General features: G+C 50.8%; 6 protein-coding genes across 6 annotated transcripts; 3 read left to right on the plus strand and 3 right to left on the minus strand.

The window, feature by feature from the left end:
* Positions 1–17,067: 17,067 nt before the first annotated feature.
* LOC118261267 (olfactory receptor 14J1-like) lies at positions 17,068–45,504 on the plus strand. The gene is made up of 2 exons (XM_035572027.2): positions 17,068–17,118; positions 44,474–45,504. The coding sequence occupies exon 2, from the start codon at positions 44,575–44,577 to the stop codon at positions 45,502–45,504; it is 930 nt and encodes a 309-aa protein (XP_035427920.1). The 5' UTR covers positions 17,068–17,118; positions 44,474–44,574.
* LOC126913611 (olfactory receptor 14J1-like) lies at positions 17,220–18,149 on the plus strand. Its single transcript, XM_050716031.1, has one exon. The coding sequence runs from the start codon at positions 17,220–17,222 to the stop codon at positions 18,147–18,149; it is 930 nt and encodes a 309-aa protein (XP_050571988.1).
* On the minus strand, positions 29,987–30,943 carry LOC118261264 (olfactory receptor 14J1-like). Its single transcript, XM_035572024.2, has one exon. It carries the CDS (start codon positions 30,914–30,916, stop codon positions 29,987–29,989), a length of 930 nt encoding a protein of 309 aa, XP_035427917.1. The 5' UTR covers positions 30,917–30,943.
* On the plus strand, positions 35,729–42,241 carry LOC118261266 (olfactory receptor 14J1-like). Its single transcript, XM_035572026.2, has 2 exons — positions 35,729–36,277; positions 41,894–42,241. The coding sequence occupies exons 1-2, from the start codon at positions 35,729–35,731 to the stop codon at positions 42,239–42,241; spliced, it is 897 nt and encodes a 298-aa protein (XP_035427919.2).
* Positions 45,505–52,786: 7,282 nt separating the features above from the next.
* On the minus strand, positions 52,787–53,701 carry LOC118261268 (olfactory receptor 14C36-like). Its single transcript, XM_035572028.1, has one exon. It carries the CDS (start codon positions 53,699–53,701, stop codon positions 52,787–52,789), a length of 915 nt encoding a protein of 304 aa, XP_035427921.1.
* Positions 53,702–63,367: 9,666 nt separating this feature from the next.
* Positions 63,368–64,339, minus strand: LOC118261269 (olfactory receptor 14C36-like). The gene has a single exon (XM_035572029.1). The coding sequence runs from the start codon at positions 64,337–64,339 to the stop codon at positions 63,368–63,370; it is 972 nt and encodes a 323-aa protein (XP_035427922.1).
* Positions 64,340–69,346: the final 5,007 nt, after the last annotated feature.

The following is a 69,346-nucleotide window of genomic DNA, read 5'->3' on the forward strand; positions in this document are numbered from 1 at the left end:
CCTTGCTGCTACAAGGCCTGAAACTGTGCAACTGCCTGCTGATTCATCTCACTGGGCGGTCCGTTTCTTCAAAGCACAGGAGCACCAGAGGCAGTGTCTCCCTCCCAAGAAGCCCCGCCTGGCAGTCAAGGTCCCCAGAGCTCAGGGAGTCCTGCACCTTCTTTCTGGAGCTAGGCCCCAGTGGCCAGCAAACATTTGAACCCCCTCGTGCTGCTCAGCTTGGGCTGTGCCCAGCTTGCCAGCTGGAAGCCTCTGGCAAATGGCAGTACTTCCATCAGGAATCTCATGTGTCTCAGTCCTAGATCCCCAGACAGTGCCTCTGCAGGGCCCTGGGTGCTCGTGAGCTGCTGAAGGGCAGGCAGAGAGGGTCAAGTTAGCCTCACAGCTGTGACACTTCACCTGAAGCTGGCCTGTGACTCTCCTGACGGGTACCAGGCCTCCTGGCTCCTCACCACCCACTCCATGCTGCAGTGCCAGCAGGAACAGCCCCAAGGGCTTCAACTGGTCTTTCAGAGGACAGCTTTCTTTGTAAAATCAGAGGCTGAAGAAAGGACACACTACTTTGCTCTGTGGCCATTTCAGCCTGAACAGTCAATGCCCTGCTCCATGCTGCCCTGCTCTGAGTTCACCATGGCAGATGGAAAGGTTGAAGCACAGAAAGATCGGTCTCCCCTGACTTGGGTATGTGCCAGAACCCTGAGCAGAGACTCATTGCAGGATGAATTGAAATCATGTCCAGGGAACTGACATGGGGCTCTGAAGACAAAGCTCCTGAGCTCGGAAGGCTCTTAGGAGCCAGGGAAGGAAGCACGTAAGTGGAGACAGAGCATGGCATTCTGACCACTGCCCTGGGCCAAGGCTGTTTCTGGAGGCTCAGGCTCAAGGAAGCCCTGAAGGCTGACCCCAGAGCTGAAGGGCATTTACTGTGGCATTTGCAAGGGGGGCCTGCCAAGTAATGCTGAGACGTAAGGAGAAAGGGGAAAGCCAGCAGAGATCTAGACCCTGAACGGGGCATTGTAGGCAACAGGCCTCTTGTGCTTACCTGGGCAGAGGGGCTGGCCCTGTGAACCCTGAGGCACAGGCCTTTCTGGACCTGGGGATTCCCCAGGCTGCCTGACCAGGGTCTCCTGCAGCTTCATAAGGCCCCCTCCATCTCCTGAGCCTGCTGGACTTTGCCCCAGCCCGGGGGCTGCTGGGGAGGCCCAGAGCCGCCTTTGTCCCAGCAGCTGCGGTGCCTTGCCTTCTGGGCTGTGGTGGCCGTGCCCAGAGCCCTGCAGCATCCTGCGGTGGGCACTGCTCTGGGGCCACCCAGCCTGGGCTGCTTCTGCTGGGTACCTGGGGTAACAGGAGGTGAGGGAGAGGTGGGCAGGGGCTGGGCTGGGCTGAGTGGCAGTGCCCGGCAGAGGGCACCAGCAGCGTCCAGGGAGCGGTGGCTCAGCATGCAGGGGAGGGCTCCAGCAGGGCTTTGGTGCTGCAGAGCCAGGGCTGGGAAGGGAGCCCAGAGCTGCAGGGGCATGGGACAGGAGGCGCTCTGGGGCCCTTGCTGTTGTAAAAACCCTGGGCAGAGCAGGAAGGGAGCTGCCCAGGGCATTCGTCCCCTCACTGCAGCCTGCCAGGACCTGCACGGCAGGCTCTCACAGGAGCTGACTCCAGGCCAGGCTCTGCCCCGTGGCTCACAAGCCCTGCAGTCTTGCCTCCTCCTGCCACGTGCTGGCATTCTGCGGTGGTTGCAGCAGAGGGGACCCTCAGCCAGCCCCTGCATGGTGGGCCTTTGCCAGGGTGTCAGTCGCCCCGGCCTCTCCAGGCCCCTCCTTGCTGCTCTCTGATGCACGCAGCACCTCCCGTGCATGTGCCGGCCAGCACTCTGCTGATGAGGGCCAGCTTGCGGCTGCATGCAGGGGCAGGGAGCTCAGCATGGCCCTTGCAGCCCCCTGCCCTGGGCCTGCCCTCCCCTGCCCTCCCCACGGGCCCTTGTCTCTGCTGGCAGAGCGCTCTTGGCCCTGTGCTTCCTGGCCTCCCCTCACCTGCGCACAGCTGCTGCCCACTCAGGCTGCTGGCACGGAACGTGTCCTCACAAGCAGCACCACCCCTTGGGCTGCTTCTCCTGGCCTCCCCCAGAACTGCCTGGCTCCTTGTCTGCTGCTGGGCCCCACCTCCTGCACCGAATAATGCATCCCTTGGCTGTCAGGCTCCCCCTCCCTGCCCTGTGGGGTGACAGAGCCAGGGTGGGACAGGTTACCTTTATTTGATGTAGTTCTTGTGTAATTGGCATTGGTGATGGCACAAAAAGACAGTTCCTTCACCAGTGGATGTACATCCTTCTTCATGTTAGCCACAACACACCTCAGCGTCCCTTCACTCTGCTTTATCTCACAGATGAACTGGATTAGGTCTCCTTGATTACTCTGAGGCACAAGTGCAGTGTTTTTTTTGCCTTCTGCTGCTCCAGCACAATATGTGTGACTTTCCCTTACTCTGCGCATTGACCTGACGGGTCATTTCACATTTTTCACTTTCAAAACCTCAGTTGGACAGGGACCATTTCCAAAGTGGGGCAAGCTGATGGGTTTCTGCCTCAGCCATTTGAAGCGTGCTATACTTGAGTTTTTCAGCCTGAGTTTGCTAAAGATGACCCAGGAGGTAAATGGATGTTCAAGGTCTAGCAGGAATAAGGGAAAGTATCTCATGGTTTCCCAATGGCCATTTCAAATCTAGGTCAACCCAGGAATCCACTGAAGAAGGGGTTTGTCTTTGGAAGGGGTTTCCTGTGCTGGGCTGGGCTGCAGTTACAGGGACAAAGACCACTGCTGGCAGTGGCTGGTGCCCTGAAGAACTCCACCTGGCTCCACCTGATTTTCCCAAAGGGCTCCGGTCTCCTGCAGGTCTTTTCTGACATCTGCCGGTCCTGGAAGTGCCTCAAACACATTTCTGGGCCACAGGAGGTTTTCCCTGGTCCTGCTTATGGTCAGACAGCAAAGCTCTACCTCATACCCAGAAATTTTTTTAGTACTTAATAATAAAGCAAACTCATCAGCTCAAATGATTCAATCCCTTCCGTTAAATGTCTCACATGAAGTGTAATTTCTATCATGAAGAAATGTGAATATTTCCAGATCTATATTCATGCCAGGAGAAGAAATACTGGTGTTCACCCTTACTTGCATTGTCATCGCTTTGTCTATCATGGTGTGTTCCCTCATCTTCCAGGCTCAAAACCCACCACCCTTGATTACACAGACCCTGCTGAATGTCCCCTTTCCAGCTGCCTGTCTGGACCCATGCACTTCCCATGGTTCTCCAGGCTTGGCCCTCCCCTTACTCTTTGATCATTCAGACCGCTCTCACCACCCAGTTGCTGCTTTGAGTTTCAGTGAGTTTTTTCCAAAGCTCGCCCATCTCTCAGCAGTCTGTCTAATGGTTTCCTTAGCAAGAAACTCATCGTTTATCCTTCAGTTAGTATGATATGGGTTAATATTAACACAAGTTATATTTGAAAATTTCCTATTAATCAGTGTAAAATAGTTCATGTAGTCATCCTTTTGGCAGGTAAACATCACTGGAGGCAAAAAAATGAGGATTTCACCTTGAGCTTTGCTTTGGCTGGAAAATTGCAGCATGATTTCCTGTTTGTTTGTTTTTAAATAGGAAAAACCCTGCTCTTCCTACCTAAGCAGGGCTTCAAAGGAGTAACCCTTGACCAATATCTATAGGAAAATGATGCTCCAAACTGAAATGCAACAAAATTCAGGCCTTTAAAAAGGAAAGATTTTTATTAGATGCTCTTTGAAATCTTCCTCCTTAACTACACCATGAAAGCTCTCCAATTAGCTGCACAAGTCTTGAAGACTTGAAAAAACTGTGGGAGAGATATGGAATGCTTAGGAGTTTCTGCATTTTAAGGATTCCCGTGGTGTATTTTGGTGCTGAGTTATGAAGCTTGGGTACTGCTGAGAGAAGAATGATGCAACTGCTTGATGAAAAGTAAAGTCAGAAGGAAAAGTTGAAGTGACTTGGAGTATTAATGGGCCCCACTGAGGGACTGTTACTAACAAAGCCTCCCCAGGACTTGTTAGGGCAGATAATTGGAGGCCATGATTGCAGACAGGCAAAGCGCTGTGCTGAGAAAAGTCTGGTTGGTTTTGGTGAAGCAGAAGGGCCAAGGCCTGACCCCAGCCACTGGGGGGGGGAGATCCTGCACCCCCCGTCTGGCTCAGGACTCTTCTTCCTGGGATCTGTAGGATGTGGTGGGCAGTGTGATGCCACGAGAAGACACTGGTCAGGACACCTCCCCAGCCCCTGCACAGGGTATCAAGGAGCAATGAGGCCCCATTGCAATGTTTATATCTCGTCTCCTCAGAAGCTCTAGCCAAGGGGAAAAATGTCAGGGCTGTTGGGGCCTTCCCTTCTTGCCAGCACCCTCTGCCTTCTCTCTCTGCAGGCTTTCCTATGCTGTCCCACACTTTGGTCCTATTTCCTTGAAGTCTGCAGACACCCATCTCTGTCCACCACCTTGCTCTCATCCCAGGCATTTCCATCACTTTCACCAATGTCTCATCAACCCTCACCAGCTGTTCCTTGAAACACCAAGATGCCTGAGGGTCTGATCAAGCACTCTCTTTGGTGACCTCTGGCAACACAGCACGACCCTTTGAGGGACATTTCTTCCTCCTCGTGGCCAGTGCCAACCCTTCCAAGGTGCACTTTGTGGCAGTTTTTTCTCTCCTGCTCTTTCCTACTACCAAGAAAGCTCCATCAGGGTGGAAACCACTCCTGAAGTAGGCATCCCACCCATCAGGCTCCTTGCGGCCTGTCAGCCAAGCAGACAGAAGTCACCTCACCAGCATCTCCCAAGCCCTGGGCCTGCTGCTGGCCTTGCAGCTTCTTGGCTAGACACAGCCAAGCCTTGTGCCTCGTGCTGTCCAGTGCTGGACTCAAGCAGAAGGGACAGGACAACCCCTATGCGGGCCTTCTTTCTGTCTGGGTCCTCCTGGGGATGGAGGCAGAGGGGATCCCACAGTCAGCATGCCAAGCAGGGGCCTTCTGCTGGCCTAGCAGGGCCACTGGCACATGTCAGCCCCAAAGTGCCGATCCCAGGGAGAAGCCAAGGGTGACGTGCCACCTACAGACAGAAGGGACCTCACAGTCCCCTTTCCGTGACACGTTCCTGCTGCTGCCCTATCAGCTGCAGAGACAGAAGTGACCTCACAGTCCCTGCCACAGTCACATTCCTCCTGCTGGGGCAGGACATCCTGAGGCAGAGCTGAGCTCTCTAGTCTCTTTGGGACTAGGGCTCACTTTTCTGGGTTAGAAATTTAGCAAATGTGTTGGGTCTGCTTAGGGTGTCAGGTCTTTGGTTAGGTTATGGGCAAGCTTTGTGGAATAGTTTTTTTTTTTCTACGTCTGCCTAGAAGTCTAGGTTTAATAGAGATTTTAATGCTGGTGTTGAAGGTAGGATTAGGGTTGAGCACAAGAGTAAAGGCAAGGGAATGGGCTATGGGCTGAGTTTTGCTTCATGGAATACTTGTTCTTTCCAGGCATTAGACTAGTGGGATTCCTGTCAGGGTGTTGGAGTAGCATTTAGGGTTAGGGACTTTTAGGTTAACAGGCTTTAAAATTGGGTAAAGGCCTTACATCAAGTTTTTTAATTCAGTGTTAAAGCAGCATCAACATTACCTGAAGCCTCCACCTCTACGAAAATCATTTAGAGGTTCGCTCACCCTTCCCCCTCCCTCTCTAGATGGGGGGCTGAATTAGAAAGAAAGAAAACTTGTGGGTTCAGATAAATAAAAGGGTTTATTAGGACAGGAAAAAAAAGATAAAAACTAAAAAATAATAATGAGTAAATAAATATAATAAAAAAAAAATGTGCTATAAAATAATAAAATAAAAAATAATAAAAAACAACAAAAACAAGTGATGCACATGCAATTGCTCAAACCCGTTGAAAAATGCCCAGCCTATCCCCGAGCAGCCGGCCCCTGGGCCCCGGCCTAGCCCCCCCTATAAAATTGTTTCAGCATGATGCCAAAATGGTATGGAAACCCCTGTGGCCTGAGTTGGGGTCAGCTGTCCTGGGTCTGTCCCCTCCCAGCTCCTGCTGCACCCCCAGCCTGCTAAAAGCAGGACAGAGCGAGAAGCTGAAAAGTCCTTGGCTTGGTGTAAGCACTGCTCTGCAACAATTAAAACATCAAAATGTTAAAATCAGCGCTCTTCTCATTAAAAAAAATCCAAAACATAGCACCAGCCCAGCTACTAGGAGGAAAATTAACTCTGTCCTACCTGAAACCAGGACAAAATGCTGTACATAAGGTCACAACTTGCCTGAGATTAACTTGAGTGAACAAAGCTAGAAAAGAGAGATAGACAGTTCCTTAAACTAAGCTAAATACTACAGCTAGAATCAGTTTCTTCAGTGTGGCTTTCAGCTCCTGGTTCCTCAATGCTGTAGATGAGGGGTTCACTGCTGGAGGCACCACCGAGTACAGAACTGACACCACCAGGTCCAAGGATGGGAGGAGATGGAGGGGGGCTTCAGGTAGGCAAAATGGCAGTGCTGACAAACAGGGAGACGTGGCCAGGTGAGGAGGCACGTGGAAAAGGCTTTGTGCCGGCCCTGCTCAGAGGGCATCCTCAGCACTGCCCTGAGATGCCATAAAAAACATAGGACACCACAATGAAAAAAAACAACCAAATGCTAAACAAAACTAACACCAATGCCCCAACTTCCCTGAGGTAGGCATCTGAGCAGGAGAGCTTGAGGATCTGGGGGATCTCACAGAAGAACTGGTCCACAGCATTGCCTTGGCAGAGGGGCAGGGAAAATGTCGTGGCCGTGTGCAGGACAGCATTGAGAAAGCCACTGCCCCAGGCAGCTGCTGCCATCTGGGCACAAGCTCTGCTGCCCACGAGGCTCCCGTAGTGCAGGGGCTTGCAGATGGCAACGTAAAAAAAAATAGGCATGACAGTGAGAAAAAAATTCTGCTGCAAGCAAGAAGACAAAAAAAGACCTGTGCAGCACACCCTTGATAGGAGATGGCCCTGGTGTCCCAGAGGGCATTGGCCATGGCTTTGGGCAGAGTGGTGGAGATGCAGCCCAGGTCGAGGAGGGCGAGGTTGAGGAGGAAGAAGTACATGGGGGTGTGGAGGCGGTGGTGGCAGGCTACGGCGGTGAGGATGAGGCCGTTGCCCAGGAGGGCAGCCAGGTAGATGCCCAGGAAGAGCCCGAAGTGCAGGAGCTGCAGCTCCCGCGTGTCTGCGAATGGCAGCAGGAGGAACTCGCTCACAGAGCTGCTGTTGGGCATTTCCTGTCTTTGGTCATGGGACACTAAAAAAATGACAAAAAAAAAAAAAAAAAAAAAAAAAAATAAAAAAGAGTGTTATGAGTGAAAAATCTGTGAGCAAAATTCAATTAATTTCCCAACATAAAAGCAATACATTCCCTTTTTCCAAGAGGACCTCTGTCTATTTCCCCTTTCTGGAGCCCTGCTCTGTGCTGGCTGAGTGTCCTGTACACTGCAGATGCCTCTGCCCAGCAGCTCCCAATGGGCAAAACCTCTGCTCCAGAGCAAAATAAAACACAGAGGTGCCAATCAGAGCCATGTGCTTGGAGGAGGGTTCCAGGGAAGGGGATCCCTCTGTTGAGTGAGGGGTGTTTGGCCGTGTGACTCCGTGTGTGTCTTCTCTATTCCCCACCCTGAGAGAGGAAATCAGCTCACAGACCACCGGTGTCTGGCAGAGAGAGCAGGGAGCATCTCCTCCTGCCTCACCCTCCGTGCACAGCACTCCCCGTCAGAATCAGGCACCAGCAGCTGCCACGCTGGGCAAGGGAGAGAAGCAGGGCATGGGCAGGCAGGGCGGACCCAACGTCGCGGTGCCGAGGCTGCGGTGTCGGTGAGGTAGAGCCTGTCCTCACACCCCTGTGCCATCTGCCCGGCACAAAATAAAGAGCAGAGGGAAAAGAGCTCTGGAGTGCAAGAAGCCTTTGGAATGTGCTCCTTGTCGTATGGTAGGAATGTGGGGGTAAGACCTCTGTGGAGCCAGGAGCTGGACTCGCTGATCCTTGTGGGTCCCTTCCAACTCGGGATATTCTATGATTCTGTGATTTCTGTGCCTGCTTCCGTGGAGGAAGGTGGAGGGGGCCTGCAGCAAATGTGTAAACTTCCACTGAGATGTAGGGTTCAGACACCCCATATTCTCACCTCCCCCAGATTATACATGCCATGACAGAAGCTGTGAGGGGAAGAGGAGACCAGGGGCTGCTGCAAGGAAGGCGCCTGCCCTGCAGGGGATGGCAGGGAGGGAGCAGCTCCCTCTCACCGCCTGCCCATGTCCCTGCTGCCTGCAGCTGTCCCTGCCAGCAGCTCTTTCTCTGTCCCACGTCTCTCCTCCCGTCCATGCTCACAGACCCCATCCCACCCGCTGTGTGCCCAGCTCTGCCCTGCAGACACCTCGCGGGGATGGGGACAGCTCTGGGGACATCTCCCTGTCTGCAGGTCCTAAAGACCAGCTCAGAAAAGCCCTGGTGCAGTCTGTAAGCAGGGAGAAGGGAAGGGATATTCTCAGGTTCCTCACTAACCTCTTTATGTCTCTGGTCAATGCAGTAGGAAGCTCCATCACCTGTGCAATCCCTACAACTCTGTTAAACACAGAGCCTGCCCCAGAATCAGAGCAGGAAAAGGCAGGCAGAGACTGCAGAAAGTGCCTTGTCTTTGCAGGCAGCCCCTGCCCTCCCCTTCCTCTGCCCAAGGCTGCCCTGCAGCACCTTCTCCTCCACACTTCCACAAGCCACGAGAGACATCCTGGCAGCTCCTGGCCAGGCAGAGATGTCCCGGACCCAGGAGCCCCTTCCAGGAACCTCCCCTGCACTGTCCTGCAGCCAGAGACTTACCGAGGGCAGGGCTGTGAAGGTTTTCTCCTGCACTGAGCTCTCATCTGCCCGCACCCTCCAGGCTGCCTGGAATCCCTTTCTGCCTGGGTGCGTGCGGTCAGAGCCCCCAGCCCTGCTGCGCTGTGCAGAGGAGCTGCTCCTGGGCAGAGCTGTCTCTCTGCACCACGGCCCTCTTGCCAGGAGCTCTCTCTGTCCCAGGAGCCCGGCCCAGCTCAGCACCAGACGCCCAGACCAAGGCATTGCAATCCCCCCTCGGGGGGCTTTGGGGAGGAGCCCACGAACCTCAGGCACTGAGAGACAATTGAAGACATCTCTCCAGAAGTCCAAGTCAGAGGCAAGTTTCCTGCAGTGTCCCCCTGAGGGCCAGCACTGACACAGCCTCCCTTGGAGCTCGTTAGAGCAGAGCATTGGAGGCACTGAGGACAAGGGAGACAAAGGCAGTGTGAAGGTGACCCTGATGTGTAGAAAACTGGATGTGTTTCACCAAGCACAAGGGTCAGGCCTTGACCCTGGCAGCCCCTGGGAAGGGAGATCCTTTCCCTTCACACACTGCTCAGGGCTCTTCCTGGGGCAGGAGGAGAGGGGGGATGTGCATGGGCAAGTGCAGGAGAATGGTCCGAGCCCTGCCTGGTTCATGGGTGGGGGCGAGGAGGCAATGAGGCCCTGGTGCTTTACCGATAAGCTGTCTCCTCCTAGGCCTCAGTGGCAGAGACAACAGCCAGAGCCATGGACACAAAGACCTGGGTCCTGTTGGGACTCTCAGCCTTGCCACAGCCCTTGCTGCTCTCCACACCAGGCTGTCCTAGGGACTTCCAGACCTGCACATCTTTTCCTCCTGGCTGCTAAAAAAGCTCTAGACCCTAAGCTGTGTCGTGTCCACACACTGGATCTGAGCTGAGTCTGATAACTCAGATCTTCTTGGTGGCCATGCTCCTCGTAAGGCAGCTCTGTAGGAAGCTGGCCTGGTTCCTGGTGAGCAGCACCACTGCTCGTATGGCATCCCTCGTGGTGCCCAGGCCCTCCTCCTCCTGGGCACTGCTCCCTCAGCAGGGTCCCAGTCTGCCCTGATGGGTGGGGTTCCTCTTCTCTGGTGCAGGACTGGGCTCTTCTCCTCGTCTAAATGTCAAGAGGTTTCTGTAGGCAAAATCCTTCATTTTTTCAAGGTTCCTCCCACACTGATGCTCCATTCTTTCAGCTGTTATATGTCTGCAGCAAAACAGAAAATCAACAAAAATAAAATTGTGCTATCTACAAGACCATGCAGCATCAAGCTGCAAAACAATTTGGATAATACAGGATTGTAACCAGTGGAATAAAACTACAGCATAAAGTCACAGAAGGGCGGGGGGACAGAAGAATGCCAGGATTCCACATTTTCTGTGCTTCCTTCTCATGCATGGTTTCATTTTGTTTGGAAGCAAATTCCTAAATTGTTGAGGCTGTGCAGGTCAAAATAAGAAGGTCAAAAGAAAAGCTAGAGCTCAATCCGTCTATTGCTGTATTAAAAAAAAAAAATCAAAAAATGAAAAAAAAATAACATATAAATATATTTAATAAAGGAGGAGGATTAATGAGAAATCATCCTCTATTGGATGTGGGGGGAAACCTGGTGACAAGGTGATGAGGAAAAAAGGCTGAGGCACTTAATGTCTTCTTTGCCTCAGTCTCTAGCAGCAAGACCAGTTGCTCCCCTGGACATTTCTAGACTCCTGAATGGTAGACATGACACGAGTTCATGAAGCCTCATAATCCATGAGAAAAAACTTTTGAGACCTGCTAACACTTAGATGTATGCAAGTCTATACTACCAGGGAATAAATCAGGTTGGAAACCCTCCTGAAGTGCATCCCACATTCAGGCTCCTTTCGGCCTGTCAGCCAATTTATCAGAAGTCAAAAATAGGTTATCACCAGCAGGTCCCAAAAAAAACTAGCAAATGCTGAAAATAAATTACAAGAAGGGGCTAGAAAAAGGAGCAAGCCTTGGGCGAAAAAGATAAAACTACAGTGCCTGTCAGTCTGGACTCAAGCAGAAGGGGTGACAGGACAACCCCTATGCGCGCCTTCTTTCTGTCTGGGTCCTCCTAAAATGGAGGCAGAGGGATCCAAAGTCAGGACCACCAGGTGGACCAGGCCCAGTCAGCGTGAGTTTAAAAGCCAGGGCCTGCTTGCCTAGCAGGGCCACTGGCATGTCCTTCCCAAAGTGCCGATCCCATAAAAAGAAGCCAAGGCTGTGGATGTGTCTACAAGAAGGGACCTCAGTCCCTTTGAAACTGTTTCCTGCCCCAGCATTCAGCTACAAAGAAAACAGAAACTGGACCTCAAGTCTTGCCACAGTATGGATTCCTCCTAATTGGGGCAAACATTGGCAAAATCTTCATTTTTCAGTCCCAAATTTCCTCCTTGTCAAGCTGAAGGATCCATGGAAAAATCACATCCATCTAAAATTCATGCAGACGGCAACCAAGTTCCTGATGCTCCAAGGAACAAGATAACTTAAAAATTTTTAGGATTAAAAGGGCTCTGCAGAGGGATCTGGATAATGCACCCATGGGACTGAGGGTTTAAAAAATGTTAGTTGTTCATGTAAGCATTAGGGACTACGGCGCAAGTCCTTTCTAAACTTGAGAGCTTAAACCAATTACACAAATAATTAGTGGGAGGGTTTGGTGTTGTGCTTGGGGTGTCAGGTCTGTGGTTAGGGTATGGATAGCAAGCTCTTTGGTTTAGCCTTTTGTTTAGGTCTGCAAGAAGACTTGGGTTTAAATAGAGCATTTTAATGCTTGTGTTAAAGGCAGGGATCAGGGTGAGCAAGAGAGTAAAACTAAAAAAAGGTGGTATGGACTTATTTTGGCTTCAAGGGATATTGTGAGGTCAAAAACTTAGAGCACTGGATTCCTGTCAGGGGTGGAGTGGCACAAGATTTAGGTATGAATGTTACAGGTTAAAATAGGGTAGTCTCACATGACTGCTTTAAGTCTGCGTTATGGTGGGATTGACATACCTGATGGAGCATTCTTAGCTCTCTGAAAATCATTAGCTTCTGCTGGCCAAGTTAAAATTCCCTCCCCAAATCTCACACCTCTCAGGGGCCACCCTTCTCCTGACTTCCCCATATCATCTTCATCTTCTTAGCAGGGCAGCTTTAATGGTTTAAATGGAAAGAGGTGGGCATGAACTCAGGGTATCTGTCTCACCTCTGTTGGCTACTCTGCTCTAGTAAATGAGAAAGAAGCAGCTCCCAAGCCAGCACAGAGAAGTTCACACAAAGGCTGTAGGAGCACCCTGCACAATGTGCTGCCCAGAAGCTCTGCACCACCACAAAAGCAGCCCTGAAGGATGAGTTCAGGCATGAAGCAAAAACATCGACCTGACAATCCCAATCCAAGACCTCTTCCCTATGGGGCAACCCAGTACTTAGGAAGAGAGGATCTCACAAACTGTGTGCATAAAAAATGAATCTGCTGGCCTGTCATGGAGATCAGCATGATGTGAGAAAGGCACAGATCCCAGCCAGGAAAAAAAAAAATGACCTCTGTCAGCTACTTCAGAAAAAAGTCACCTCACAAACCATTTAAGAGCCACTTTAGCTTCCTACTGGACTTGGAGCTTCTGAGGCACCACGGAGCTAATAATAATAAAAACACCTAAAAAAACAAATAATAATAATTATTCAAGAAAAGAATCTGCCCAGGTAGAATGTGATCTGGTTGTGATCCTTCCAGCCCATGGCACTGCTGCTGGGCTCCCAGCCTCTCTGACACACATGAGCCAGTGCCGTGCCAGTTCTGGGAGGTGCTAGGGCAGGATATTAAAAAACCCCTTGCATCTCTTCAAAATCAAAAATTGGACTCCTTTGCTGGGGCTGCTGCGTGCCCTGGGGCTGCAGAAGCTCTCCTCTGCGTGCTCACAGACAAATTGAGCACTTGAGCTTTTGGTCAGTCCACCTTGAAGGAGATCCCCCCTTAGGAGGGAAAGTGCTGCAGCGCAGGCCAGCTGTGCCACTGCCGTGCCCATGCCTGTCCCTGCAAAAGTCCCAGCTCACAGCCCCACAGCAGCACTGGCAAATTAAGCTACAGGAGCATCCGGGCCTGACCCCACCAGCAAGGGCTCAGCACGAGAGGCTGCATGCATCAAAGAGAGCAGCTCTGCTGCCCCAAGCGCTGGTGCAATTCCCTGGCCGTGCTGCTGGCATGGGACTCTTTTCCTCTGCAGCCCTGCAATGGCACTGCCCTACAATCAGAGCCAGAGCAGCTCTCAGAGGAAAAACGTCACACAAGGAAGGCAGTGCAGGCTTTCTTTAACTTTTTGTTTATGTTCACAGAAGACATGGGGCTCATAAAATGTACAGAGTCTCTGAGCTACACTCGAAAGGTACATACTGTAAAAGAAACTGAGATGAATCAATACATTTTAATGGGCAACTCATAATTAAAACAAAAAGAAAGTCCTGTAAAAAAAACACTCATAAAAAATGCACAAAAACACACAAATAAAATTAATTATAATAAATAATATCAAAATGTTCTTGTAGTCTTTGATAAATTAGTCATCTGCAGAGGTAGAATGGAAATTTATTGCTTAAAAAACACATCTAGTCATCAATTTCCAAAATGCTTGAGCTCCTGGTTCCTCATGCTGTAGAAGAGGGGGTTCACTGCTGGGCAGCCATCAATATAACAAACTGCCACCACCAGGTCCAAGGGATGGGAGGAGATGGAGGGGGGCTTCAGGTAAAAAAACATGATGGTGCTGACAAACAGGAAGCACGGCCAGGTGAGGGAAAATAAAAAAAAAAAAGGCATTTGTGCCTTCCCTGCTCAAAGGGCATCCTCAGCACGGCCTTGAATATCTGCCATAGGAATAATTCCAATAAAAACAAAACAGCCAACCCTAAAGAAACACTAAACATCAAATGCCCCAACTTCCCTGAGGTAGGCATCTGAGCAGGAGGCTTGAGGATCTGGGGGATCTCACAGAAGAACTGGTCCACAGCATTGCCTTGGCAGAGGGGCAGGGAAAAAAAAAATGGTGCAGGACAGCATAAAGGAGAAAGCCACTGCCCCAGGCAGCTGCTGCCATCTGGGCACAAGCTCTGCTGCCCACGAGGCTCCCGTAGTGCAGGGGCTTGCAGATGTCCAACGTAGCGGTCCGTAGGACATGACAGTGAAAACAAAGAATCCTAAAAATATAAAAAGAAAAAAAAAAAAAGACCTAAAAATGCAGCACACCCTTGATAGGAGAAAAAAAAATGTCCCAGAGGGCATTGGCCATGGCTTTTGGGCAGAGTGGTGGAGATGCAGCCCAGGTCGAGGAGGGCGAGGTTGAGGAGGAAGAAGTAAAAATGGGGGTGTGGAAGGCGGTGGTGGCAGGCTACTGGCGGTCTCACAGGATGAGGCCGTTGCCCAGGAGGTTGCCAGGTAGGGATGCCCAGGAAGAGCCCGAAGTGCAGGAGCTGCAGCTCCACGCGTGTCTGCGAATGCCAGCAGGAGGAACTCAACTCACAGAGCTGCTGTTGGCCATTTGCTGAAATGAAGTCAACAGTGCAACACAGCTGTCCTGTTGAAAAGGATAAGAGCAGAAAAAAAGTAGAACAAAATTCTCTAAGGAAAACCGTTATTGCAAGCCTTCGAGCACCAAAAAGTCCAAACCCTCTCTCTGCAGGAGAAACTTTCTGCAGCTCTCCTGTTTGAGCTTTCGGCTGGTGCTGGCCTGAGAGTTGTGCACTGGGAGCAAAATATGCTGTAGGGCCTCCAAAAAGAAAACACCCCTTCCTGCTGTGCAGCATGAGGGAAATCCAAAAAAAATGGAAAAAAAACTAAATTCACTTTATGTTGTTAAATAAAACAAAAATCTGCAGAGCCAGCTGTAGGATTTTTTTGCTTTATTTTTATCCCAGAAAAGCCCTGTAATGCTTAGGAAGGTATTGGATGGTTGAATGCCCTCACATTTCCTGTTCCTGCAGATATCTTGAGGAGGTTCTGAAAGTGCAAAGACTGAGAAGAGGCTGGGCTCCTCATTCTGTCCAAAAAAGTCCTTAACAGCTGCCTTGTGTAAAGTCTCTCTCCCAGCTGCAAAATTCACATTAATAAAAAAAAGAAATAATGAAAAGAAACAGGAGAATTTGCTGAGGGATCGAGGGCCACAGCAAAAAAAATCAGCTTGGGAGCTTTATCTCATCCATTGGAAAAGCTGCGGGGCAGGCACTGAGGCAGGAGCCCAAAACATGGCCAGGCAGGGCAGCCCTGTTCTGGGCTAAAAACCGGGGGCTCTGGCAAAGGGAAAAAACTAAAGCTTCTGCCATACTTCCTGGCAGTAAAAAAAATCCAGCAGGAATCTAAAAAAAGCTCTAATGCAATTGCCAAAAAAAATAAAAAAACAAGACCCAGCAGGAACCCTTAAAAAAAAGAGGCTAAGGTGCATCTGCATCCTTTCCCTTGTCAAGGGATAATGAAGATTAGTCCTGCAAAGAAAAGGAATGCTGAAGTGCTTCCAAGCTCTTTCTTTGCTCTCCTCTTTAGTGCCAGCTAAGTTGTTAGCTCCCCAGCCCCTGGTACCCTGCGCTGGTGAAGAGGAGATGGGGAGCAGAGATGTGCCCTCTATCATGCAATGGTTGGCCCTGCTAAGCCAAAAGCTACTCTCAAGTCCAGGGCCCGGATCCACAAAAACTCAAAACCAGGACTGAGGCCCATAAAAAAGCTTAAAAAAAAAATCCCCCCTCGGGGGGCTTTGGGGAGGAGCCCAGTTGAACCTAAATGCACTGAGAAAAATTTTGAAGACATCTCTCCAAAGTCCCAAGGCCATCTGGAAAAAAAAGTTTCCTGCAGGGTCCTATGAAAGCAAAACACAATCTAGGGAGGTTGGAAGCTCCTTAAAAAAGGCAGCATAAAAATAAAAAGCACCAAGAGGACAAAGACAAAGGCATGTGAAGGTGACCCTGATGTTATAAAACTGGATGTCCTGTTTCAAAACCTAGCATCTCCTTCTAGAAAAAAAAATAAAAAATTATAAAAGAAGAAAAGGCTGTTAAAATGTGTAATAAAAATGATTCAAAAATAAATAATAATAAATAATATTCCCACAACATTCTCCTACGAGAAATGGCTGCTCGTGCTTGGAAGCCCCTGGCACAATTCACGCTTCCTGACACATTGGTCCTGGCTGATACCCTGGCCAGCCCAGAGAGTTTCTTGTGGAGCCAAATCCTTGGAGGCCCAAGTCTCCCAACTCAAAGTTGCTTCAGAGTCCTCTTTGGCCCCTTTATCACTTCATTCTGCTGTCATCAGGTTGATCAGTGCACCCTCAGTAAAAGTTTGCAGATGCCACAATTAGTGCATGTGTGTTCAGTGATCTTAGCTCGAGGGAATCTGCAAGGCTCTTCCAGGGAACTGGAATCTGGATCAGCCCATGGCAAGTGGTTAAGGGCTGACTGAATCCCCTGGTGACAAATTCATGACCACATTTTTTTAAGAAGACATCAGCCTTCAAGCAGTGCCCTGAGGAGATTCTTTGTGAATACTGAAATGCTTCTCTGGAGGCTGGCTGTGCCACTGCTGTGCCCACTGCCTGTCCCTGCCTGCAGTCCCAGCACAGCCCCACAGCAGCACTGGCACCAAGCTACAGGAGCAGCCGGGCCTGACCCCACCAGCAGGGCTCAGCACGAGAGGCTGGCAGTGGCAAGAGAGCAGCTCTGCATGCCCCAAGCGCTGGTGCTCCCTGGCCGTGCTGCTGGCATGGGACTCTTTTTCCTCTGCAGCCCTGCACATGGCACTGCCCCTGCAGAGCCAGAGCAGCTCTCAGAGGAAGGACGTCACACAAGGAAGGCAGTGCAGGCTCCTTCACTTTGTTTATGTTCACAGGGAGATGGGCTCCTCGTGTACAGAGTCTCTGAGCTACACTCGACAGGTACATACTGTGAAAGAAATGAGATGAATCATACCATCTTAATGGGCAACTTTAGACGTATTAAAAGAAAGTCCTGTAACGAAAACACTCATAAATAAACAGTTGAATGTGAGCCAAACTGGGGCAAAAGTCTTTGATATTAGGAGTAAAGTAAAGCTGAGATGACACCAAATTCCTCTTTATCTCTGCCTGTAGGGACAGGACTGACTCTTCCATTGCCCACAGCAAAGTCTCCTGCTCCCAGGGACACCCTAAGGCAGGACCAAGTAGAACTCAGGAAAGGGACCTGCCATATGCCTGCCTGGCTGTGGAGAATCATTTGGGGAGGTTTAAATGAGAAATGGTATGAGTTTCCCTCTAGTAAGTCGGTTGTACATTATTACTGCCTTTCTGTTCTTTGAGCAGAACCCGATGCCTCTAAACAGCAGATGTCCAACAGCAGCTCCATCACCGAGTTCCTCCTGCTGGCATTCGCAGACACGCGGGAGCTGCAGCTCCTGCACTTCGGGCTCTTCCTGGGCATCTACCTGGCTGCCCTCCTGGGCAACGGCCTCATCCTCACCGCCGTAGCCTGCCACCACCGCCTCCACACCCCCATGGACTTCTTCCTCCTCAACCTCGCCCTCCTCGACCTGGGCTGCATCTCCACCACTCTGCCCAAAGCCATGGCCAATGCCCTCTGGGACACCAGGGCCATCTCCTACCAAGGGTGTGCAGCACAGGTCTTTCTGTTTGTCTTCTTGCTTGGAGCAGAGTATTCCCTTCTCACGGTCATGTCCTACGACTGCTACGTTGCCATCTGCAAGCCCCTGCACTACGGGAGCCTCGTGGGCAGCAGAGCTTGTGGCCAGATGGCAGCAGCTGCCTGGGCCAGTGGCTTTCTCAATGCTGTCCTGCACACGGCCACTACATTTTCCCTGCCCCTCTGCCAAGGCAATGCTGTGGACCAGTTCTTCTGTGAGATCCCCCAGATCCTCAAGCTCTCCTGCTCAGATGCCTACCTCAGGGAAGTTGGGGCACTTGTGTTTAGTGTTTCTTTAGTCTCTGGTTGTTTTGTCTTCATTGTGCTGTCCTATGTGCAGATCTTCAGGGCAGTGCTGAGGATGCCCTCTGAGCAGGGCCAGCACAAAGCCTTTTCCACGTGCCTCCCTCACCTGGCTGGGGTGTCCCTGTTGGTCAGCACCATCATGGTTGCCTACCTGAAGCCCCCCTCTGACTCCTCACCATCCTTGGACCTGGTGGTGGCAGTTTTATATGTGGTAGTACCTCCAGCAGTGAACCCCCTCATCTACAGCATGAGGAACCAGGACCTGAAAGCCACGCTGAAGAAACTGATTCTAGTGGTAATATTCACTTAGCAATGAATGGCTGTCTCACTTTTCTAGTTTTGTTCAAGTTAATCTCAGGCAATTTGTGACCTTTAGGTGTAGCATGTTTTAAAATTCGGTTTGCAGTTAAATGTTTGTTTTCATTCCTCTTTTCCAGATGACCAACCCTCTGTGTGACCCAGAGAATGTGTTTATTCCTAAATGACACCTGGCCTGTGTTGTGGCATCTTCTTAGTAAAATGAAGTTGCTCAGTGCTCAGGACTCTTCTTCCCAAACTGTAGTGCAGAAGACGCTCAGGGAATGCCAGGCTGAAGGCCTCACTCTTGTGCTTGGGTGCCACCCGGACACAGGGGCAGGAGGGCACGGGGTGCTGGGTGAGGGAGTCAGGGCTGGACTGAGTCGTCACTGGTGGATTCCCAGTGCCCCTGGAGGCCCTGAGCGCTCAAGAAGCAGCTTCCTGGGATTGAAACGTGACAGGGCTGGCGGCATCAGGGAGGTATCGGGAGCCACCAGGATACCCTAAGGGTTCTCCTGGGATGCCGTGTGCCTTGTGTTGGGTGGGCAGCGAGTGGGTCTTCACAGTAAAGCTAAGCCAAAGGATGCACGGGCTGATGGGAGCTCTGCAATGCCAGGACACACAGCGAGGCCACAGCACAAAGGTCTCAGAGGCCTTCAGTGAACAGTAGGAAAGGGCCAAGACTGGGTGACCAGGCAAGGGCAGGGGGGTGGGGAGAGGTGGGCAGGGGCTGGGCTGGGCTGGGCAGTGCCCGGCAGAGGGCACCAGCAGCGTCAGGGAGCGGTGGCAGCATGCAGGGGAGGGCTCCCAGCAGGGCTTGGTGCTGCAGAGCCAGGGCTGGGGAAGGGAGCCCAGAGCTGCAGGGGCAGGGGACAGGAGGCCGCTGTGGGCCCTTGCTGGCCTGGGCAGAGCAGGAAGGGGGCCCAGGGCATTCGTCCCCTCACCGCAGCCTGCCAGGACCTGCACGGCACTCACGGAGCGTCCAGGGCCAGGCTCTGCCCCGTGGTGCACAGGGAGAGGGCAAAGCCTCTCTGAAAAAGAGGCTGAAACTGAAAAAGGTCCCTCCACTGCCCCGTGGTGTGACGGGGCCACGGTGGGACAGGTTACCTTTATTTGATGTAGTTCTTGTGTAATTTGCATTGGTGATGGCACAAAAAGACAGTTCCTTCACCAGCGATGTACATCCTTCTTCATGTTAGGACACAAGTCAACGTCCTTCACTCTGCTTTAACTCACAGATGAACTGGATTAGGTCTCCTTGATTACTCTGAGGCACAGTGCAGTGCTTTTTGCCTTCTGACACTCCAGCACAATACGTGTGACTTTCCCTTCCTCTGCGCATTGACCTGACGGGTCATTTCACACTTTTCATTATCACATCCCTAGTTGGAAGGGGATGATTCCCCAAAGTGGGGCAAGCTGATGGGTTCTGCCTCAGACATTCGAAGTCTCCTGCTCTTGAGTCTTTTAGCCTGAGTTTTCCACACATGACCCATGATGGTAAATGGACATTTAGGTGTCTCCTAGGAAGGAGGGAGCGTGTCTTGGGATCCCAATGGCCATTTCAAATTTAGGTCTGTCCCAATAAATGGCTGAAAAAGGAATTTGCCTTGAAGGGGTTTCCTGTGCTGGGCTGGGCTGCAGTTCCAAGGAGAAAGACCACTGCTGGCAGTGGAGGTGCCCGGGAAACATCACCTGTCTCCACCTTATCCACCAACGGGCTCTGCTCTCCTGCAGGTCCTTTCACACAGCTTCCTTTCCAGGAAATTACTCTAAATGCACCAGAGCCTCTGGAGGCCTAATGATTTCATTGAAAGCAGAACCAGGAAATGTGATTTCAAGGAAATATTTGAAATGTGAGTGAACTACTCTGAAGACCTTGGCACTGGTTGCTTATGGTCAGACAGCAAAGCTCTGTCTCAGTACCCAGTATTTTCTCCTGTACCTAAGTCATAAAGCAACTACTCATTACCTCAAATGATTCAATCCCTTCCATAAAATGTCACACAGTGTAGTTTCTCTCATGAAGGAATAGGCATTTTCAGGATGTACTTTCATCACAGAAAAAGAAATACTGGTGTTCACCTGTACTTGCATTGTCATCGCTTTGTCTATCGTGCTGTGCTCCCTCATCTTCCAGGTACATCCACCCTGCCTTGATTAAACAGTCCATGTTGAATGTCCCCTTTCCAGCTGCCTGTCTGGACCTATGCACTTCCCATGGTTCTCCTGGCTTGCCCTCCCCTTCCTCCTGGATCACTCCGACCGCCCTCACCAACCCGGTTGCTGCTTTGAGCTTCAGGGAGGTGAAGCTTGCCCATCTATCTGCAGTCTGTCTAACTGTGTCCTTAGAAAGCTCATCCTCATTTATCATTGAATTAATATCATATGGATTAATTCTAATCTTAACACTTATCATTTCCGGTCTATCAGTATCAAAGACTTCTTGTCTAGTCATCCTTTTGGGAACAGAAACCTCACAGGAGGCATACAGGATGAGGAGCTTGTTTTGCTTTTGGAAAATTGCTGCATGTTTTCCTGTTGTTTGCTTTGAAATAAGGAGAAACCCTTCTGCGCCTGTGTGCATGCAGGTCTCTAAGGAAAGCAGGAGGGAGCTGGTGCAAAGGAGCTGTAACATCCAGCTGCAGACTTCTGTGCCGAAGTCTGGTGGAAGGAAAAGTGATGCAAGCGCCAAAGAGAGAAATGTCAGGGCTGGGGTGGGGGGGAGCAAGGTTCTCTGTGCAGTGTCAGACCTCAAGAGTCTGCTTTTCCTCCCTATGCAGATCTTCAAAGGAAACGTCCTGGATCAATGTCAATTAGAAAATAATGCTCCAAATGGAAATTCAACTAAACGCATCCTTTAAGAAGAGAAAAGATATTTTTCAGGTGCTTCTTGAAATCTTCCTCCTCAACTACACCACGAAAGCTCTCCAATTAGCTGCACAAGTCTTGAAGACTTGAAGAAAACTGTGGGAGAGATATGTCTGCTTAGGATGTTCTGCATTTTAATGAGTTCCATGGTGTATTTTGGTGCTCAGTCTATGAAGCTCAGGTACTGAGAGGAGAATGATGTAACCGTTTGAAAAGGTAAAGTCAGAAGGAAAAGTTGAAGTGACTTGGAGTATTAATGGGCCCCACTGAGGGCTGTTACTAAGAAAGCCTCCCCAGGGACTTGTTAGGGCAGATAACTGGAGGCCATGATTGCAGACAGGCAAAGCGCTGTGCTGAGAAAAGTCTTGGTTGGTTTTGGTGAAGCAGAAGGGCCAAGGCCTGACCCCAGCCACTGGGAGGGGAGATCCTGCACCCCCACGTCTGGCTCAGGGCTCTTCTTGGGCTCTGTATGATGTGGTGGGCAGTGTGATGCCACGAGAAGAACTTCATTATGACACGTCCCCACCCCTGCACAGGGTATCAAGGAAGCAGTGAGGCCCCATTGCAATGACTATATCTCGTCTCCTCAGAAGCTCTAGCCAAAGGGACAAAAACGTCAGGGCTGTTGGGGCCTTCCCTTCTTGCCAGCACCCTCTGCCTTCTCCTCTGCAGGCTTTCCTATGCTGTCCATCACTTTGTCCTATTTCCTTGAAGTCTGCAGACACCCATCCCTTCCGCCACCTTGCTCTCATCCAGAACTTTCCATCATTTCACCAATGTCTTGTCAACCCTCAATAGCTGTTCCTTGAAACACAAAGCCTGGGTGTGATCATAGACTCTCTTTGGGTGACCTCTGGCACCACAGCACGACCCTTTGAGGGACCTTTCTTCCTCCTCATGGCCAGTGCCACCCTTCCAAGGGGCACTTTGTGACAGTTTTTTCTCTCCTGCTCTTTCCTACTACCAAAGAAAGCTCCATCAGGGTGGAAACCACTCCTCAAGTAGGCATCCCAACCGATCAGGCTCCTTGCGGCCTGTCAGCCAAGCAGACAGAAGTCACCTCACCAGCATCTCCCAAGCCCTGGGCCTGCTGCTGGCCTTGCAGCTTCTTGGCTAGACACAGCCAAGCCTTGTGCCTCGTGCTGTCCAGTGCTGGACTCAAGCAGAAGGGACAGGACAACCCCTATGCGGGCCTTCTTTCTGTCTGGGTCCTCCTGGGGATGGAGGCAGAGGGGATCCCACAGTCAGCATGCCAAGCAGGGGCCTTCTGCTGGCCTAGCAGGGCCACTGGCACATGTCAGCCCCAAAGTGCCGATCCCAGGGAGAAGCCAAGGGTGACGTGCCACCTACAGACAGAAGGGACCTCACAGTCCCTTTCCGTGACACGTTCCTGCTGCTGCCCTATCAGCTGCAGAGACAGAAGTGACCTCACAGTCACTGCCCCAGTCACATTCCTCCTGCTGGGGCAGGACATCCTGAGGCAGAGCTGAGCTCTCTCTATCCCCCTCGGTACCTGTTTTTCACTTTCTGTGTTAGAGATTAAGCAAAGTTTTAGTGGGAGTGTTTTGTGTTCTGCTTGTGGTGTCAGGTCTGTTGTTAAAGTACGGAAAAGCTCTGTGGTTTTGGGTTTTTTAGGTCTCCCAAGAAGTCTAGGGTTTAATAGCAAATTTTAATTGTAATGTTAAGGGAAGGGATTAGGGTTAGCAAGAGAGAAAAAGGATTCCTTTCAGAGCATTGGAGTAGCATTTAGGTTTAGGGATTAAAATTCCTGGTTCAAGTAAGGTAAGGGCCATACGTGACTGTTTTAAGTCAGTGTTACCGCAGCATCAACATTACATGAACCCTCTTACCTGTACGAAATCATTAATTTCTGCTGGCCAAGCTCTTCTTCCCATCCCAAAATCTCACATCTCTCTTGTCCAGGCTGCTCCTGACCTCCCCATATCTTATTGGGATCAGCTTGCGGATGACATTCTTGATCCCAGAGTATCTGTCTCACCTCTGCTGGCTACTCTATTCCTGAGACGGAAGTGGCATTGTTGTCAGGAGGGAAAAGGGCAAAAAGGATCTTTAGCATCATCCTCCACAATGGGTCCATCAGCTCTGCAGCTCCACAAAACTGCGCTTCCTACCTACAAGTTTTGTTTCCACAATGGCTTCTGTGGTCCAGGGGTACTTTTCCAGGCCCTCACGCATGCTTCAGTTTCAGGTGTGCAGGGATGGGATAAGAAAAGCCATGGCACAGATGGAACTGAGCTAATCGAGTGAAGTAAAGAATAACAGGAAGAGATTCTACAGATTCATTGCTCAGAAAAGAAAGGCCAAGGAGAGTGTACCCCCTCTGATGGATGAGAAGGGTGAACTGGTAATGACAGACATGGAGAAGACTGAGGAACCCAACAACGTCTTCTCCTCAGTCTTCAGTGCCAGTCAGGCTTCCCAAGTCTTTCATTTCCCTGAACCCAGAGATGGAGGCCGGGGGAAAAGTCCCACCTGGTGTAAGTGAAGAGCAGGTTTGAGACGACCTGATGAAACTAAACACGTACAAGTCTATGGGGCTTGATGACTTGCACCCCACGTCCTGAGGGAACAGGCTGATGTAGTTGCCAAGCCTTTCTCCATCTTATTTAAAGATTCCTGGCAGTCAGGTGAAAACCCTAGTGACTGGAAAAAGGGAAACATCACACCCCTTTTAATTAAGGGTAGAAAGGAGGACCCAAGGAACTCCAGAACAGTGAGCCTCGCCTCAGTGCCTGGCAAGATCATGGAAAAGATCCTCCTGGAATCAATGTCAATGCACATGCAAGACAAAGAGGTGATCCAAGACAGCCAACATGGCTTCACCAAAGGGTAAATCGTGCCTGACCAATCTGGGCATCTACCTGGCTGCCCTCCTGGGCAACGGCCTCATCCTCACCGCCGTAGCCTGCCACCACCGCCTCCACACCCCCATGGACTTCTTCCTCCTCAACCTCGCCCTCCTCGACCTGGGATCCATCTCCACCACTCTGCCCAAAGCCATGGCCAATGCCCTCTGGGACACCAGGGCCATCTCCTATCAAGGATGTGCTGCCTAAGTCCTCTTTTTACTCTTTTTGTTGTAGCAGAGTATTCCCTTCTCACTGTCATGGCCTACGACCGCTACGCTGCCATCTGCAAGCCCCTGCACTACGGGAGCCTCGTGGGCAGCAGAGCTTGTGCCCAGATGGCAGCAGCTGCCTGGGGCAGTGGCTTTCTCAGTGCTGTCCTGCACACGGCCACTCCATTTTCCCTGCCCCTCTGCCAAGGCAATGCTGTGGACCACTTCTTCTGTGAAATCCCCCACATCCTCAGGTTCTCCTGCTCAGATGCCTGCCACAGGGAAGTTGGGCTTACTGCAATCACCTTCTGTTTAGGTGTCGGTTGTTTTGTTTTCATTGTGGTCTCCTATATTCAGATCTTCAGGGCAGTGCTGAGGATGCCCTCTGAGCAGGGCCAGCACAAAGCCTTTTCCACGTGCCTCTCTCACCTGGCCGTGGTCTCCTTGTTTGTCAGAGCTGTCCTGTTTGCCTACCTGAAGCCCCCCTCCACCTCTTCCCCATTCAGGGACCTGGTGGTGTCATTTCTGTACTCAGTGGTGCCTCCAGCAGTGAACCCCCTCAACCACAGCATAAGGAACCAGGAACTCAAAGTTGTAGTGAGGAAAATATTTCTATACATGCTTCTTCATCATCAATAATGACTTCATTATTGTGAATATTATCATATCCTTTTTGACATTATACTTATTATCAAAATGTAATATTAGAAATAATCCTAGCAGGACTGCCTGGTTATTTGGGAAAATGAGTGAATGATTTCCTTAAGTATATTTTTATTAATATTTTAACAACATTTTATATTGATAGAAATAATGTTATTCTTATCCTTCTGCATAACAAGTTTTAAAATTTATTTTAACCAGTCATAGAGTCATGGAATCACAGAATGGCCTGGGCTGGAAAGGACCTCGAAGATCATCTAGTTCCAACCCCCCTACCATAGGCAGTGACACCTCCCAGTAGATCACGGTTGCTCAGGACTTCATCTAACTTGCTCTTGAAGACCTGCAGGGATGGGGCATCCACTACCTCTGTGGAAAACCTGTTCCAGTGCCTCACTATCCTCTGAGCGAAAAATTTCCTGCTAACCTCTAATAGGAATCTCCCCTTTTAATTTAAAACCACTTCCCCTTGTCCTATCGTTATCTACCTGAGTAAAGAGTCCTTCTCATCCACTTTATAAGACCAATTTAAGTATTGAATATCTGCAATGACATCACCCCGGAGCCTTTTCTGGTAGGCTGAACAGCCCCAGCTCTCTCAGCCTTTCTTCATAGGAGAGGTGCTCCAGCCCCTTGATCATCTTTGTGGCCCTCCACTGGACCCACTCTAACAGTCCACATCCTTCTTGTGCTGGGGGCCCCAGACCTGGACGCAGGACTCCAAGTGGGGCCTCACAAGGGCAGAGCAGAGGGGGACAATCACCTGCCTCCACCTGCTGGCCACTTCTCTCTTGATGCAGCCCAGGATGCACTTGGCCTTCAGGGCTACAAGTGCACTGCTGGCTCATGTTGAGCTTTTCATGCAGCAGAACCGCCAAGTCCTTCTCTGCAGGGCTGCTCTCAATGAGTTCTTCTCCCAGCCTATCCCCATGTCTGGGATTTCCCCGGACCAGGTGCAGCACCTTGCACTTGGACTTGTTGAAACTCATTAGGTTCACAGGGGCCCAAATTTCAAGCTTGTCCAGGACCCTTTGCATGGCATCCCTTCCTCTGTTGCATCAGCTACACCCGTCAGCTTGGTGTCATCTGCACACTTGCTGAGGGTGCACTCTACCCCACTGTCCCTGTCATTGATAAAGATATTAAAGAGTACTTAGCTCAGGATAGACGCCTGAGGGACACCACTCATCACCAGCCTCCACTTGGACATAGAGCCCTTGACCATCGCTCTCTGGGTGTGACCTTCAAGCCAACTCCTTATCCACTCAATGGTGCACCCATCAAAGGTGTATCTCTCCAATTTGGAGACCAGGATGTCATGTGGGACCGTGTCAAAGGTCTTACAGAAGTCCAAGAAATGACATCGGTTGGTCTTCCCTTGTCATCTGATGTAGTCACTCCATTGTAGAAAGCCACCAGATTGGTCAGGCACCATTTACCCTTTGGTGAAGCCATGCTGGCTGTCTTGGATCACCTCCTTCTCTTGCATGTGCCTTGACATTGATTCCAGGAGGATCTTTTCCATGATCTTGGCAGGCACTGAGGTGAGGCTCACTGTTCTGGAGTTCCTTGGGTCCTCCTTTCTACCCTTCATCAAAAGAGGAGTGATGTTTTCCTTTTTCCAGTCACCAGGGACTTCACCCAACTGCCAGGACTATTCAAATATTAATTCAAATATTTAAATATGATGGAGAGAGGCTTGGCAACTACATCAGCCTGTTCCCTCAGGACGTGGGGTGCAAGTCATCAAGCCCCATAGACTTGTACGTGTTTACTTTCATCAGGTGGTCTCGAACTTGCTCTTCACTTACACCAGGTGGGACTTGACCCCCCAGCCTCCATCTGTGGGTTCAGGGAAATGAAAGACTTGGGAAGCCTGACTGGCACTGAAGACTGAGGAGAAGACGTTGTTGGGTTCCTCAGTCTTCTCCATGGCTGTCATTACCAGTTCACCCTTCTCATCCATCAGAGGGGGTACACTCTCCTTGGCCTTTCTTTTCTGAGTGATGTATCTGTAGAATCTCTTCCTGTTATTCTTTACTTCACTCGATTAGCTCAGTTCCATCTGTGCCATGGCTTTTCTTATCCCATCCCTGCACACCTGAAACTGAAGCATGCATGAGGGCCTGGGAAAAGGAACCCTGGACCATAGAAGCCATTCTGGAAACAAAACTTGTAGGTAGGAAGCGCAGTTTTGTGGAGCTGCAGAGCTGATGGACCCATTGTGGAGGATGATCCTAAAGACCTTTTTGCCCTTTTCCCTCCTGACAACAATGCCACTTCCGTCTCAGGAATAGAGTAGCCAGCAGAGGTGAGACAGATACTCTGGGATCAAGAATGTCATCCGAAAGCTGGTCCCAATAAGATATGGGGAGGTCAGGAGCAGCCTGGACAAGAGAGATGTGAGATTTTGGGGTGGGAAGAAGAGCTTGGCCAGCAGAAATTAATGATTTCGTACAGGTAAGAGGGTTCATGTAATGTTGATGCTGCGGTAACACTGACTTAAAACAGTCACGTATGGCCCTTACCTTACTTGAACCAGGAATTTTAATCCCTAAACCTAAATGCTACTCCAATGCTCTGAAAGGAATCCTTTTTCTCTCTTGCTAACCCTAATCCCTTCCCTTAACATTACAATTAAAATTTGCTATTAAACCCTAGACTTCTTGGGAGACCTAAAAAACCCAAAACCACAGAGCTTTTCCGTACTTTAACAACAGACCTGACACCACAAGCAGAACACAAAACACTCCCACTAAAACTTTGCTTAATCTCTAACACAGAAAGTGAAAAACAGGTACCGAGGGGGATAGAGAGAGCTCAGCTCTGCCTCAGGATGTCCTGCCCCAGCAGGAGGAATGTGACTGGGGCAGTGACTGTGAGGTCACTTCTGTCTCTGCAGCTGATAGGGCAGCAGCAGGAACGTGTCACGGAAAGGGACTGTGAGGTCCCTTCTGTCTGTAGGTGGCACGTCAGCCTTGGCTTCTCCCTGGGATCGGCATTTTGGGGCTGACATCTGCCAGTGGCCCTGCTAGGCCAGCAGAAGGCCCCTGCTTGGCATGCTGACTGTGGGATCCCCTCTGCCTCCATCCCCAGGAGGACCCAGACAGAAAGAAGGCCTGCATAGGGGTTGTCCTGTCCCTTCTGCTTGAGTCCAGCACTGGACAGCACGAGGCACAAGGCTTGGCTGTGTCTAGCCAAGAAGCTGCAAGGCCAGCAGCAGGCCCAGGGCTTGGGAGATGCTGGTGAGGTGACTTCTGTCTGCTTGGCTGACAGGCCGCAAGGAGCCTGATGGGTTGGGATGCCTACTTGAGGAGTGGTTTCCACCCTGATGGAGCTTTCTTTGGTAGTAGGAAAGAGCAGGAGAGAAAAAACTGCCACAAGGTGCACCTTGGAAGGGTGGCACTGGCCGCAAGGAGGAAGAAATGTCCCTCAAAGAGTCGTGCCGTGGTGACAGAGGTCACTGAAAGATCAGACCTTAGCTTTGTGTTTCAAGGAACAGCTCATGAGGGTTGATGAGACATTGGTGAAATGATGGAAATGCCGGGATGAGAGCAAGGTGGTGGACAGAGATGGGTGTCTGCAGACTTCAAGGAAATAGGGCAAAGAGTGGGACAGCATAGGAAAGCCTGCAGAGGAGAAGGCAGAGGGTGCTGGCAAGAATGGAAGGCCCCAACAGCCCTGACGTTTTTGTCCCTTTGGCTAGAGCTTCTGAGGAGACGAGATATGGTCATTGCAATGGGGCCTCACTGCTTCCTTGATACCCTGTGCAGGGGTGGGGAGGTGTCATAATGAAGTTCTTCTCGTGGCATCACACTGCCCACCACATCATACAGAGCCCAAGAAGAGCCCTGAGCCAGACGTGGGGGTGCAGGATCTCCCCTCCCAGTGGCTGGGGTCAGGCCTTGGCCCTTCTGCTTCACCAAAACCAACCAAGACTTTTCTCAGCACAGCGCTTTGCCTGTCTGCAATCATGGCCTCCAATTATCTGCCCTAACAAGTCCCTGGGGAGGCTTTGTTAGTAACAGCCCCTGTTAGTAACAGTAAGGGCCCATTAATACTCCAAGTCACTTCAACTTTTCCTTCTGACTTTACATGATCAAGCGGTTATATCATTCTCCTCTCAGTACCTGAGCTTCATAGACTGAGCACCAAAATACACCATGGAACTCATTAAAATGCAGAACGTCCTAAGCAGCCATATCTCTGCCATAATTTTCTTCAAGTCTTCAAGACTTGTGCAGCTAATTGGAGAGCTTTCATGGTGTAGCTAAGGAGGAGGATTTCAAGAAGCACCTGAAAAATATCTTTTCTCTTCTTAAAGGATGCGTTTAGTTGAATTTCATTTTGGAGCATTATTCTCTAACTGATAGTGATCCAGGGTGTCTCCTTTGAAGATCTGCATAGGGAGGAAAAGCAGACTCTTGAGGTCTGACACTGCACAGAGAACCTTGCTCCCCCCCACCCCAGCCCTGACATTTCTCTCTTTGGCGCTTGCATCACTTTTCCTTCTACCAGACTTCGGCACAGAAGTCTGCAGCTGGATGTTACAGCTCCTTTGCACCAGCTCCCTCCTGCTTTCCTTAGAGACCTGCATGCACACAGGTGCAGAAGGGTTTCTCCTTATTTCAAAGCAAACAACAGGAAAACATGCAGCAATTTTCCAAAAGCAAAACAAGCTCCTCATCCTGTATGCCTCCTGTGAGGTTTCTGTTCCCAAAAGGATGACGGGACAAGAAGTCTTTGATACTGATAGACCGGAAATGATAAGTGTTAAGATTAGAATTAATCCATATGATATTAATTCAATGATAAATGAGGATGAACTTTCTAAGGACACAGACTGCAGATAGATGGGCAAGCTTCAACTCCCTGAAGTTCAAAGCAGCAACTGGGTTGGTGAGGGCGTTCGGAGTGATCCAGGAGGAAGGGGAGGGCAAGCCAGGAGAACCATGGGAAGTGCATAGGTCCAGACAGGCAGCTGGAAAGGGGACATTCAACACGGACTGTTTAATCAAGACAGGCGGATGTACCTGGAAGATGAGGGAGCACACCATGATAGACAAAGCGATGACAATGCAAGTACAGGTGAACACCAGTATTTCTTTTTCTGTGATGAAAATACATCCTGAAACTACACTGTGTGACATTTTATGGAAGGGATTGGATCATTTGAGGTAATGAGTAGTTGCTTTATGACTTAAGTCCTGAAGAAAAGTGAGATAGCCAATTAATTGCTAAGTATATATTACCACTAGAATCACTTTCTTCATTATGGCTTTCAGCTCCTGGTTTCTCATGCTGTAGATGAGGGGGTTCACTGCTGGAGGTACTACCACGTATAAAACTGCCACCACCAGGTCCAGGGATGGGGAAGAGATGGAGGGGGGCTTCAGGTGTGCAAACATGATATTGCTGATAAAGAGGAAGACCACGGCCAGGTGAGGGAGGCACGTGGAAAAGGCTTTGTGCCGCCCCTGCTCAGAGGGCATCCTCAGCACGGCCCTGAAAATCTGCACATATGACAACACAATATAAAGAAAACAACCAAAGACTAAAGAAACACTAAACACAAGTGCCCCAACTTCCCTGAGGTAGGCATCTGAGCAGGAGAGCTTGAGGATCTGGGGGATCTCACAGAAGAACTGGTCCACAGCATTGCCTTGGCAGAGGGGCAGGGAAAATGTAGTGGCCGTGTGCAGGACAGCACTGAGAAAGCCACTGCCCCAGGCAGCTGCTGCCATCTGGGCACAAGCTCTGCTGCCCACGAGGCTCCCGTAGTGCAGGGGTTTGCAGATGGCAACGTAGCGGTCGTAGGCCATGACCGTGAGAAGGGAAAACTCTGAACCAACCAGGAAGACAGCAAAGAAGACCTGAGCAGCACATCCTTCATAGGAGATGGCCCTGGTGTCCCAGAGGGCATTGGCCATGGCTTTGGGCAGAGTGGTGGAGATGGATCCCAGGTCGAGGAGGGCGAGGTTGAGGAGGAAGAAGTACATGGGGGTGTGGAGGCGGTGGTCGCAGGCTACGGCGGTGAGGATGAGGCCGTTGCCCAGGAGGGCAGCCAGGTAGATGCCCAGGAAGAGCCCGAAGTGCAGGAGCTGCAGCTCCCGCGTGTCTGCGAATGCCAGCAGGAGGAACTCATTCACAGAGCTGATGTTGAGCATTTCCTGCTTCGTGGCATGGGGTCCTGCCCAAGGAGCAAAAGCACAGTAAGATAGTACAGAATTACCTGATAATAACTATTTCTGTTTCATCCTCTCAAGCAGACATCGGTCAGGTCCCTTTCATGAGTTTTAACTGACACTGCCTGAGGGTGTCCCTGGAATAAGGGGACTTTGCTCTTGTCAATGTAGTAATCAGTCCTCACCTATAAGAATAAGGAAAGGGGAACATGTGGTAATTCCTGGTTAAATTCTCTCCTGATATCAAGTGATTATCCACATTGCTCTTCCAAATTCACGCAACTGCATAGCAGGGCTGTGAGAATTTCTGTGGTATTTTTGTTTTGTTTTGTTTTTTATTTATTTATTTATTTATTTATTTATTTTCATTCTTTCTGCACTCCAAGTGAAGTTGACCCACAGATACAAAGGGACGGTCCCTTTAGTGTAGACTGCCCTTCGGAGGGGACAGCCAGTCTGTCAAAAAAGGCTGGTCTCTTCTGCTATCATGTCTATGAGCTGCAGGAAAACTACATGTCACCTGAAAAGAACCAGGACACTGCTGAATCAGGGCTCAAAGTGCCCATCTCCAGAACCCTCACTATGTCCAAGTGCTCCCCTACCCCCAAGCACACCGAGGGCTCACTCCACGGACAGGTGAAACCCCCATCCCCAGGCAGCCTGGAAATAAGACCAGCAGCAGCACGGCCAGGTGGAGAAGCCAGGAGGAATGGCAGCGTCTACTTTGTACTGAAGAAACAGAGAGATCTAGCCTGTCAGATGCTATCCGCCATGAGATGTGTTGGCTTCAGAAAAACTCTTTGGAAACCCCATTTACATGTTCTGCTGCCAGAGACTCACGGTGCAAAGGGCCTGCACATCTGTCCTGCCACACGCTGCCCTCTGTTGCTGCGCTCCTCACTGCCTCCAAGCCCTCTCTCCTTGTCTCCTCTCCCCGTGCCAGCTGCGGTCAGAGCCCCCAGCCCTGCTGCGCTGTGCAGAGGAGCTGCTCCTGGGCAGAGCTGTCTCTCTGCACCACGGCCCTCTTGCCAGGAGCTCTCTCTGTCCCAGGAGCCCGGCCCAGCTCAGCACCAGACGCCCAGACCAAGGCATTGCAATCCCCCCTCGGGGGGCTTTGGGGAGGAGCCCACGAACCTCAGGCACTGAGAGACAATTGAAGACATCTCTCCAGAAGTCCAAGTCAGAGGCAAGTTTCCTGCAGTGTCCCCCTGAGGGCCAGCACTGACACAGCCTCCCTTGGAGCTCCTTAGAGCAGAGCATTGGAGGCAGTGAGGACAAGGAGACAAAGGCAGTGTGAAGGTGACCCTGATGTGTAGGCAAACTGGATGTGTTTCACCAAGCACAAGGGTCAGGCCTTGACCCCAGCCCCTGGGAAGGGAGATCCTTTCCCTTCACACACTGCTCAGAGCTCTTCCTGGGGCAGGAGGAGATGGGGATGTGCATGGCCAAGTGCAGGAGAATGGTCCGAGCCCTGCCTGGTTCATGGGTGGGGGCGAGGAGGCAATGAGGCCCTGGTGCTTTACCGATAAGCTGTCTCCTCCTAGGCCTCAGTGGCAGAGACAACAGCCAGAGCAATGGACACAAAGACCTGGGTCCTGTTGGGACTTTTAACCTTGCCTATGTCCTTGCTCCCCTGAAGACCAGAGTATCTTAGTGTCTCCCAGACCTGCACCTCTTTCCCTGCTGGCTGCAAGCCCTCGTCCGTGTGGTGTCACACCGGGTCTTAGCTGAGTAGCTCATATGAGATCCCTCGTGGTGCCCAGGCCCTCCTCCTCCTGGGCACTGCTCCCTCAGCAGGGTCCCAGTCTGCCCTGATGGGTGGGGTTCCTCTTCCTCTGCTGCAGGACTGGGCTCTTCTCCTTGTAAATGTCAAGAGGTTCCTTTAGGCCAAATCCTGCAGTTTCTCTAGGTTCCCCCACACTGATGCCCCATTCTGTCAGCTGTTCGTGTCTGCAGGCAGACACTTCAACCTTCCTGTGATTGCGCTATCTCTGACAAGACAGCAGCATCAGGAATTGCAGGAAAGTTTGGATGATACAGGAGTAACCAGCTGAATGGAATTGCAGCACAGAGTCACAGAAGGGTGAAGGATTGCAGGCTGCCAGGTTCCACCTCTTCTGTGCTTCCTTCTCATGCATGGTTTCATTTTAGCTGGAGCTGTGTCCTAAAGATTGTGGAGCTGTGCAGGGAAGTATACAGATGGGTTAAAGCCCAGCTGGAGCTCAATTCATCTATTACTGTCAAAGACAATAAAAACTCTTTATAGAAACACTCTAATAATGGAGGATTAAGGAGAATCATCATCCTTTACGGGATGTGGGGGAAACCTGGTGACAAGAGATGAGGTAAAGGCTGAGATACTTAATGCCTTCTTTGCCTCAGGCTCTAGCAGCAAGACCAGTTGTTCCCCTGGACAGTTTTTCCACCTCATGGCTCCTCTTTCCAAGGGGCACTTTGTGGCAGTTTTTTCTCTCCTGCTCTTTCCTACTACCAAAGAAAGCTCCATCAGGGTGGAAACCACTCCTGAAGTAGGCATCCCAACCCATCAGGCTCCTTGCGGCCTGTCAGCCAAGCAGACAGAAGTCACCTCACCAGCATCTCCCAAGCCCTGGGCCTGCTGCTGGCCTTGCAGCTTCTTGGCTAGACACAGCCAAGCCTTGTGCCTCGTGCTGTCCAGTGCTGGACTCAAGCAGAAGGGACAGGACAACCCCTATGCGGGCCTTCTTTCTGTCTGGGTCCTCCTGGGGCTGGAGGCAGAGGGGATCCCACAGTCAGCATGCCAAGCAGGGGCCTTCTGTTGGCCTAGCAGGGCCACTGGCACATGTCAGCCCCAAAGTGCCGATCCCAGGGAGAAGCCAAGGGTGACGTGCCACCTACAGACAGAAGGGACCTCACAGTCACTGCCACAGTCACATTCCTCCTGCTGGGGCAGGACATCCTGAGGCAGAGTTTACCTCTTTCTAGTCTCCTAGTGACTATATTTTACCTTTCTGGGTTAGAGATTAAACAAAGTTTTAGTTGGAGGGTTTGGTGTTCTGCTTGTGGTGTCAGGTCTGTGGTTAAGGTATGGGGAAGCTATATGGTTTACGGTTTTGTTCAGGTCTCCCAAGAAGTCTAGGGTTAAATAGAGCATTTTAATGCTAGTGTTAAGGGAAGGCATTAGGGTTAGCAAGAGAGAAAATGGATTCCTGTCAGAGTGTTGGAGTAGCATTTAGGTTTAGGGATTAAAATTCCTGGTTCAAGTAAGGTAAGGGCCATACGTGACCGTTTTAAGTCAGTGTTACCGCAGCATCAACATTACATGAACCCTCTAACCTCTGTGAAATCATTAATTTCTGCTGGCCAAGCTCTTCTTCCCATCCCAAAATCTCACATCTCTCTTGTCCAGGCTGCTCCTGACCTCCCCATATCCTATTGGGATCAGCTTTCTGATGACATTCTTGATCCCAGAGTATCTGTCTCACCGCTGTTGGCTACTCTAGTCTCGAGACAGAAGTGGCATTGTAGTCAGGAGGGAAAAGGGCACAAATGTCTTTAGGATCATCGTGCACAACATGCCCATCAGGTCTGCACCTCCACAAAACTGCGCTTCCTACCTACAAGTTTTATTTCCAGAATGGCTTCTATGGTCCAGGGTTCCTTTTCCCAGGCCCTCACGCATGCTTCAGTTTTGGATGTACAGGGATGGGATAAGGAAAGCCAAGGCACAGATGGAACTGTGCTTGTCAAGTGAAGAAAAGAATAAAAGGAAGAGATTCTATAGATACATCACTCAGAAAAGAAAGGCCAAGGAGAGTGTACACCCTCTGATGGATGACAAGGGTGAACTGGTAATGACAGCCATGGAGAAGGCTGAGGGACTCAACAACGTCTTCTCCTCAGTCTTCAGTGCCAGTCAGGCTTCCCAAGTGTTTCATTTCCCTGAACCCACAGATGGAGGCTGGGGGGCCAAAGTCCCACCCGCTGTAAGTGAAGAGCAGGTTCGACACCACCTGATGAAAGTAAACACATACAAGTCTATGGGGCCTAATGATTTGCACCCCTGGTCCTGAGGGAACTGGCTGATGTAGTTGCCAAGCCTCTCTCCATCCTATTTGAAGAGTCCTGGCAGTCGGGTGAAGTCCCTGGTGATTGGAAATAGGAAACATCACTCCCCTTTTGATGAAGGGTAGAAAGGAGGACCCAGGGAACTCCAGAACGGTGAACCTCACCTCTGTGCCTGGCAAGACCATGGAAAAGATCCTCCTGGAATCAATGTCAAGGCACATACAAGACAAAGAAGTGATCTGAGACAGCCAACATGGCTTCACCAAAGGGTAAATGGTGCTGGCCCGATCTGGTGGCTTTCTACAATGGAATCACCACATCAGACAACAAGGGAAGACCAAATGATGTCATCTACTTGGACTTGTGTTGTCACAGTCCACCATGATAATCTGGTCTCCAAATTGGAGAGATACGCGTTTGATGGGTGCACCATTGGGTGGATAAGGAGTTGGCTTGAAGGTCACACCCAGGAGCGATGGTCAAGGGCTCTATGTCCAAGTGGAGGCTGGTGTTGAGTGGTGTCCCTCAGGCGTCTATCCTGAGCTAAGTGCTGTTACTTAGCTCGCCCTGTGTCAGGTTAGTGTCAGGTTAGCTCGCCCTCCTCGACCTGGGCTGCATCTCCACCACTTGCCCAAAGCCATGGCCAATGCCCTCTGGGACACCAGGGCCATCTCCTATCAGGGATGTGCTGTCCAAATCCTCTTTTTAGTCTTCTTGCTTGGAGCAGAGTATTCCCTTCTCACTGTCATGGCCTATGACTGCTACGCTGCCATCTGCAAGCCCCTGCACTACGAGAGCCTCGTGGGCAGCAGAGCTTGTGGCCAGATGGCAGCAGCTGCCTGGGGCAGTGGCTTTCTCAATGCTGTCCTGCACACGGCCACTACATTTTCATTGCCCCTCTGCCAAGGCAATGCTGTGGACCAGTTCTTCTGTGAAATCCCCCAGATCCTCAAGCTCTCCTGCTCAGATGCCTACCTCAGGGAGGTTGGGCTTACTGCAATCACCTTCTTTTTAGGTGTTGTTTGCTTTGTTTTCATTGTGGTGTCCTATGTGCAGATCTTCAGGGCAGTGCTGAGGATGCCCTCTGAGCAGGGCCGGCACAAAGCCTTTTCCACGTGCCTCCCCCACCTAGCCGTGGTCTCCCTGTTGGTCAGCACTGCCATGGTTGCCTACCTGAAGCCCCCCTCCATTTCTTCCCCATCCCTGGACCTGGTGGTGTCATTTCTGTACTCGGTGGTGCCTCCAGCAGTGAACCCCCTCATCTACAGCATGAGAAACAAGGAGCTCAAGGGTGCAGTGAGGAAACTGTTTCTCTACATGCTTCTTAAGTTTCAAGAATGTCTTCAATATCTTTGATTTTGATTTAATAGTATTCTTGGCCTTTTGCCTGTTAATTAATTTACTTACTTTGACAGTAGTATCTAAACTACTTATGGAAATAGGCTTCCAATGTACATATAGGCAATAAAGAAGCCACGAGAACTTTCTCGATCTCAACTTTCCTCTCTTCCCATCACCTCTGTAGCTGGGGGAGCAGTCCCAGCTCAGGGCCAAGAACCCAGCTGCCACTGGGAGGAGCAGCCCTGGTGGCCCTCAGGGCTGCCCTTCACTGCCCGCTGCGCTCTGCCTCTCTGCTGCCTTGGAAGAATCATAGAATCATTAAGGTTGCAAAAGACCTCCACGTTCATCCCATCCAATGGCTGTCCTCCTAATAATGTCATCACAAAACCCTATCGCTAAACACCATGAGGTGGGTCTGCCTCCCCGCCTGCCCAGCACAGCCCTCCCTCTGCACGACCCCTTGCTCTGCAGAGCAGCTCCTCTGGTTGTCATGTCACAGATTCCAACTTTTGCCTGAAGTCATCCCTCAGGGCTGCTTGCAGCTTTCTACACAGAGGTGGCCACTGCCTCCCAGATGCCCAGGGGGGCATCTGAGGCCTGCATGATGGCCTGGGAAACGTCACACTGGATCCACAGAAGCCATTCCCGAACCAAAACACGTAAGCAGGAAGCTCACTGTGGTGGTGGTGGTGCAGAGCTGCTGGGCGCCTTGTGCAGGGTGCTCCTACAGACCTTTGTGCCCTTTGCCCTCCTGACTACAACACCACTTCTGTCTCAGGAATGGAGGAGCCAACAGCGGTGAGACAGAGATCAGAACTGTGAGATCACGAGTGCCATCAGATAGGTGCCCCTTAGAAGACAACTGATATGGGGAGTTCGTGAGAAGCCTGGCCAGGAGAGATGTGTGATTTCGGGAGGGAACAGGGGCTTGACAAGAGGAAATTAACAATTTTGAAGAGGTAAGAGGGTTCACGTAATGTTCATTCTGCTCTAACACTGACTTAAACAGTCACGTAAAGCCCTTCCCCTATTTTAACTAGTAACCTTAATCCCTAAACCTAAATGCTGCTCCACACCCTGACAGGAATTCACTACTCTAATGCCTGACCTCAAAGAATCCCATGAAGCCAAAACTCAGCCCCTCACCTTTACACTTGCTCTCTTGCTCACCCTGATCCCTTCCCTTTACACTGCCATTAAAATGTTCTATTTAATCCTAGAGAACTTCTTACCAGTGCTAAAGAAAACCCTAAAGTGCAAAGTTTGCCCATAGCCTAACCACAGACCTGACACCCCAAGAAGAACACCAAACCCTCCCACTAAACATTTGCTTAATCTCTAACCCCCTGTTCCCGTGCATTAACCTCCTCACCTTAAACCCTCTCCTAAACCTTAACTCGGAGATCATGAAAGCCATCAGAAAGCAGATCCCAATGAGATGACTGACATGGGGAGGTCAGGAGAAGCATGGACAGGAGAGATGTGAGATTTGGGGGAGGGAATAGGGGCTTGGCCAGCAGAAGTTGAGGAATTTGTCGAGGTAAGAGGGTTCAGGTTATGCTGATGCTGCTGTAGCAGTGACTTAAAACAGTCATATAAGGCCCTTCCCCGGGTTCAATCAGTAACCTTAATTCATAAATCTAAATGCTACCCCAAACCCTGACAGGAATCCACTACTCTTATGCCTGAGCTCAAAGTATGCACTGAAACCAAAACTCAGCCAATAGCCTCTTTCCCTTAAATTTACTCTCTTGCTTACCTTGATCCCTGCCCTTAGCACTAGCTTGTAATTGCTCTATTTAACCCTAGACTTGTAGGGTTAAACAACAACAATAACAAAAAAAAAAAAACTAAACAAAACCCTAAACCACAAAGCCTGCCCATCCCCTACCCACAGACATGACACCCCAAGCACAACACCAAACCCTCCCACTCAATATTTGCTTAAGCTCTCACCCAGAAAGGTTCGCCGTAGTCCCTAATGCCATTCATGAAACACTAACATCCAAACCCTGTCCTCCTGTGCATTAACCTCCTCACCTTCAACCCCCCTCCTAACCCTTAATGTTAGGTTCTTGGCCCCTTGGGGCGGGGCAGGAAGAGTGAGGTTGCTGTGCAGTCGCATGGCATTCAGAGACGGATGTGAGGGGCCATGGATCGGATCAGCTTGTGGGCCACAAGGAGGAGATGGGTGGGAATGCTCTGATGAGCTCAGCTCTGCCTCAGGATCTCCTGCCCCAGCAGGAGGAATGTGACTGTGGCAGTGACTGTGAGGTCACTTCTGTCTCTGCAGCTGATAGTCGTCAAGACTTGTGCAGCTAATTGGAGAGCTTTCATGGTGTATAGTTAATGAGGAAGATTTCAAAGAGCATCTAATAGAAATCTTTCCTCCTTTTAAAGGCTGAGTTTTGTTGCATTTCAGTTTGGAGCATCATTTTCCTATAGATATTGGTCAACGGTTACTGCTTTGATGCCCTGTATAGGTAGGAAGAGCAGGGTTTTTCCTATGTAAAAACAAACAGCAGGAAATCATGCTGCAATTTTCAAAAAAAAATAAAAAATAAAAAGTTGAAATTCCTAATTTTTTAGCCTCCAGTGAAGTTTACCTTCCCATAAGGATGACTGTACAGGATGTATTTTACACTGATTAATAGGAAATTTAAAATAATTGTGTTAATATTAACCCATATCATACTAATTCAATGAGAAACGATGAGTTTCTTGCTAAGGAAACCATTAGACAGACTGCTGAGAGATGGGCGAGCTGGAACTCACTGAAACTCAAAGCAGCAACTGGGTTGCTGAGAGCGGTCTGAATGATCAAAGAGTAAGGGGAGGGCAAAGCAGGAGAACCATGGGAAGTGCATGGGTCCAGACAGGCAGCTGGAAAGGGGACATTCAGCAGGGTCTGTGTAATCAAGTCAGGTTTTGTGCCTCGAAGATGAGGGAGCACACCATGATAGACAAAGTGATGACAATGCAAGTACAGGTGAACACCAGTATTTCTTCTCCTGTGCTGAATATAGATCATGGAAATTAACATTTCTTCGTGATAGAAATTACACTTCACGTGAGACTTTTTACGGAAGGGATTGAATCATTTGAGCTGATGAGTAGTTGCTTTATTAGTTAAGGACTAAAAGAAATACTGGGTATTCAGGCAGAGCTTTGCTGTCTGACCATAAGCAACCAGGGAAAACCTCCTGTGGCCCCGCTGTGTTTGAGGCAGTTCCCTGGACCAGCAGATGTCAGAAAAGACCTGCAGGAGACCGGAGCCCTTTGGGAAAATCAGGTGGAGCCAGGTGGAGTTCCAAGGGCACCTCCACTGCCAGCAGTGGTCTTTGTCCCTGTAACTGCAGCCCAGCCCAGCACAGGAAACCCCTTCAAGGCAAATTCCTTCTTCAGCCGTTTCTTGGGACAGACCTAAATTTGAAACGGCCATTGGGATCCCAAGACACTCTCCCTCCTTCCTAGGAGACACCTAAACATCCATTTACCATCATGGGTCATGTGTGGAAAACTCGGGCTGAAAGACTCAAGAGCAGGACACTTCAAAGGGCTGAGGCAGAACCCATCAGCTTGCCCCACTCTGGGGAATCATCCCCTTCCAACTAGGGATATGAAAGTGAAAAATGTGAATTGACCCGTCAGGTCAATGCGCAGAGTAAGGGAAAGTCGCACCTATTGTGCTGGAGTAGCAGAAGGCAAAAAGCACTGCACTGTGCCTCAGAGTAATCAAGGAGACCTAATCCAGTCCATCTGTGAGATAAAGCAGAGTGAAGGACGCTGAGTTGTGTCCTAACATGAAGAAGGATGTACATCCCTGGTGAAGGAACTCTCTTTTTGTGCCGTCACCAATGCCAATTACATAAGAACTACATCAAATAAAGGTAACCTGTCCCACCCTGGCCCTGTCACACCATGGGGCAGCGGAGGGACCTTTTTCACTTTCAGCCTCTTTTTCAGAGAGGCTTTGCCCTCTCCCTGTGCACCACGGGGCAGAGCCTGGCCCTGGATGCTCCGTGAGCGCTGTGCAGGTCCTGGCAGGCTGCGGTGAGGGGACGAATGCCCTGGCCCCCTTCCTGCTCTGCCCAGGTGTTGTGGTTTAGCCCGGCTGGCAGCCAAACACCACACAGCCGTTCGCTTACCCTCCCCCCTCCCTCTCTGGGATGGGGGAGAGAAACAGGAAAGTGAAGCCTGTGAGTTGAGATAAAGACAGTTTATTAAGACAGGAAAATAATAATAACAATAACAACAACAATAATAATGATAATAACAATAATAATAATATTAATAATAATAACAACAATAATAATAATAATGTGTACGAAATAAGTGATGCACAATGCAATTGCTCACCACCCATTGACTGATGCCCAGCTTATCCCCGAGCAGCCGGCCCCCCCACCCCGGCTAGCCACCCCTGTCTATTGTTCAGCATGACGTCAGATGGTATGGAATACTCCTTTGGCCAGTTTGGGTCAGCTGTCCTGGGGCTGTCCCCTCCCAGCTCCTGCTGCATCCCTAGCCTGCCCGCTAGCAGGACAGAGCGAGAAGCTGAAAAGTCCTTGGCTTGGTGTAAGCACTGCTCTACAACAATTAAAACATCAGCGTGTTATCAGCGTTCTTCTCATTCTAATCCAAAACATAGCACCGTACCAGCTACTAGGAGGAAAATTAACTCTGTCCTACCTGAAACCGGGACACTCAGGAATCATCTCTTCATTTCTTAAAAATTATTTAGAATTACACCCTTTTATACTCTTTGCCTTTTCTCCTCGGGGAGGAAATGTATGCAGGGCGGGTGGTGATGGTGGCTGGAACTGGGATGGACAGTGGGGGATGCTTTTCACCACTTCTTCCCTCTCCCTTTCTCCTGCACCTCCCCCTTCTCCTCCAGGACAGGCATATAGCCTGTCCAAAGCCACTCCAAACATTGCAACAAGCACTGCAGGCACTCCAGCTCCTGAGGTGCACCCAAAGTTAAACCGACCCCTGTGACAGGCCCTAGAGCCACTCCAAAACCTGCGATAGGCCCTGCAGCCACTCCAACTGCTCTGAAAGGTCCTGCAGCCAGAACAACTCCTGTGATGGGCCCTGCAGCCACTCCAGCCCCTGAAATGGGCCCCATGGCTGGGCCAGAGAACCAACCTCTGCCAGTATCCGTTGCCTCTTTTTGAAAGTGAAAACAATGGGTGTGGAAGTCAGTTTTTCTTTAGAAAGGAAAGAAACTCCTACCCAGACAAGAAAGGAGGGAGAAGAAGATAAGGCAGGTTTCTCCAAAGTCGGGCCATCATGGAAGCAGGAGGACAAAGAAGAAGAGATCATATAAGCATCAGAAACCAACTGGTCCCTATCCCAGTGTTAGCCAGGAGATATGGGAAAAGATTTCAGCCATTATCTCGGTGAGCACATTGTCACCTGGCTGCCCCAGTGCTGGGAGAACAGGGCCAGTAGCCTGGAATTAGAGGGCAGGGAAGCCAAGCAGCCGGATTTTGATTGACAAAGCCATTGGAAAAGGACACAAGGAACTTAATCCTGTCATGCTTGAACGAAAGGTCTCCCTTCAAGAAAGATCTTGTACGTCAACCAGGAAAGTGGACCACCATGGAGAGGGGTATCCGGTACCTGAGGGAATTAGCCATGTTGGAGGTGATTGATAGTAACCTAGACAACAAACAGCTGTCCAAAGATCCAGATGAAGTCAAGTGCACACGACCCATGTGGCAGACGTTTGTACAGAGCGCACCATCATCATATGCCAACTCATTGGCAGTAATGATCTGGAAAGACCAAGAGGAACCCATGGTGGATGAATCGGCTAGCCAACTCTGGCATTACAAAGAAAGTCTCTCTTCTTCCCTATGGGCCTGCATCTCGTCTACAGAGAAACTTTCGCACGAGGTGCAAGAACTATAAGAGAATACATCTTCTTCCCCACCTGCACGAACCAATAGCTCAGCTATCAGGTGTAAGTATCCATCTGCCCAAGAAAGTTGATATAGTGCGTGCATACTACGTGCAACCCTGTGGTTTTAACTGTGTCACCATGAAGAGGCCATGAGAAAATGGGACGCAAAAATCTACCTCCATCCTAGAGGCACGGATACATGAAGTGCAAGTGGCCAGGTTCAGGGGGACCCCTGCCTGGGGAAAGGCTGGGCATTGGTCAATCTGTGATGAGCAATTGCATTCTGCATCACTTGCATTATACATGTAATAATAATAATAATAAAATGTGTTATTCTTTATTGTTATTGTTACTGTTATTCTTCTATCTTTATTTTCTGTCTTTTTAAACTGTCTATATTTCAACAAATAAGCTTTTGAGTGGTGGGTGTGAGCTAACAGCTCTGTATTGCTTCGGTGCCTGACAGGTTAAAGCACAACATGTTTGACAACAACAGTCCAACAGCACAAATCACACTTGTAAAAGTCATCCCTCCTGTGTTCAGAGAAGGGCACTCGGTGATGACTTCAGTCTGCTTCAGACACCACATCCCAGCAGAGACCCTGCTGCCTTCGGGAGCTGTCAGCCCTGAGGCCTTGGGGACACCTCGAGGGAGCCCAATGGCACAGAGCAAGCGATGCCATGGTCGGGTGCTGTGCTGCTGAGCTGGGCCGGGCTCCTGGGCCCAAGGGGAGCTCGTGGCAAGCGGGCAGCGCTGCAGAGAGACAGCTCTGCCCAGGAGCAGCTCCTCTGCACAGCGCAGCAGGGCTGGGGGCTCTGACCGCAGCTGGCACGGGCAGAGGAGACGAGGAGAGAGGGCTTGGAGGCAGTGAGGAGCGCAGCAACAGAGGGCAGCGTGTGGCAGGACAGATCTGCAGGCTCTTGGCACCGTGAGTCTCTGTTAGCAAGGCCATGCAGGTGGGGTTGCCAGAGGGGTCTTCTACAGCTGGCACATCCGATGGCTGATAGCATCTGTCAGGATGGGTCTCTCTCTTTCTCCAGCGAGGAGTAGAAGATGCTTTAGAGAATGGCATTTATGGTTGGATGTTTCAAGAGAAAGACCAAGGCAGGGGCTACCTGAAAGGCAAGCCTTATTCTGTAGGCTGTGCTTTCTGATTCCTGCAGTGGAGGGGAGGCAGGTTTCATGGTAATGGATTGTCAGGATTGTACAGGAGACTGAGACTCCTAGAGCATTGCAGTGAGGGACCAATATGCCATCAATGAACTTCATAAAGTCCCTTCCCACACCTCAGCCCACAGACTGCACCAACACCATCATTGTGGTCCTCTCAGGTTTTATCCTAGCTGATCTTTAGGAGCTACAAAAGCCCTGATACCCCCTGCCTTTGGGAGGTGTCTGCAGGCTTGAGGTGAGCACAGATCGTTTGCAATGAGCAGGAGCTGCCTCCTCTGCAGGCAGAGCTGCAGCCCAGGAGGGTCTGCTGAGTGTCCGTCTGTCCCTCCCTGGCCTTGCCTCCCCTGGCAGCAGCACGCTGCCATTCCTCCTGGCTTCTGCACCTGGCCGTGCTGCTGCTGGTCTTGTTCCCAGGCTGCCTGGGGATGGGGATTTCTCCTGCCCATGGAGTGAGCCGTCAGGGTGCTTGGGGGAAGGGGAGTACGGGGACAGGGTGGGGGGTCTGGAGATGGGCACTTGGAGCCTGGATTCCTCTGCTCTCAGCAGCGTCCAGGTTTTTTTGAGATGCACTTCTGAGTGCAACTGTCCTGTAGATCAAAGAAACGCCAGCAGAGGGCAGCTGACAGCAGGACCGATGGACTTAGGGTCTTAACACTCTAAAGGACTCAGGGCTATAAGGGTACAGTCCCTTTGTCTCTCTGGATCCGCAGGGTCTTACTTGGAATGCAGGAGAGATGTCTGGACTTCTGACTTAAAAACAGCCTTCAGGTGTGTTGGGGCAGCTAGAATAAAAAATACAAAATAAAAAAAAAAATCCCAACAGCACTCCTCAGCAGTTGGTTTGAATGTGAGCCAAACTGGGGCAAAAGTCTTTGATATTAGGAGTAAAGTAAAGCTGAGATGACACCAAATTCCTCTTTATCTCTGCCTGTAGGACAGGACTGACTCTACCATTGCCCAGAGCAAAGTCTCCTGCTCCCAGGGACACCCTAAGGCAGGACCAAGTAGAACTCAGGAAAGGGACCTGCCATATGCCTGCCTGGACTGTGGAGAATCATTTGGGGAGGTTTAAATGAGAAATGGTATCAGTTTCTCTCTAGTAAGTCGGTTGTACATTATTACTGCCTTTCTATTCTTTGAGCAGAACCCGATGTCTCTAAACATCAGATGTCCAACATCAGCTCTGTGAGCGAGTTCCTCCTGCCGGCATTCGCAGACACGCGGGAGCTGCAGCTCCTGCACTTCGGGCTCTTCCTGGGCATCTACCTGGCTGCCCTCCTGGGCAACGGCCTCATCCTCACCGCCGTAGCCTTCGACCACCGCCTCCACACCCCCATGGACTTCTTCCTCCTCAACCTCGCCCTCCTCGACCTGGGCTGCATCTCCACCACTCTGCCCAAAGCCATGGCCAATGCCCTCTGGGACACCAGGGCCATCTCCTATCAAGGATGTGCTGCACAGGTCTTTTTCTTTCTCTTCTTTGTTGGAGCGGAGTATTGTTTTCTCACCATCATGGCCTACGACCGCTACGCTGCCATCTGCAAGCCCCTGCACTACGGGAGCCTCGTGGGCAGCAGAGCTTGTGCCCAGATGGCAGCAGCTGCCTGGGGCAGTGGCTTTCTCAATGCTGTCCTGCACACGGCCACTCCATTTTCCCTGCCCCTCTGCCAAGGCAATGCTGTGGACCAGTTCTTCTGTGAGATCCCCCAGATCCTCAAGCTCTCCTGCTCAGATGCCTACCTCAGGGAAGTTGGGGCACTTGTGTTTAGTGTTTCTTTAGTCTTTGGTTGTTTTGTTTTCATTGTGCTGTCCTATGTGCAGATCTTCAGGGCAGTGCTGAGGATGCCCTCTGAGCAGGGCCGGCACAAAGCCTTTTCCACGTGCCTCCCTCACCTGGCCGTGGTCTCACTGTTTGTCAGCACTGCCATGGTTGCCTACCTGAAGCCCCCCTCTGACTCCTCACCATCGTTGGACCTGGTGGTGGCAGTTTTATATGTGGTAGTACCTCCAGCAGTGAACCCCCTCATCTACAGCATGAGGAACCAGGACCTGAAAGCCACGCTGAAGAAACTGATTCTAGTGGTAATATTCACTTAGCAATGAATGGCTGTCTCACTTGTCTAGTTTTGTTCAAGTTAATCTCAGGCAATTTGTGACCTTTAGGTGTAGCATTTTTTAAAATTCGGTTTGCAGTTAAATGTTTGTTTTCCTTCCTCTTTTCCAGATGACCAACCCTCTGTGTGACCCAGAGAATGTGTTTATTCCTAAATGACACCTGGCCTCTGTTGTGGCATCTTCTTAGTAAAATGAAGTTGCTCAGTGCTCAGGGCTCTTCTTCCCAAACTGGAGTGCAGAAGATGCTCAGGGAATGCTAGGCTCAAGGCCTCACGCTTGTGCTTGGGTGCCACCTGGACACAGGGGCAGGAGGGCACGGGGTGCTGGGTGAGGGAGTCAGGGCTGGACTGAGTCAGTCACTGGTGGATTCCCAGTGCCCCTGGAGGCCCTGAGCCGCTCAAGAAGCAGCTTCCTGGGATTGAAACGTGACAGGGCTGGCGGCATCAGGGAGGTATTGGGAGCCACCAGGATACCCTAAGGGTTCTCCTGGGATGCCGTGTGCCTTGTGTTGGGTGGGCAGCGAGTGGGTCTTCACAGTAAAGCTAAGCCAAAGGATGCACGGGCTGATGGGAGCTCTGCAATGCCAGGACGCACAGCGAGGCCACAGCACAAAGGTCTCAGAGGCCTTCAGTGAACAGTAGGAAAGGCCAAGACTGGGTGACCAGGCAAGGTCCGGGAGATGGGGAGAGGTGGGAAGGGGCTGGGCTGGGCTGGGCAGTGCCCGGCAGAGGGCACCAGCAGCGTCAGGGAGCGGTGGCAGCATGCAGGGGAGGGCTCCCAGCAGGGCTTGGTGCTGCAGAGCCAGGGCTGGGGAAGGGAGCCCAGAGCTGCAGGGGCAGGGGACAGGAGGCCGCTCGGGGCCCTTGCTGGCCTGGGCAGAGCAGGAAGAGGGCCCAGGGCATTCGTTCCCTCACCGCAGCCTGCCAGGACCTGCACGGTGCTCACGGAGCATCCAGGGCCAGGCTCTGCCCCGTGGTGCACAGGGAGAGGGCAAAGCCTCTCTGAAAAAGAGGCTGAAAGTGAAAAAGGTCCCTCCGCTGCCCCGTGGTGTGACAGGGCCAGGGTGGGACAGGTTTCATTTATTTGATGTAGTTCTTGTGTAATTTGCATTGGTGATGGCACAAAAAGACAGTTCCTTCACCAGTGATGTACATCCTACTTCATGTTAGGACACAACTCAGCGTCCTTCACTCTGCTTTATCTCACAGATGAACTGGATTAGGTCTCCTTGATTACTCTGATGCACAATGCAGTGCTTTTTGCCTTCTGCTGCTGCAGCACAATACGTGTGACTTTCCCTTCCTCTGCGCATTGACCTGACGGGTCATTTCACACTTTTCACTTTCATATCCCTAGTTGGAAGGGGATGATTCCCCAAAGTGGGGCAAGCTGATGGATTCTGCCTCAGCCATTTGAAGCATGCTATACTTGAGTTTTTCAGCCTGAGTTTGCTAGATGACCCAGGAAGATGGCCCAGGAAGGTAAATGGATGTTCAAGTGTCTAGTAGAACTAAGGGAGAGTATCATGGGTTTCCAATGGCCATTTCAAATCTAGGTCAACCCCAGGAACCCACTGGAGAAGAGGTTTGTCTTTGAAGGGGTTTCCTGTGCTGGGCTGGGCTGCAGTTACAGGGACAAAGACCACTGCTGGCAGTGGAGGTGCCCTGGGAACTCCATCCATCTCCACCTGAATCCCTCAAGGGGCTCTGGTCTCCTGCAGGTCTTTTCTGACATCTGTTGGTCCAGGGAAGTACCTCAAATACAAAGGGGTCTCTGGTGGTTTTCCCTGATTGCTTATGCTCAGACAGCAAACCTCTGCCTCAATACCCAGTAATTTTTTGAAGTCCTTAACTAATAAAGCATCTACTCATCAGCTCAAATGATTCAGTCCCTTCTGTTAAATGTCTCACATGAATGATAATTTCTACCATGAAGAAATGAGAATGTCCTTGACCTATATTCAGCACAGGAGAAGAAATACTGGTGTTCACCTGTACTTGCTTTGTCATCGCTTTGTCTATCATGGTGTGCTCCCTCATCTTCCAGGCTCAAAACCCATCTTGATTACACAGACCCTGCTGAATGTCCCCTTTCCAGCTGCCTGTCTGGACCCATGCACTTCCCATGGTTCTCCTGCTTTGCCCTCCCCTTACTCTTTGATCATTCAGACCGCTCTCACCAACCCAGTTGCTGCTTTGAGTTTCAGTGAGTTCCAGCTCGCCCATCTCTCAGCAGGTCTGTCTAATGGTTTCCTTAGCAAGAAACTCATCGTTTATCATTGAATTCGCATGATGAGGATTAATATTAACACAATTATTTTAAATTTCCTATTAATCAGTGTAAAATAGATCATGTACAGTCATCCTTTCGGGAAGGTAAACATCACTGGAGGCAAAAAAATGAGGAACTTGAACTTTTTTTTTTTTTTTGAAAATTGCAGCATGATTTCCCGCTGTTTGTTTTTACATAGGAAAAACCCTGCTCTTCCTACCTAAGCAGGGCTTCAAAGCAGTAACCCTTGACCAATAGCTACAGGAAAATGATGCTCCAAACTGAAATGCAACAAAATTCAGCCTTTAAAATGAGGAAAAACTTTTATTAGATTCTCTTTGATATCTTCCTCCTTAACTACACTATGAAAGCTCTCCAATTAGCTGAACAAGTGTTGAAGACTTGAAAAAAACTGTGGGAGAGATGGGTGCTTAGGAGTTTCTGCATTTTAAGGAGTTCCGTGGTGTATTTAGTGCTGAGTCAGTGAAACTTGGGTACTGAGAGGAGAATGATGCAAGTGCTTGAGAAAATAAAGTCAGAAGGAAAAGTTGAAGTGACTTGGAGTATTAATGGGCCCCACTGAGGGCTGTTACTAAGAAAGCCTCCCCAGGGACTTGTTAGGGCAGATAATTGGAGGCCATGATTGCAGACAGGCAAAGCGCTGTGCTGAGAAAAGTCTTGGTTGGTTTTGGTGAAGCAGAAGGGCCAAGGCCTGACCCCAGCCACTGGGAGGGGAGATCCTGCACCCCCACGTCTGGCTCAGGGCTCTTCTTGGGCTCTGTAGGATGTGGTGGGCAGTGTGATGCCACGAGAAGAACTTCATTATGACACCTCCCCACCCCTGCACAGGGTATCAAGGAAGCAGTGAGGCTCCATTGCAATGACTATATCTCGTCTCCTCAGAAGCTCTAGCCAAAGGGACAAAAACGTCAGGGCTGTTGGGGCCTTCCCTTCTTGCCAGCACCCTCTGCCTTCTCCTCTGCAGGCTTTCCTATGCTGTCCCACACTTTGCCCTATTTCCTTGAAGTCTGCAGACACCCATCTCTGTCCACCACCTTGCTCTCATCCAGAACTTTCCATCATCTCACCCAGTGTCTCAGTCAACCCTCACCAACTGTTCCTTGAAACACAAAGCCTAGGTGTGGTCATAGACTCTCTTGCAGTGACCTCTGGCACCACATGCACGACCCTTTGAGGGACATTTCTTCCTCCTCGTGGCCAGTGCCACCCTTCCAAGGGGCACTTTGTGGCACGTTTTTTCTCTCCTGCTCTTTCCTACTACCAAAGAAAGCTCCATCAGGGTGGAAACCACTCCTGAAGTAGGCATCCCAACCCATCAGGCTCCTTGCGGCCTGTCAGCCAAGCAGACAGAAGTCACCTCACCAGCATCTCCCAAGCCCTGGGCCTGCTGCTGGCCTTGCAGCTTCTTGGCTAGACACAGCCAAGCCTTGTGCCTCGTGCTGTCCAGTGCTGGACTCAAGCAGAAGGGACAGGACAACCCCCTATGCGGGCCTTCTTTGTGTCTGGGTCCTCCTGGGGATGGAGGCAGAGGGGATCCCACAGTCAGCGTGCCAAGCAGGGGCCTTCTGCTGGCCTAGCAGGGCCACTGGCACATGTCAGCCCCAAAGTGCCGATCCCAGGGAGAAGCCAAGGCTGACGTGCCACCTACAGACAGAAGGGACCTCACAGTCCCTTTCCGTGACACGTTCCTGCTGCTGCCCTATCAGCTGCAGAGACAGAAGTGACCTCACAGTCACTGCCCCAGTCACATTCCTCCTACTGGGGCAGGACATCCTGAGGCAGAGCTGACCTCTCTCTAGTCTCCTAGTTACTAGATTTTACCTTTCTGGGTTAGAGATTAAGCAATTTTTAGTTGGAGGTTTTGTGTTGTGGAGTCATTCTCTGGTTAGGGTATGGGAATGCACTATGGTTAAGGGTTTTGTTTAGGTCTCCCAAGACGTCTGGGGTTAAATAGAGCATTTTAATATTAGTGTTAAGGGTAGTGATTAGTGTGAGCAAGAGAGTAAAGGTAATTGAAAGGGGCTATAGGCTGAGTTTTTCTTCAGGTGATACTTCAAGTTCTGCATTAGAGTAGTGGATTCCTGTCAGGGTGTTGGACTAATGTTTATGTTGAGGGATTATTGATACTGTTGAAAATAGTGTAAGGACCATACTTGACTGTTTTAAGCCAGTGTTACAGCAGCATCAACATCACATGAATCCCCTAACCTCTAGAAAGTAAGCTTCCGAGCTCCTCTTCCCTTTCTCTTCCCTCCCCCAAATCTCACATCTCTCCTGGCCAGGCTACTCCTAACCTCCCCATAGCAGTCGTCTAACTGGGATCAGCTTTCTGATGGCTTTCATTATACCAGAGTACCTGTCTCACCTCTGTTGGCTACTGTATTCCGTAGTATTAGAGTGCTCTATACTCTATACTCTGTTGGCTATTCTAGTCTGTTACTATGAAAGCCTCCCATGGGAATTGTTAGGGCAGATAACTGGAGGCCATGATTACACACAGGCAAAGGCACTGTGCTGAGAAAAGTCTCATTTTGTTTTGGTGAAGCAGAAGGGCCAAGGCCTGACCCCAGCCACTGGAGGAGAGATCCTGCACCCCCATGTCTCACTCAGGGCTCTTCCTGGGGTCTGTGGGGTAGGGGACGATGCCCATAATATCATGTGAAGGACAATGGTATGACACCTCCCAGTGTTTGCACATGGTTGAAAGGAGAATACATGGTCCCAATGCCATGAGAATAACACGTCTCCTCATAAGCCATGGCTGCGAAGACAAAGGTGTCAGTGTTGCTGCGGCCTTCCATTCTTGTCAGAGCCCTCTGCCTTCTCCTCTGCAGGCTTTCCTGTGCTGTCCCACACCTCTCTGAAGGCTGCAGACAGCCACTTCTCTTCCCCACCTGGCTCTCACTCTGGTATTGCCAGGATTTCCCTGATGCCTCTCCACTCTCGCCAGCTGTTCCTTCAAACACAAGGGCATGGGCTGATCCAAACTCCCTCTGGGTGACCTCTGGACCCACAGCACCAGTGCCAGTGCCTCACCTCCAAGTCAGGAATTTCGTCTGACTATCTAATCTAAATCTACCCTCTCTAAGTTTAAAACCATTCCCCTTGTCCTATCACTGTACACCGTGAGAAAAAGTCTCTCCCCAGCTTTTCTGTTGGCCCCCTTTAATTACTGGATGGACGCTATAAGGTCTCCTCAGAGCGTTGTCTTCTCCAGGCTGAAAAACCCCAACTCCCTCAGCCTGTTTCAATAGGAGTGGTGCTCCAGCCCCTTGATCATCCTTGTGGTCCTTGTCTGGACTCACTCTAATAGCTTCATGTCATTCTTACATTGGGAGCCCCAGAGCTGAATGCAGTACTCCAGGTGGCGTCTCATGAGAGCAGGTGGGGTCTCATGAGGTTCCCACAAGCAACCTCTCAAGCCTGTCCGGTTCCTTGCCCCCAAGAAGCAACATGACAACCTATAGCCAGGCCTTCTTCCTCTAAGGGTCCTACTGGGAATGTAGGCAGAGGGGATCTCACAGTCAGCATGCCAACCAGGTGTCTGCTTGTACTGGGTCTGTCTGGGATGGAGTTAACTTTCCCTGCAGCGGCCCACATAGTGTTGTGCTCTGCGCAAGGTGAAGTTGCTCAAGGACTCCTCCTAGCTTGGCATCATCCACAACTGAGCTGAAAAATGCACTCCATACCATCATAAAGGGAGATAACAAAGATGTTCAACGGTGTTGACCCACGTGCCCATCACTGAGGGATGCTGCTGGTGTCTGGCTGGCAGGAGGACTTTGTACCACTTATGTCCAGCCACCTTCCCCCCCACCTCATCATCTCTTTCTTCAGTCCAATTATCACGAGTCTGGCTAGAGGGGACCCCAGGAGACCATGGCAAAGGCCTTGCTAATGTCCAGTTTCACCACGTTCCCTTCTTCCCCTCCCCTACTGCTTCAGCAATCTCTTGGTTTCCCTCCAAGTGCCTGAAGATGGCTGTGGCAGGACTTTCCCCATCATGTTACCAGGAGTAGAGTTGACAATTGCACTTCTGCCAATCCTTTTTGTTTCCCTTCCTGAAGATGGGTTTGATGCCTGCCTTTTCCAAGTCCCCGGAAATCTCTGATCCAAACCTTTGACAGCCCAGTCCAGAAAGGCGGGGTAGCGTGACATGGCAGAGAGGGGCATCTGCACTGAACCTGTGCAAGGGGGGGGCGGTTACAGGAATCTCACAAGGACACCAGGGATAGTTTCTGGATTCACACAGGGCAGTGTCAGGGCTCTGTGAGGTGTCCACATCTGAGTTGGCCTCCTGTGCTCCTCATACACACGGGGCTGTTGAGAGACACGAGTCCCTGCCTTGCACACCCACAGGCAGTGCACTGCAGCACTTGCAGTGTCCCTCTGGCTCCTGCAGCCACTGCCAGAGGCTGGGAGGCACCTCAGCCCTGCAGTGCTTCACCCTGCTCTGCGCTCCTCTGAGATGCCCCAAGGCATGAGGAGTGGGCACAGGGACCTCGGTTCAAGGAAGCACATCCCAGAGCTGCACTCAGGTGGCTTCCCAGGGGATGTTACTTGGACTTGTGGCGCTATCTGCCCCACTGGCATTCATGAGGCTTGTAGGAATAGCTGATGGCCTTGGTGCTCACTCATGTTCATCTCTCCGCATGCATGCGATGGCACCAGCAGCAAAGGGGTTCTCTTCCCATTTTTCTACTACACACACAGGGGGACCTGCTCTTCTCCCACGACATCCCATCTCCCAAGGAGCATTTGCCAGGTGAGCACGTCTGCGCTGGCCTGGACAGCCACTGTGGCAACCCTTCCCCATGCAACCCACTTTCTACACAGCCCCGAGTTGCTGCACTGCCTTGCAGAGTATCAAAAATGACCACAAAATGAACAGAATAACCCTTGTGCCTGTAATGTGTTACATTAGAAGACGAAGGGCAGAAGACGAAGGGCAATATCATGATTTTGAAGAACATCAAGGCATCAGTTTCCTCACAGCATCTTTCAGCTCCTGGTTCCTCATGCTGTAGATGAGGGGGTTCACTGCTGGAGGCACCACCGAGTACAGAACTGCCACCACCAGATCCAGGGATGGGGAAGAGATGGAGGGGGGCTTCAGGTAGGCAACCATGACAGTGCTGACAAACAGGGAGAGCACGGCCAGGTGAGGGAGGCATGTGGAAAAGGCTTTGTGCCGGCCCTGCTCAGAGGGCATCCTCAGTACCGCCCTGAAGATCTGCACATAGGACAGCACAATGAAAACAAAACAACCAAAGACTAAAGAAACACTAAACACAAGTGCCCCAACTTCCCTGAGGTAGGCATCTGAGCAGGAGAGCTTGAGGATCTGGGGGATCTCACAGAAGAACTGGTCCACAGCATTGCCTTGGCAGAGGGGCAGGGAAAATGTAGTGGCCGTGTGCAGGACAGCATTGAGAAAGCCACTGCCCCAGGCAGCTGCTGCCATCTGGGCACAAGCTCTGCTGCCCACGAGGCTCCCGTAGTGCAGGGGCTTGCAGATGGCAACGTAGCGGTCGTAGGCCATGACCGTGAGAAGGGAAAACTCTGCTCCAACCAAGAAGACAGAAAAGAAGACCTGTGCAGCACACCCTTGATAGGAGATGGCCCTGGTGTCCCAGAGGGCATTGGCCATGGCTTTGGGCAGAGTGGTGGAGATGCAGCCCAGGTCGAGGAGGGCGAGGTTGAGGAGGAAGAAGTACATGGGGGTGTGGAGGCGGTGGTGGCAGGCTACGGCGGTGAGGATGAGGCCGTTGCCCAGGAGGGCAGCCAGGTAGATGCCCAGGAAGAGCCCGAAGTGCAGGAGCTGCAGCTCCCGCGTGTCTGCGAATGCCAGCAGGAGGAACTCGCTCACAGAGCTGACGTTGGGCATTTGCTGCCCTTCATCAAGGGCACTACAGAGAAGAAAAATACAGACTGTTAGGGGAAATTTCCCTGTGAAATACTCATTTCTTTTCTCATTAAAGCCTTCACAATGTCTTTCTTTCATTGTTACCTTTGTGTCTCTCCCTGGTTGTAGCCCTGCTTTATGCTTGCTGAGTGTCCTGTACTCAGCAGCCACCTCTGCCCATCAGCCCCCAACGGGCCACCTCTGCTCCACTGCAGTGGTAAATGTTGTTGCTGTGGTGGCAAACCTCAGCCAGAGGTCACGTCCAGGAGGGCTGCTCTGTCCATCCCCTGGTGCGCAGCTGCTGGCTGCTTGCAGCACTCAGCTGGGGGATGGCTGCACTCAGAGGTTGTGCTAAAAAATTACATCTCCTTGTCTGCAGGTCCTAAGGAACAGCACAGAAAAACCCTGGTGCCGTCTGTAAGTAGAGAGAAGGGAGGGGATATTCTGAGGTTCATCACTAACCTGCTTAGGTCTCAGGTCAATGCAGTAGAAGCTCAGTCACCTGTGCAAATCCAACCACTCAGTTAACACAGAGCCTGCCCCAGAATCAGAACAGGAAAAGCAGGCAGAGACTGCAGAAAGTGCCTTCTCTTTGCAGGCAGCCCCTGCCCTCCCCTTCCTCTGCCCAAGGCTGCCCTGCAGCACCTTCTCCTCCACACTTCACAAGCCATGAGAGACATCCTGGCAGCTCCTGGCCAGGCAGAGATGTCCCGGACCCAGGAGCCCCTTCCAGGAACGTCCCCTGCACTGTCCTGCAGCCAGAGACTTACCGAGGGCAGGGCTGTGAAGGTTTCTCCTGCACTGAGCTCTCGTCTGCCCGCACCCTCCAGGCTGCCTGGAATCCCTTTCTGCCTGGGTGCGTGCGGTCAGAGCCCCCAGCCCTGCTGCGCTGTGCAGAGGAGCTGCTCCTGGGCAGAGCTGTCTCTCTGCACCACGGCCCTCTTGCCAGGAGCTCTCTCTGTCCCAGGAGCCCGGCCCAGCTCAGCACCAGACGCCCAGACCAAGGCATTGCAATCCCCCCTCGGGGGGCTTTGGGGAGGAGCCCACGAACCTCAGGCACTGAGAGACAATTGAAGACATCTCTCCAGAAGTCCAAGTCAGAGGCAAGTTTCCTGCAGTGTCCCCCTGAGGGCCAGCACTGACACAGCCTCCCTTGGAGCTCGTTAGAGCAGAGCATTGGAGGCAGTGAGGACAAGGAGACAAAGGCAGTGTGAAGGTGATTCCTGATGTGTAGGAAACTGGATGTGTTTCACCAAGCACAAGGGTCCTGACAATAGTGAATGATTTAAAATTTGAAAAGACAGAAAAGGAAGTTAAAATAGTAATAATAAGAATAACAATAATAACAATAATAATAACAATATGTACAAAGCAAGTGATGCACCACACAATCGCTGAGAAGCCCCTCACTGATGCTCAACCTGTCCCTGAGCATTGGTCCCCCTGACCCTGGCCAGCCTGCATCAGGATCTCTTGTGCACGTCCCTTGACCTTGACTTCTTTTACTGCAAAATCAGCTTTCAGAGGAATTTGGAGTATTTTCTTCCCTTTCTCAAACACTTCCTCTGCTCTGTCAGCCCACACAACGATGCCATCGATGTAGTGCAGGTGTTCAGGAGCTTCCTCCTCTTCCAGGGCAGTCTGGAGCAGTCCATGGCAAATGGTAGGGCTGAGTTTCCTGCCCTGGGGCAGTCGATTCCAGGTTGAAAGCAAGCTGTGGCCTTCAATCTGCTGGCAAACGGATGGAGAAAAATGCATTAGCGATATCAGTTGTGGCAAAACGCTTGGGTGCCTTTGATCCCAGTTTGCAGGGAAGCTCTACTGTGTCGGGCATGGCAGCACTCAGCACTGCATGACTTCATTCAGGCCACGACAATCCTCTGTCAGCAGGACTCGGTTGGTGCTATACTGACTCAGGTGCACGGCTGTGGCAGTGATTGGCACCAGCTGTCCTTCAAGCCAGCTGTTGTGGTTTAGCCCGGCTGGCAGCCAAACACCACACAGCTGTTTGCTCACCCTCCCCCCTCCCTCTCTGGGATGGGGGAGAGAAAAGGGAAAGTGAAGTCTGTGAGTTGAGATAAAGACAGTTTATTAAGACAGGGAAAAGAATAACAATAACAATAACAATAATAATAATAATAATAATAATAGTATTAATAGTAATAATGTGTACGAAAGAAGTGATGCACAATGCAATTGCTCACCACCCGTTGACCGATGCCCAGCCTATCCCCGAGCAGCCAGCCCCCCCTCCACCCCGGCTAGCCACCCCTATATATTGTTCAGCATGACGCCAGATGGTATGGAATACCCCTTTGGCCAGTTGGGGTCAGCTGTCCTGGGGCTGTCCCCTCCCAGCTCCTGCTGCACCCCCAGCCTGCTCGCTAGCAGGACAGAGCGAGAAGCTGAAAAGTCCTTGGCTTGGTGTAAGCATTGCTCTACAACGATTAAAACATAAGCATGTTATCAGCGCTCTTCTCATTCTGATCCAAAACAAAGCACCCTGCCAGCTACTAGGAGGAAAATTAACTCTGTCCTACCAGAAACCAGGACAGATATCCACCCCTTATTCCATACCATTTATGTCATGCTCAGGTTACACTCTTTCCAATACCTTCTAATTAATCACCATTTTCAGCTATGATATATAGCAACCATGGTAGTGATGACATACAGTGTTATATGATAATTAACATACTACAATTCAACTCATGGGCTATTCTCACCCAGTATTAGGTCCCCTTGAGGTACACACCGAACCTCCCCATTCTTTTGCATTACCCACCAAGTGCATCCAGGTCCCTGGGCAAAAGCAATCCCACGAATGGGCTTGCCTTTTCCTGAGGCAGGAGTAGCCCAGACTGTCTTACCCAGCATGTTTCTTACGTGCACTACAGGAACTTTATCCCCTTCTACAGTGCGTAACAGGTTTGATTGGGCAGGTCCAGCTCGGTTGGCGGATCCTCTAGTATTGACTAACCAGGTGGCCTTTGCCAAATGTGTATCCCAATTTTTGAATGTCCCAGCACCCATTGCTTTCAGTGTAGTCTTTAACAGGTCCATTGTATCGTTCAACTTTCCCGGAGGCTGGTGCATGATAGGGGATGTGATACACCCACTCAATACCATGTTCTTTGGCCCAAGTGTCTATAAGGTTGTTTGGGAAAAGAGTCCCATTGTCTGACTCAATTCTTTCTGGGGTGCCATGTCGCCATAGGACTTGCTTTTCAAGGCCCAGGATAGTGTTCCGGGCGGTGGCATGGGGCACAGGATATGTTTCCAGCCATCCGGTGGTTGCTTCCACCATTGTAAGTACGTGGCACTTGCCGTTGCGGGTTTGGGGGAGTGTGATGTAATCAATCTGCCAGGCCTCTCCATATTTGTATTTCAGCCATCGTCCTCCATACCAGAGAGGCTTTGACCGTTTGGCTTGTTTAATTGCAGCACATGTTTCACACTCATGAATAACCTGTGCTATAGTGTCCATGGTCAGGTCCACCCCTCGGTCACGAGCCCATCTGTATGTTGCATCTCTACCTTGATGGCCTGAGGTGTCATGGGCCCATCGGGCTATAAATAATTCACCTTTATGTTGCCAGTCCAGGTCCACCTGAGCCACTTCAATCTTAGCAGCCTGATCCACCTGCTGGTTGTTTTGATGTTCTTCAGTAGCCCGATTCATGGGCACATGAGCATCTACATGGCGTACCTTTACAACCAGGTTCTCTACCCGGGCAGCAATATCTTGCCACAATGCAGCAGCCCAGATGGGTTTGCCCCGGCGTTCCCAGTTGTTCTGCTTCCATTGCTGTAGCCACCCCCACAGGGCATTTGCTACCATCCATGAATCAGTGTAGAGATAGAGAACTGGCCACTTTTCTCGTTCAGCAATATCTAAGGCCAGCTGAACGGCTTTCACTTCTGCAAACTGACTCGATTCACCTTCTCCCTCAGCAGCTTCTGCAACTCGTCGTGTAGGACTCCATACAGCAGCTTTCCATCTCCGATGCTTTCCCACCATACGACAGGACCCATCAGTGAACAGGGCGTATTTCTTCTCATTTTCTGGTAGCTTGTTGTACAGTGGGGCTTCTTCAGCACGGACCACCTCCTCCTCTGATGATATCCCAAAGTACTTGCCTTCTGGCCAGTCCATAATCACTTCCCGGATTCCTGGGCGACTGGGGTTTCCTATTCGAGCCCGCTGAGTAATCAGTGCAACCCACTTGCTCCATGTAGCATCAGTTGCATGATGTGTAGAGGGGACCCTTCCTTTGAACATCCAACCCAGTACCGGCAGTCGGGGTGCCAGGAGGAGCTGCGCTTCAGTACCGACCACTTCCGAAGCAGATCGAACTCCCTCATATGCTGCCAATATCTCCTTTTCGGTTGGAGTATAGTGGGCCTCAGATCCTCTGTATCCCCGACTCCAAAACCCCAGGGGTCGACCTCGAGTTTCCCCAGGTTCTTTCTGCCAGAGGCTCCAGGTGGGACCATTCTCCCCGGCTGCAGTGTACAGCACATTCTTTACATCTGGTCCTGTTCGGACTGTCCCAAGGGCTACTGCATGAACTATTTCCTGTTTAATTTGGTCAAAGGCTTGTCGTTGCTCAGGGCCCCATTCAAAAGCATTCTTCTTACGAGTTACTTGGTAGAGCGGGTTTACAATCAGACTGTAATTTGGAATATGCATTCTCCAAAACCCCACGACACCTAGGAAAGTTTGTGTTTCCTTTTTGCTAGTTGGTGGAGACATAGCTGTTATTTTGTTGATCACATCCATTGGGATTTGACGACGTCCATCTTGCCATTTTATTCCTAAAAACTGGATCTCTCGTGCAGGTCCTTTAACTTTATTTTGTTTTATGGCAAAACAGGCCTTCAGAAGGATTTGGACTATTTTCTTCCCTTTCTCGAAAACTTCCTCTGCCGTGTCACCCCACACAATGATGTCATCGATGTACTGCAGGTGTTCAGGAGCCTCCCCCTGCTCCAGCGCAGACTGGATCAGTCCATGGCAAATGGTAGGGCTGTTTCCACCCCTGGGGCAGCCGATTCCAAGTGTATTGGACTCCCCTCCAAGTGAAAGCAAACTGTGGCCTGCACTCTGCTGCTAGAGGGATGGAGAAAAATGCATTAGCAATATCGGTTGTGGCATACCACTTGGCTGCCTTTGATTCCAGTGCGTACTGGAGTTCTAGCATGTCCGGCACTGCAGCACTCAGTGGTGGCGTGACTTCGTTCAGGCCACGATAGTCCACTGTTAGTCTCCACTCACCATTAGACTTTCGCACTGGCCATATGGGACTATTATAAGGTGAATGGGTCTTGCTGATCACTCCTTGGCTCTCCAGTTGACGAATTAGCTCGTGGATGGGAATCAGGGAGTCTCGGTTGGTGCGATATTGCCGCCGGTGCACAGTTGTGGTAGCGATTGGCACCTGCTGTTCTTCAACCCTCAGCAACCCCACAACAGAAGGGTCCTCTGAGAGACCGGGCAAGGTAGACAACTGTTTAATGTCCTCTGTCTCTAAGGCAGCTATGCCAAAAGCCCAGTGGAACCCTTTTGGGTCCTTGAAATATCCTCTTCTAGGATAGTCTATGCCAAGGATGCACGGAGCATCCGGGCCAGTCACAATACGGTGCTTTTGCCACTCATTTCCAGTTAGACTCACTTCAGCTTCCAATACAGTTAACTGCTGGGATCCCCCTGTCACGCCATAAATACAGATGGGCTCTGGCCCTTTACAGCTTGATGGCATTAGAGTACATTGTGCACCGGTGTCTACTAAAGCCTTATACTTCTGTGCGTCAGACGTGCCAGGCCATCGAATCCACACAGTCCAATAAACTCGGTTGTCCCTTTCCTCCCCCTGGCTGGAGGCAGGGCCCCTCTAGTCCTGGTCAGAATCTGCGTTTCTGTGTTTAAAAGACTGCCTGCTAGAAGTTGGAGCAGCAAACTTTTCAGAGAACCCCTTTCTCCCGATTGTTTTCTTTTGCAACTCACGTACCCGTGCCTCTAGGGTCTCAGTAGATTTTCCATCCCATTTTCTCATGTCCTCTCCATGGTCACGTAGGCAAAACCACAGGGTGGCACGGGGTGTGTACCCACCATATTGTCTTCTTTGCACGGATGCGCGTTTACCCCTAACAGCCGAGACGCTGGTTTGTACAGGTGGGGAAGAAAATACACTCTCTTTAAGTTGGTGGACCTCTTCAAAAAGTTTCTCCAAAGCATTCTCTTTTAGTTGGTGGCCACTGGTTCGTTCAGGTGGGGGGGGACATAAATTCTCTTTAAGTTGGTGGACCTCTTCAAAAAGTTTCTCCAAAGTATTCTCTTTTAGTTGGTGGCCACTGGTTCGTTCAGGTGGGGGGGAAGATAAATTCTCTTTAAGTTGGTGGAACTCTTCAGAGAGTTTCTCCACAGCCGAGACGCAGGCCTGTAGGGAAGAGGAGAGATTTCCTTCGTACTGCCGGAGTTGTTTAGCCATGTCACCCACTGTGGGATCTTCACCGTCCTTCCAGGTTATTATTGTCAATGTGCTGGCCCATGTTGATGGTGCATTCCGTACAAACTTCCGCCACATGGGTCGAGTACACTGGACTTCATCTGGATCTGTGGATGTTTGTGCGTCGTCTAGGTCCTTATAAATTACTTCCCGTACGGCTAATTCCCTCAGGTACTGAATTCCCTTCTCCAGGGTGGTCCACTTGACTGGTAGACATACAAGTTCTTCCTTGTAGGGATACCTTTCCTTCACAGCTAACAGGAGACGCCCCCAGAGGCTGTGAGATCGTGCTCCATCTCCAATTGCTTTGTCAATGCTTGCATCTCTAGCAAGGGATCCCAACCGCCTGGCTTCCCTGCCCTCTAATTCCACACCATTGGCTCCAGTGTCCCAGCACCGGAGCAGCCAGGTGACAAGCTGTTCACCTATACAGCGACCAAAATCTTTTTGCACATCTCGTAGCTCACGCTGGTATAGGGTTCGGGTAGTTACTGTTGATTTTCTGACATCCTCATCCTCATCTCCATCCTCTTGCACACTTGATGGCCCAGCCTCGTCTTCTCCATGCCCAGACTTAGCAGAAGACTTTCTGCGTTCTAAACGACCTGAGTCTCTATACCATTTTTTCACCTTGTGTACAGGGGCAACTTGCACTGCTACAGTTCGTTTCTCCGACCCAGCCACAGGGTCTGCCACAGGGGTTGGAGTACCCTCTGCAGGGGCAACTTGGACTGCTACACTTCGTTTCTCTGACCCAGCCACAGGAGCTGGAACAGCTGCAGGAGCTGGAACGGCTGCGGGAGCTGCAGCTGGAACGGCTGCGGGAGCTGGAGCTGGAACAGCTGCTGGAGCTGGAGCTGGAACGGCTGCGGGAGCTGGAATGGCTGTGGGAGCTGGAACCGGGACGGCTGCGGGAGCTGGAGCTGGAACGGCTGCGGGAGCTGGAGCTGGAACGGCTGCGGGAGCCGGGACTGGAACAGCTGTGGGAGCTGGAGCTGGAATGGCTGCGGGAGCTGGAACGGCTGCGGGAGCTGGAGCTGGAACGGCTGTGGGAGGTGGAGCTGGAACGGCTGCGGGAGCTGGAGCTGGAACGGCTGCGGGACCTGGAACGGCTGCGGGACCTGGAACGGCTGCGGGAGCTGGAGCTGGAACTGCTGCGGGAGCTGGAGCTGGAACGGCTGCGGGAGCTGGAGCTCGAACGGCCGCAGGGTCTGTCACTAGGTTGATAGTAGCATCAATTGCAGCTCGATAGGCACAAGCCAGACCCCAGCACGCCACAGTGATTTGTGTCACTTTGGAACTGCCAGAGTCACGACACCTTTTTTTCAAGCATTCTACCAGTTTTTTAGGATTTTGCAGTTGTTCAGGGGTGAATGACCAAAACACTGGAGGTGCCCACTGCTCTAGAAACCTGCCCATATCCTCCCACACTCCCTGCCACTCGCAACTATCCCGCCTCAAGACAGATCTCCGGATGAGATTCCTAAGGAGTTGTTTAACCTTAAACAAAACCTGAAGCGCATTCAGGAGACATAACAACAAGAACATGCTGGTCTGAGTATCCCAAGGATATTCAACATCTTGGAGAGCTACCGTAACTAGCTCGGGGGATAAGAGGGTGGTGAAGGAGGAAGGGAGAGTGAACAGGTAGGAAAAAATATCTTCCCTGTCCCCTCCACAGATTGGCTCCCTGATGAAAAAAGGCAATAGGTGTAATTGCTAATAGTTTCCGAGATACGGTTTCCAAAGAATAGAGTTAACAGCAGTGCTGAATACAAATACCAGGTTAGAGTCATGACCAAAAATCTCATCATATCATAAGCCATTGTTACACCGCACAGTACCATAATGATCTTAAACCGGGGCCCGGAAAGGATAAACAGCACGACAGGGAGCACATACAGAAAGTAACGTGTTATAAAATGCAATTTGGGAAAGAGGCACAGCAGACTTGAGATTAAGGCAATCAACATTGTGACTAGCAACTATTAAGCAGGTATAATATTTACACCAGTTTTAGTTTAACACACTCTGGTCAGATCTGTCGTTATCTCAACCCTTCAAGCCCCACGTTGGGTGCCAAAAAGGACTGTTGTGGTTTAACCCGGCCGGCAGCTAAACACCACACAGCCGTTCGCTCACCCTCCCCCCTCCCTCTCTGGGATGGGGGAGAGTAACGGGAAAGAGAAGCCTGTGAGTTGAGATAAAGAGAGTTTATTAGGACAGAAAATAAAGGAAAATAATAATAATAATGATAATAGTACTACTACTAATAATGTGTACAAACAAGTGATGCAAAATGCAATTTCTCACCACCCGCTGACCGATGCCCAGCGTATCCCTAGCAGCCGGCACCCCCACCCCAGCCAGCCCCCCCCATATTAATTGTTCAGCATGACGCCAGATGGTATGGAATACCCCTGTGGCCAGCTTGGGTCAGCTGTCCTGGGTCTGTCCCCTCCCAGCTCCTGCTGCACCCCCAGCCTGCCCGCTGGCAGGACAGAGCGAGAAGCTGAAAAGTCCTTGGCTTGGTGTAAGCACTGCTCTCCAACAATTAAAGCACCAGCGTGATATCAACATTATTCTCATCCTAAATCCCAAGCACAACACCCTACCAGCTACTAGGAGGAAATTAACTCTGTCCTAGACAAAACCAGGACACTGAGCAGTCCTTGCACACCATCAAGGCCTTGTCTGCTTCTCACTCTGTACCACCAGCGAGTCAGCTGTGGGTGGGCAAGAGGATGGGAGGGGAACTTGATGTGAGATCTGACCCAGCCTGAACCAAAGGGATATTCCATGGCATATAACATGGTGCTTGGCAAAAGATATTGTGGTTATCTGTCCAAGACAGGGCACAAGTTTCCCCCAGCTCCACAGGAGATGGGATGAGAGGGATACTGAGACAAATGAATTTCTCATGGCTTCTTTATTTTCTTTATGTCCACGGGCTGCCCAGTTCTATAGGTATGTGAGATGATTAGGTCAAATCAAAAACAAAACCAAAATGATTAAAATATAGGAGACGAAGAAAAATATTAAATCAAAATCACATGTTTTAGGAAATGATAATAAAGAAAAATAATTAAAGAAACTTCTCCTAAGAGCTTATTTCAGAAACCTTATTGCTCTGATTGGATTACAGGCACGAGATTAATGTTGAAGAAGCATTTATGCAAATACTTGTTTGAAGCATGTACCCAAAGAATTTCCTCAGTGCATCCTTCAGCTCCCTGGTCCTCATGCTGTAGATGAGGGGGTTCACTGCTGGAGGCACCACCGAGTACAGAACTGACAACACCACGTCCAGGGATGGGGAAGAGATGGAGGGGGGCTTCAGGTAGGCAAATATGCAAGTACAGAGAAACAGGGAGACCACGGCCAGGTGAGGGAGGCACGTGGAAAAGGCTTTGTGCCGGCCCTCCTCAGAGGGCATCCTCAGCACTGCCCTGAAGATCTGCACATAGGACACCACAATGAAGACAAAACAACCAAATGCTAAAGAAACACTAAACACAAGTGCCCCAACTTCCCTGAGGTAGGTGTCTGAGCAGGAGAGCTTGAGGATCTGGGGGATCTCACAGAAGAACTGGTCCACAGCATTGCCTTGGCAGAGGGGCAGGGAAAATGTAGTGGCCGTATGCAGCACAGCATTGAGAAAGCCACTGCCCCAGGCAGCTGCTGCCATCTGGGCACAAGCTCTGCTGCCCACGAGGCTCCCGTAGTGCAGGGGCTTGCAGATGGCAACGTAGCGGTCATAGGCCATGACACTGAGAAGGAAGTACTCTGCTCCAATGAAGAAGAATAAGAGGAAGACCTGTGCAGCACATCCTTCATAGGAGATGACCCTGGTGTCCCAGAGGGCATTGGCCATGGCTTTGGGCAGAGTGGTGGAGATGGATCCCAGGTCGAGGAGGGCGAGGTTGAGGAGGAAGAAGTACATGGGGGTGTGGAGGCGGTGGTGGCAGGCTACGGCGGTGAGGATGAGGCCGTTGCCCAGGAGGGCAGCCAGGTAGATGCCCAGGAAGAGCCCGAAGTGCAGGAGCTGCAGCTCGCGCGTGTCTGCGAATGCCAGCAGGAGGAACTCGCTCACAGAGCTGACGTTGGGCATTTACTGCCCTTCATCAAGGGCACTACAAAGAAGAAAAATACAGACTGTTAGGGGAAATTTCCCTGTGAAATACTCATTTCTTTTCTCATTAAAGCCTTCACAATGTCTTTCTTTCATTGTTACCTTTGTGTCTCTCCCTGGTTGTAGCCCTGCTTTACGCTTGCTGAGTGTCCTGTACTCAGCAGCCACCTCTGCCCATCAGCCCCCAACGGGCCACCTCTGCTCCACTGCAGTGGTAAATGTTGTTGGTGTGGTGGCAAACCTCAGCCAGAGGTCACGTCCAGGAGGGCTGCTCTGTCCATCCCCTGGTGCGCAGCTGCTGGCTGCTTGCAGCACTCAGCTGGGGGATGGCTGCACTCAGAGGTTGTGCTAAAAAATTACATCTCCTTGTCTGCAGATCCTAAAGAACAGCACAGAAAAACCCTGGTGCCGTCTGTAAGTAGAGAGAAGGGAGGGGATATTCTGAGGTTCATCACTAACCTGCTTAGGTCTCAGGTCAATGCAGTAGGAAGCTCCATCACCTGTGCAATCCCTACAACTCTGTTAACACAGAGCCTGCCCCAGAATCAGAGCAGGAAAAGGCAGGCAGAGACTGCAGAAAGTGCCTTCTCTTTGCAGGCAGCCCCTGCCCTCCCCTTCCTCTGCCCAAGGCTGCCCTGCAGCACCTTCTCCTCCACACCACACAAGCCATGAGAGACATCCTGGCAGCTCCTGGCCAGGCAGAGATGTCCCGGACCCAGGAGCCCCTTCCAGGAACCTCCCCTGCACTGTCCTGCAGCCAGAGACTTACCGAGGGCAGGGCTGTGAAGGTTTCTTCTGCACTGAGCTCTCGTCTGCCCGCACCCTTCAGGCTGCCTGGAATCCCTTTCTGCCTGGGTGCGTGCGGTCAGAGCCCCCAGCCCTGCTGCGCTGTGCAGAGGAGCTGCTCCTGGGCAGAGCTGTCTCTCTGCACCACGGCCCTCTTGCCAGGAGCTCTCTCTGTCCCAGGAGCCCGGCCCAGCTCAGCACCAGACGCCCAGACCAAGGCATTGCAATCCCCCCTCGGGGGGCTTTGGGGAGGAGCCCACGAACCTCAGGCACTGAGAGACAATTGAAGACATCTCTCCAGAAGTCCAAGTCAGAGGCAAGTTTCCTGCAGTGTCCCCCTGAGGGCCAGCACTGACACAGCCTCCCTTGGAGCTCCTTAGAGCAGAGCATTGGAGGCAGTGAGGACAAGGAGACAAAGGCAGTGTGAAGGTGACCCTGATGTGTAGGAAAACTGGATGTGTTTCACCAAGCACAAGGGTCAGGCCTTGTCCCCTGGCACCATGGAAGGGAGATCCTTTCCCTTCACACACTGCTCAGGGCTCTTCCTGGGGCAGGAGGAGATGGGGATGTGCATGGGCAAGTGCAGGAGAATGGTCCGAGCCCTGCCTGGTTCATGGGTGGGGGCGAGGAGGCAATGAGGCCCTGGTGCTTTACCGATAAGCTGTCTCCTCCTAGGCCTCAGTGGCAGAGACAACAGCCAGAGCCATGGACACAAAGACCTGGGTCCCCTTGGGACTCTCAGCCTTGCCACAGCCCTTGCTGCTCTCCACACCAGGCTGTCCTAGGGACTTCCAGACCTGTGCATCTTTTCCTGCTGGCTGTAGACCCTAATCTGTGTGGTGTCACACTGGATCTGAGCTGAGTCTGATAACTCAGTGGGGTTCCTCTTCCTCTGCTGCAGGACTGGGCTCTTCTCCTTGTAAAGGTCAAGATGTTCCTTTAGGCCAAATCCTGCAGTTTCTGAAGGTTCCCCTGGACAGATGCTGCATTCTGTCAGCTGTTAATGTCTGCAGGCAGATGGCTCACCGTGATTATGCCGTCTCTCACAAGGTAACAGCAGCAGGGGTTTGCAGGACAGTTTGGACAATACAGCAGTAACCGGTTGAATGGAATTACAGCACAGAATCACAGAAGGGTACGGGATAGAAGGCTGCCCAATTCCACTTTTTCTCTTCTTCCTTCTCATGCATGCTGTTATTTTGTCTGGAGCTGTGTCCTATGTACAAAACACTGCACCAAACCAGCTAATAGGAAGAAAATTAAGTCTATCCCAGCCAAAACTGAGGACAATATCCACCCCATATTCCACACCATCTGCATCGTGCTCAGCTCCAGTACTTTCGAATTAATCTCCACCACCTTTTCTCTTTTGATATACACACAGAGATATCATGCCCTTAGTCTGTGGGTGTCCTGGAGTTGGCTAGAATCAAGTTAATTTTCCTCCTAGTAGCTGGTATGATGCTGTGTTTTGCATTTAACATGAGAAGAATGATTATCACACACTGATGGCTTAGTTGCTGCCCGGCCGTGGAGGGCTGGGGGTGCCTGAGGAGCTGGGGGGGACAGAAGCAGGACAGCTGACCCCAAGTGGCCAAAGGGATGTTCCATACCGCAGACATCATGCTGAACAATCAATATGTTGTGGCTGGCCAGGGTAGGGGGTACCACTGCTGCGGGACAGGCAATCACCATCATGATCATCGTCATCATTGTTCATATTATTTGTCTTCCCTTTCTGTTTTATCAAACTGTTTTTATGTTTTTTTGTGTTTTTTTTGTTTTTCTTTTTCCCCCCTCCTCATTCTCTCCTGCATCTGCTGGGGGTGTAGCAGGGTGTGCGTGTGAGGGAATGGCTGTGTGGTGCTGAGCTGCCTGCCGGGTTAAACCACGCTCTTTTTGGTGCCCAACATGGAGCACAAAGTTTGAGCCAATGACAGATCTGACCACAGCATGTTAAAAGAAAGCCTTTATAACCATCAGTTGATTTTAAGGGTTGCTGATCACAAACTTGATTTAATTCTATTTTTTTTTTTTTTTTAATCTCAGGTGTGTTGTGCTCGATTTCAGAACTGTCTTGTATAGCACATGACATACTGGATGTCTCCCCGTCATGCTGTTTATCTTTTCTGATGGCTGCTTCAAGTTTATTCTTTTGTTGTATCGTGTAACACTGGCTTATGATATGATAAAATTCCTGGTCATGAAAGTAATCTGGTACTTGTACTCAGCATTGCCATTACCTCCATACCTTGGGAGCCATCTCTCAGAAACTATTAAGAATTACACTCTTGACCTTTCCTCCTCAGGAAACCAAGCCATGGGGGAGACAAAGGGAGGACACTTTTCCCCACTGGTTCACTCTCCCTTTCTCCTTCACCTCCCCCTTCTCCTCCAGGCTAGTTACACTAGCTCTTCAAAGCTTTGAATATCCTTGGGATGGTCAAACCAGCATGTTCCTATTGTTATGTCTCCTGAATGTGTTTCAGCTTTTGTATAATGTCAAACAACCAATTAAGCATGCCATCCAGAGATGTGTCTGGAGACAGGAGAGATAGGAGTGGCAGGGAGTGTGGGAGGATCTGGGCAGGCACTTAGAGCAGGGGGCACCTCCAGTGCTTTGGAACTTCACCTCTGAGCAAACGTAAAATCCTAAAAAAAACTGGTTAAATGCTTGAAAAAGTGGTGTTATCATCCTGGCATTTCCAAAGAGACACATAGCACTGCAGTGTGCTGGCTCTTGGCCTATGCTTACAGAGCCACAATCAATGCCACTCCAACCTCTGTGACAAGCCCTGCAGCCACTCCAACCCCTCTGACAGACCCTGCAGCCACTACAGCATCTGCAAAATGTCCTGCAGCGACTCCAGCTCCTTTTATGGGCCCTGTGTCTGGGCCAGAGAAGCAACCTGTGTCTGTATCAGTTGCTCCTATATGCAAGAAGAAACAATGGATGTGAAAGACAGGGTTTTTTTGAGCGAAAATAAAATCCTACCCAGACAAGAAAGGAGGAGAAAGAAGATGAGGCAGGCCTCAGAAAAGCTGGGCCATCATGTGAGTAGGAGGACGAAGAGGAAGAGGTCCTAAGAGCATCAGTAATCACGCGATGCCTAGAAATGGGGCCCCTGCCTGGACTTAGAGGGCAGGAAAGGAGAGATGGTGGGTACACACTATGTGTCACCCTGTGGTTTTACCTGTGTGACCATGGAGAGGACACGAGAAAGGGGGATGGAAAATCTGCCTCAACCCTAGAGGCACGGGTATGTGAGGACTAGAGGGGCCCTGCCTCCAGCCAGGGGGAGGAAGGGGACAATCGGCTCTATTGGACTGTGTGGATTCGATGGCCTTGCACATCAGGCCCACAGAAGTATCAGGCTCCAGTGGACACCACTGCACAGCGTACCCTAGTGCCACCAAGCTCTGGAGGGGTGAACCCATTTGTATGTCTGGAGTGACAGGGGGATCCCAACACTGACCTGTACTGGAGGCTGAAGTGAGTCCAAGTGGGAAGGAGTGGCACAAGCATCCCACTGGGACTGGCCCTGGACTCTGTGCATCCTTGGAAGAGACTGCTTCAGGAGAGGATAGATATTTCAAGGACCCAAAAGGGCATCGGTAGGCTTTTGGCACAGCTGCCTTGGAGACGGAGGACATGATGCTGTTGTCTACCTTGCCTTGGTCTCTCACAGGACCCTTCTGTTGTGGGGTTGATGAGGGCTGGCTGAAGGACAGCTGGTGCCAATCATGGCCACAGCCGTGCACCTGAGTCAGTAAAGCACCAACCGAGTCCGCTGACAGAGGATTGTCGTGGCCTGAATGAAGTCATGCAGTGCTGAGTGCTGCCATGCCCGACACGGTAGAGCTTCCATAGAAAGTGGAATCAAAGGCACCCAAGCGTTTTGCCACAACTGATATCGCTAATGCATTTTTCTCCATCCGTTTGCCAGCAGATTGAAGGCCACAGCTTGCTTTCAACCTGGAATTGACTGCCCCAGGGCAGGAAACTCAGCCCTACCACTTGCCATGGGCTGATCCAGACTGCCCTGGAAGAGGAGGAAGCTCCTGAACACCTGCAGTACATCGATGGCATCGTTGTGAGGGGTGACAGAGCAGAGGAAGTGTTGAGAAAGGTCCAAATTCCTCTGAAAGCTGATTTTGCACTAAAAGAAGTTAAGGTCAAGGGACGTGCACAAGAGATCC

Source organism: Cygnus atratus, chromosome 31, assembly GCF_013377495.2.
Source record: "Cygnus atratus isolate AKBS03 ecotype Queensland, Australia chromosome 31, CAtr_DNAZoo_HiC_assembly, whole genome shotgun sequence".
Lineage (NCBI taxonomy): Eukaryota > Metazoa > Chordata > Aves > Anseriformes > Anatidae > Cygnus > Cygnus atratus.

Coding starts and splice junctions, on each gene's coding strand:
- LOC126913611 (XM_050716031.1), top strand. CDS start 17,220: ATGTCCAACAGCAGCTCCATCACCGAGTTCCTCCTGCTGGCATTCGCA.
- LOC118261264 (XM_035572024.2), bottom strand. CDS start 30,916: ATGCTCAACATCAGCTCTGTGAATGAGTTCCTCCTGCTGGCATTCGCA.
- LOC118261266 (XM_035572026.2), top strand. CDS start 35,729: ATGGCCTATGACTGCTACGCTGCCATCTGCAAGCCCCTGCACTACGAG. Junction 36,278..41,893: donor ACAAGGAGCTCAAGGGTGCA/GTGAGGAAACTG, acceptor TCTCCCTTCAAG/AAAGATCTTGTACGTCAACC.
- LOC118261267 (XM_035572027.2), top strand. CDS start 44,575: ATGTCCAACATCAGCTCTGTGAGCGAGTTCCTCCTGCCGGCATTCGCA.
- LOC118261268 (XM_035572028.1), bottom strand. CDS start 53,701: ATGCCCAACGTCAGCTCTGTGAGCGAGTTCCTCCTGCTGGCATTCGCA.
- LOC118261269 (XM_035572029.1), bottom strand. CDS start 64,339: ATGCCCAACGTCAGCTCTGTGAGCGAGTTCCTCCTGCTGGCATTCGCA.